Source organism: Thamnophis elegans, chromosome 3, assembly GCF_009769535.1.
Source record: "Thamnophis elegans isolate rThaEle1 chromosome 3, rThaEle1.pri, whole genome shotgun sequence".
Taxonomy (NCBI): domain Eukaryota; kingdom Metazoa; phylum Chordata; class Lepidosauria; order Squamata; family Colubridae; genus Thamnophis; species Thamnophis elegans.
Genome location: NC_045543.1, coordinates 70,769,109 through 70,841,197, shown reverse-complemented (window position 1 = coordinate 70,841,197; position 72,089 = coordinate 70,769,109).

Here is a 72,089-nt window from a genome sequence, read left to right as displayed (position 1 = left end):
ACTTCTATTGAAACATTTCTAATCTTAAAATAGCCAATCAATATGCAGAGCATTTATAAAGCAACTTTTAAAGAAACCAAATAAAGCAGGAAAATGAAATAATAATTAATATATCTTGAAGGGAACAAATTCATATCATTAAAATACATAGCAATAAAACAATTGCCAATCCCTCTTGAAAAATCATTAAAATATTTTCCAGAAAATTTTACCCAGAATTGCGGAAAATTCTAAATTGAGACAATGCTGTTGCCTTCATCTAGCTCCTATGCAGGGATGATATTCATTTGCTTTCCCTACCAGTTCACAAATGTGAGCGTGCACGTCCATGCATGCGCTCAGCCTTCCGTGCATGTGCTTAGGCTTGAAAATGTGCCTAAATAGGATGGCATAGGCCCAGCTGCGATTTCCACTACTGGTTTGGGTGAACCAGTCTGAACCAGCTGAATACCACCTATTGAATAAAAAGCACCAGGTTTGGACTAGTTCACCATCGGATATCACCACCAAGATGGATTGACAGTCTTAACCTGTGTGCCATCTACCTAACACCTGAAGACAATGATTACACTCACAATAAACAAGCAGATTCATCAAACAGCTATCAGTGCCCAGCAATTCACAAACTATCAATAGCATAATACAGTCTTGCAGTTAACGCTGGACAGTTGCAATATGTATTTTTCATTGCAGCATATTCATGATGTAGTGTTAGAGCAGAACTAGGTGTAAAATTACATTACATGGTTTCAAACAGGTTTGGCACCTATCAAGAAGGCCACTGGGAGGGCAGATAGAAAACACTCTGTTGCATATTCAATATGCAAATACCAGCTGCGACCTAATTGGTTGGTCGTTTTGACAGTTGGTCTGAGTGCTAGTATAAATACCCTGACAGTTGCAGGGAACGTTTGAATCGCTTGTCACCTGTGTTATAATAAAGATCTGTCTTGCACATGGCTCCTGCGTGTCAATTCCCTCACAACAACAACCCACACTTTACAATACTGGCGACGAGGGTGGGATTGATATGCGATTCCCGCAGAGCCTAACAACATCAGCCAACGTGAACGCAGTGAACGCAGGAAAAAAATTTTCTTTCCTACATTGAGGGCCTGTCAGGGCCGCCGCTATGGCCAGCAAGCGACATCAACAGCAGTACCCACCGCCGTGGGCCTCCGGTTGTAGCCAATCTCAGTAAGCTCCCAGGCGCGGCCTCCATCCGTCCGAGGGACGGGCTTCCTACGCTTAACCGCGACTGGAGCCGCCGCCGCTACTCAGGGACGAGCTATGGACCGTGATGGCTAAACTGCGCCAGCTGTGCCTGCCTGCCTGCCTGCCACCAGCTGTTCCTACGGCATGCCTGCCACCAGCTGTTCCTACGGCACTCTTCCAACCGCTGCGTTCAACAACAGCCTCGTTCTCCAAGCTGCCACCTAGCACCACCGGTTACGCTCTCTCAGCCTATCTAAAGCCTCTCCAACACTAGCACACTCACAACATACACCAGACTGTCCTCTACACCATGAGCCTCCTTCCGCTGCAAAGGCCACCGCTTGCTTCTCGAACCAACGAGAGCTACAACACAACGAGAGCCTCCCTGCTGCAAAGATTCCAAAGGACCTGTTTTTTTTTCCTGGTTCTAAAATTTAGCTACGAAGGACTCACCACCATCTTGAAACAGCAGAACTGGGGGGAAGGAGAGAGATTGAATATGCAAATACCAGCTGCGACGTGATTGGCTGGTCATTTGGTCTTTAGAACTGGGGGGAAGGAGTGCTGCATATTCAATATGCAAATACCAGCTGCGACCTGATTGGTTGGTCGTTTTGACAGTTGGTCTGAGTGCTAGTATAAATACCCTGACACTTGCAAGGAACGTTTGAATCGCTTGTCACCTGTGTTATAATAAAGATCTGTCTTGCACATGGCTCCTGCGTGTCAATTCCCTCACAACAACAACCCACACTTTACAATACACTCAATAGGGGTCATTCTGTTGAAAGACTTCAAAAAATCTGTTGAATATCACAGAATTCTAGTGTTAGGTGAAAATTCCCAGAGAAGTCCTGAGAATCCCATTAGGATGTTACAGTTGTATCTCCAGAGTTGATTGTATCAAGAATGGGCACAAAAAATATTTAAGAAGCTAAATGGAAAGCAAACAGCTGCATTGATTTCTTCTTGAATATAATAATCATTGGAGTGTGAAAATGTGTACGATAGATAAGATGTGTGAAGGAGTGCGTGATAAGATATAAAGCACATACGTTAGTATAGGAGAAAGCATATTGAGAGCTATATACCCCAGGATATCTCTACCCAGTTGTATTTACTTTAGCCATATCCATTTTGGACTACAGTCATAGATTAGCTAGCACACCTACCATACTTTCTGGAGTATAAGGTGCACCTTTTCCCCCCAAAAAAGAGGATAAAAATCTGGGTGTGTTCTTATACACTAAATACAGCATTTTTTGCCTCCCAAAATCTCACCTCACGTATCCCATTTTTAGCAAAAATGGACGTGCATAGGGTTTGGGAGGCCTGCGAAGTAGGAAGGCAAAAACAGCCCATTTTTGAGAAAAATTGGTCTGTTTTTGCTCTCCCAAGCCCCCAGGAGCACTCTGCAGGCCTTCCAAAGTCTCTGCATCTTTGCAAAAGATGGACCCATTTTCATGAAAAATAGGCCATTTTTTGCTTGTTTTTTGCCCTCCCCAGCTTCCCGGAGCACTCTACAGGCCTCCCACACCCTCTCCATGCCCCATTTTTGTGAGAAATGGGCCAGTTTTGCAAAAAAAAAAAAAAAAACCAAAACCCAATGAGTCACATTTTTCCCCTCCGTGCCCCCCAGGAGCACTTTGCAGGCCTCTCAAACTCCCTGCATGGCCCCTTTTTACAAAAAAACAGGGCGTGCAGAGGGTTTGGGAGGTCTGCAGAGTGCTCCTGGGGGACAGGGAGGGCAAAACCATTTTTTTATTTACCTCTTCAAAATCTTGGTGCTTCTTATACTCCAGTGCATCTTATAGTCTGGAAAATACGGTATTTATTTATCTCAGAATAGGTTCATTGTCCCCAACCCTCCTCTAGGTTTCTGTAAGACATTAGTTTTTGGCTTTTTGTACCATATTAAATGGATGGCTACTACAAACAATCTGTACTTTATTGTACTTTGTCTAAAAGAAATAAAGCTAAATAAATGTCTCTAGATTTAAGTATCAAGATCAAAGGGTGCTATTGTTCGTGATGGTGCTCAAAATGTGATACACTTTAAGGCAGGGGTGTCCAACCTTGACAACTTTAAAATTTGCGGACTTCAACTCCCAGAATTCCAGCCATGGGGAATTTTGGGATTTGAAATCCACAAGTCTTAAAGTGACCAAGGTTGGTTTAAGGTATACAATCATTCAAGTCTTCTGAAGATCATTTCTATTAGAAACAAGAAATTTTGAGACAATCATCTTACTTTATTGAGCTGGATTAATATGTGCAAAAGATCTATGATTTGAGTTTAAGAGGGTTTAAGATTTATTTCACCTGCAACATTAATTTTCATGGGAACTTTCAATTTAAGCTCTTTTTGAATTACAATATCTAATTAAATTTTAATTGTAAATCATGTCCAGACATTAGTTGTTTCCTGGCTCAAATTCTTTAGCACATATGGTGCTAGTATAAACTTGTGCCAGCCTGCCTACTCTGTGTAATTTTGCATGCAAATAGTTTTGTGTCTCTATTGAGGTGCTAGAACATGTTTAGTACACTTGAAAATATTTGCATTGCAAAAGAAGAGTCAAATCTCTTGAGGAAAACCAATTTTATCATTTTTAAAAAAATTAGGAGACGACACTGGGCACAGTGTTAAGAACTGTTCTATGAAAAATTAATTTGATGGTGAAGCTGACATTTTAAATCAAGCTACACAGAAGGAAGACACGCCAATGTTTTGGCAAGTTTCACAGCTACTATGAAATGATTCCTGTGATTAGTCACCACTGCTTTTTCATTAAATGCCATTCCCCAATTTGTCAGGGTAAGTTCTTAGAAAATGGAATACGGAATATATGGTTTTGGATATATCCATGAGTACCATAAATGTACATTACTTTTATTCTGGTTTAACTCTCATAGCTATTACAAATGGTTGATAGAAATTATGACTAGGTGACAGTTCTAGGATATTTGTTTAAATTTTCTATGAATGTTTACAGAATTGCACACTGCTCAGGGATCAAAGAAAGGAAAATAATTGTTAAGCCATTTGATGTCCATAGTTGAAGAGATGCCTGCTTCAAATGTTTCAAATTCAGGTAGTTAATTTAGTGACCATTCAAAGTTACGATGACGCTGGAAAAAGTGATTTATGACCATTATTCACAGTTACAACCATTGTAGCATCCCCATGATCATGTGAACACAATTCAGATGTTTGGCAACTGGTTCATACTTATGACCATTGCTGGTTGCAACCTTTTGACAAGCAAATCAATGGGGAAACCAGATTCACTTAACAACTGGGTTACTAACTTATCACTGCAATGATTCACTTAACAACTGTGGCAAGAAATGTCATAAAATGGGGCCAAACTCACTTATCAAATGTCTCAGTAAAGAAATTTTGGACTCAATTGTGGTTGTAAGTCGAGGAATACCTCTACTTAAGGCAGGGAATATTGATTGGAAAAAGAGAAGAACATGTCGGCACCACAATCTTAGTCCCTCTGCATTCTCAAAATATTTAGCACAATAGAGAAAGTTCAAGAAGACACGGTCCATAGCTTCAAGCTGTCTTCATCCTTGACCTGAAATTGGCAGACTTGTGAACCACTTAATACCAAACCACATATCTGACTCAGATCAATATTTCTGCCATCCTAATGCCAAGAAAAATAATTTTCCCATTTTTTTTCTTTTGAATATATATTTAACTTAGAGGGAGATTTCTTAAAATATGTACCTAATCTATACTATAAATCTTCATAGAGCTGTGTAGCTTGTGGAACTGGTATATTGAACTTTTCCTTGTATATCATCTGAACACCAATTGTTAATTTTTCTCTACATAATTTATATCCCGTCGGTCATGTTTTATTCCCTGGATTCTATAAAAAAGTGTTTTATCATTGTGCATTCTCCTTCCTTGTAAAATTAGAATATATTTAACTATAAATTCATCAATATGCAAATAACTTGCCCGGAATATGTCAAGTTGCTCTACAAAATGTTTCAGAGGTAAGCCTTGTTGTCAAATGGCATTGACTCGAGGTAAGTCATGTGGGCTAGAGTAATCTTTTATAATCTTCCAGAAAATATTTCCTTAATATAATATAATGAATGCTTTTGTTTCTTAGAACTGTTTCTTTGGATCATAGTTGATAGGTACAAAACAAACATTAAAGTGAGCTGCTGCTTTATAAGAATTTCCGCCACAACCAAAATTGGCATCTACTTTTTTAACCATGCAAATTCTTCACAAACGGTATTTGCAGGAATTAAAGGAATGAGTATACTAGGCCCAGTTTGTACATGGGAGTAGGGGTGGGCTTCAAAAATTTCAGCAACAGGTTCTCTGCCTGGTTGCTGGGTGGGTGTGGCCATGGTGGGCGTGGCTTAGCCAGCCTCCTGCACCATGGTGACAGGAGGCATTTTCATCTCACCCAGGCTCTGGAGGCTTTCCTTGAGCCTCTGGAAGGGCGAAAACTGCCTCCCCAGGCTCCGGAAGCCCTCTAGAAGCTGGAAACGGGCCCATTTCTATCCTTCCAAAACTTCCAGGAGGCCAATTTTTCCCCTCCCAGAGCCTCTGCGTGGGCCCTGCACTTACCTCACATCCAAAACAGGCTGTGTGGAGACTTCTGGGAGGGGCAGGGTGGGAGGGGCCAGCCAGGGGTGGGATTTGGAGTTCTCCGAACTGGCCATAACATTAGATACTGGTTCTCCCGAACCTGGGCAAACCCGTAGCAGCCCACCCCTGCATAGAAGTGTACTTCCATGTGATGATCACACACCAAATGAGACGTATAGTTCATTCAGTTCTGATTTTATACTGGCTAAACCACAGGTGTCAAACTCGATCACATTATGTGACATATCGTGACTTATTGCAATGGGGTTTTTTGCCTTTGAAGAGCTGGGATGGGTATGGCCTGCACGTGATGTTTCCGGCCTGCGGGCTGCCAGTTTGACAGGCTTGGGTTAGACTTAATTCTAGCTTAGATTTCATGTTTACCCCTTTCCTCCCTTTGCCACAATAAAGGAACACAGTGGCTCGAGTGGTTGGAACTCTGAGCAGGAGGTTAGCAAGCCCACGTTCGAGACCTGAGAGTTGCCATCGGGCAGCGTTGAGTTCATGTCCTTCACTGCAGCATCTGCTGGGAACATGAAAGGAGTGCCCAACTGGATGTCCCCAGGTGACAGTGGTGTCACCAGCTAATCATTTCAACTCAGAAGTGCCTGAGAGCTTCTGACACGAGTGTAAAAACAATAAATAGAAGCAAGTACTGTACAGATAGTCCTTGACTTTACATTTACAACCATTTGTTTAATGACCATTCAAAATTACAACAGCACTAAAAATAAGTAACTTATGATCATTTTTCACACTTAATGTCCATTGCAGCATCCCTTGTAGCCAGATTCACTTTACAATCTTGTTACTAACTTAATGACGACAGTGATTCACCTAACAACTATGGCAAGAAAGGGTGTAAAATGGAGCTAAATTTACTTAACAACTATCTTGGTTAGCAGTGGAAATTTTATTTTATTTTTTAATTGAATTTTTTTTAAAAAAAGGCTTTTAGAAATATTTAGCTCCCCTCCTCTGCCCTCTCCACCCACACCCAACCCCCCCAACCTTCCCACCCACCCCCGACTTCCCAGAACAAATACAGGGTATAAATCTTTAACAAAGATGTTCTAAAATAAACTTAAAGAAAGTTAGTTATCATCTTTCATTTGAGCTTTAACTCCTCTATTGTTAGGCTAACTCTAAACAGATTATATCATTCCTTGCTTTTTAAATCAAAAACTATCTGGAGTGTCTTAGTCCCGTATTTATTTTGAATATAGTCAATCCATCTTCTCCACTCCAGTTTATATTTTTCATTTGAGTGGTCCTTAAGATATGCTGATATTTTAGCCATCTCTGCTAAGTTTGTTACTTTTATTGTCCATTCTTGAACAGTAGGCAAATCTTCCTTCTTCCAGTATTGTGCCACCCACAGTCTTGCTGCCGTTATTAAGTACAAAATCAAGTTAGTCTCTATAACAGTACAATCAGTAGTTATACCTAACAAAAATAACTGAAGGGTAAACTTTATCCTTTTTTAAGCACATTTTGCATAATCCACCATATTTTTATCCAAAATGCTTTAACGTTTTTACAAGTCCACCATATATGATAATATGTAGCATCAACACAATCACATCTCCAGCATTTAGGTTGTAAATTCGGATACATGCAGGCCAATTTTTTAGGATCTAAATGCCATCTGTTAGCAGTGGAAATTTAGTTACAATTGTCATACATTGAGGACTATCTATATAATAATTTAGCACCTTCTTATAAAATATAAGAAACTTATCTCTTCATCCCATGTCTCATCTCTTATCTACAAAAGATAGTTAAAACTTCATTATTCAGTCCTGGTGAGTAAGCATCCATTAAGGGTTCCCAGAAATGGTACCATATTAAGTGTAACCTTGATCAAATAAACCTACTTTATATTCTTTTATTTTAACCCTCTTAATCTTTAATCCCTTCAAATAATATTCCAAATATCATTTTCTTTTTCTTTTTTATTTGTCTCTTCTCACAAAATCATTCAGAACTTTAACAAGTCTCTTTGGTAAATCCAATAGGAGAAAATTATTCAAATCACTCTTTTGGTTTGTCCTTTGTGTATTCTTTTAATTATTAAGTTATCAGACTATTTCATTTGTACATGCAATGCAGCCCCTTTTTTCAATATCATTCTTATATTTTGCATTTTCAAATTCACTTTCAGATTTTCTCAGTCTTGTCTGGTTAAATTTCCAAAATATATTTTAAAAGCAGTCTGTCTATAATGCCAAATGTTAAGATAAATGTCTGGATCTATTATAAAAATATTGTACAATAGATTCAACATTAAAAGTATTTTGCTCCATTTGAGCAGTCAAATTTAAGTGTTCTTTTCTCTTAGTTGCAATCTTTAGTCCACCTACTGTGTTTCCCCAAAAATAAGACAAGATCTTATTTTCTTTTGACCCCTGAAATAAGCACTTGGCCTTATTTTTGGGGAGGTCTTATTATTTTTGAGGTGCAGGAGGTGGTGAGTGTGGCTGTTGCTGTGTTGCAATATTTTCAGGGAGGGCTTATATTTGGGCGAGGACTTGTTTTAGTGCATGCGCTCAAAAGCCCGATTAAGCTTATTATCTCAGGAGGTCTTATTTTCAGGAAAACAGGGTACTGTCCAATGTTCATCTTCCCATTCTAACGTGTTTTCTGATAAGAATTCAAAAGAACATTTCCTCACAGGAAGAATAATTTTGATTAGTTTCAAATTCTTACTTCAAATTCATCTGGACCCTTATTCTGTTTATAAGTTTCAAAAATCAATGTTATAATCACACTTTTACTGTCCATTCCTCCCAAAGAGCCTGTTTTTTTTTTAAATGTCTTTAAACTTATATTTGAAACTTATTTTGCTTAGGAATGAAGTAGATTCCCCTGGTACATATTATCAAACTTGTCAATCAGAAAATTATTAATAGTTGAAATGTAATTAAAATTAATTTCTTTTTTAAAAAAGACTAAGAAATGAGGTTAGGCAGAATTGTGTATCTGTATGGCTACATTGTGGCTGTGAGCTAGGTGGGAATCCCTGAACTCCCAACCTTTCCACTCACAAGCTGCAGAAACCATAATGTTGTTTATTCACAAAGAGCAGCTGTCCAGAGTGCTAATGGGCAATCTCAACATCTCTTCTTTACCCAGAGAGGCAATGCTGGCCAAAAATCACTGATTTTACCACAATGTCATCACTGTCCCTTCAGAGTTGTCTAGTTTGCCATGACTCATCACTGGAAGTCTTCCCAAAAAGGAAAATTGTTGGGTATACGCCAACATATATCCAATCAAAGGTCATGGATATTTTTAGGGAAGGCAATTGATTCACCAAAAGTCCAAAAGCACATTGGTAGACAGGAGAAAATATTAGAATGTATATATACAATAGCATATACATCTCCTAAAATAGAAAAACCAGGTAAAGGAGGGAAAGGTGTTTTTTTCCCATTGCAGAAGCTGTAGGTTTTGCTGCTAGAAAGGATCCCAATTGGCTAACACAGAGTGGAATATAGAATTAGCAGACATTGGGCAAAAAGAGGATATGTCTTTTTTTTTTGTCTTCATGTCCTAGCTTTATGTAGGAAAAGGACTGGCAAAATAGAGGAAGGTGTGAAAAGAAAGATCAGTCTAGAATCACTATGTAGTCACAAACAAGCCAAGTCTAACTCCCCTTACTGTTGACTCTTATCTAACTCTAACCAGATGCTGTCCATTAGTTGAGAAGATTCCTGTACATAGAATTTTAGCAATGAAACCTTCACATGTGGATCTGGTCTTTCATGCCTGAAACTTTTTGAATGTTTCGGACTTTTTCTTTTTACTGTTTTCACGATAGAAGTCATTGAAACTTGCATGTATTTTGACATTGTAAATTGCCTGTTTCTTTTTTTCCCCCATCCATCAATAGTCTTGATAGCCTAGATTTACATTATTTAATTTATTTTGCACCTATCAGCTTGAATTCCGCCCCTTTAAATTTATGATCACTGTAGTCTGAAGATTTGTTGGAAAAATATTGCAACTGAAAAAAAAACAGTTTTTCTAATTCTGGAAAAGAAGTTTCACATACATGTAGGCCTAAGTACAATTTTTTTGCAGGTGTTCGTTTGTAATTTTTGTCATGGGTGCCAAGAAAGTTAAATAATCAGTGTGTCATCCTTTTGTTCACATTTGTTCACCTCTTCAATTTTCCATGTTTTCCTTTCCTGTTCTGATATCTGACAACTCTAGAAGAATAAAACTTACAATCACAATTGAACCTGATTGCCTTGATTTAAGTTGAGGCAGCCATGTTACAACAGGTTTTATGACATTTTTTTCTGGTGGTGCTAAGGGAATCATTGTGGTTGTTAAGTGAACACTGCAGTCATTCTTCTAAGTGGTGGCTTTTTTTGCTGGAAACTTGCAAAATTCTTCATAAATTGCAGCTATGTAAGTCTGGGATGCTGCAATCCATGAGAAAGGTGAGCAAGCACCCAAAATGCAATCATGTGACTGTGGGAGGGGAGGTTGTGGTACCTCTTACCATCGCCAGATGTGCTTTGGGGCCATAAAGCTCCCAAAGACCTGTTTTATTTTCCGGTTGCTTCCTTGGGCATCAGGCCAACCAACAAGAAAGATGAAATGTTTAGTTACACAACTAAAAGGTCCTCTGTAAGTTATTAGTGCCAGTGGTTAACAAAGAAGAAACAGCTTGAAAGGAATACACACAGACAAGAAAAACTTAAGTATGGCTTGCAGTTCGTAGGAAATTGCATTTACTAAAGCAAGGCCTTTCAGAGCCTGGAAATGTGTTGCTCCCATGAGATGGCCCAAATACTTCTCTGCGAGAACCACAGTCATGACCTTGGAGAAGGAAAGCAGTAAAACATGAATTAAATCCAGGAAAGGAAGATAGAGTTAGAAAGAAACTTCCAGTGTCTTTGCTATAAGAGGGAGGGAAGTGTAAATACTGTCAGAATCTTTCCAGATTCTGGAATGATATAGCGCTTAAGTTGTAAATATAAGAAAAGGGGAGGGGGGAACCAAGAATATTAGTAGGGTTACTTCCCACAAGCCTATTAATTCCCACATTTGAAGCAATATGCAAAGGTATATGGATCCATTCATAATCAACAACCACACCCAACTTTACTACTTCCAGTAATTCTTAGTCATATTTAACTATAATTTCTGAGAGGCGGAAGAATCCATGTTACTTCCCCTCTTGTCCCAACAAGTTTGTTCAGGATGATTGAGTTTCTACCAACTAGTCATCCTCTTCCCAACTAATCAACAGCTTGCTGCAGAATGTATGCTATTATGCTGAAGAGTTTTAGAGATATGATCAGTGGTGGGTTTCCAATTTTTTTACTACCAGTTCACTCGTATATGAATGACTCTTCTGCACATGTGGCTCGGCTCGGCTACTGCCGAGCTGAGCCAAACCGGGAGCAACCCACCTCTGGATATGCTAAAGCTCTTTGATATCCCATTAACCAGTTGGGGAGCTTGGCACCCTAAATAATCACAACAGCATCAACAACAAGCAACAAAAGTAGCCTCTAAAGGCCACCCTCTCCATTCCTTTAAGTTATTTATTTATTTTATTATGAAATTTATCTCATATCCAATGACTCTATTTCATAGCTTTACTCATGCCCTTAAGCTGGGAATCAAAATAACCACTCCTTTTTTACCACCTGTGAATTGGGATGGTAAAGTGAGATAACTGCTCCAGTTCTTACTAAATGTGCATATTGTATATGCATATGCAAATAATTATTATAACAGAATGCTTATAATAATTGACCTACAGACTAGGTCAATGATTATACACATGGGGTAAAGGCCATTAGGATCACGATATAGCTAACATACAAATAATAAGCTCAAGTACCTTGGAAATATACATTTTCAGAGTTCCTGGGATTTAAATGCTCTTGATACAGCAGTAAAAATATCAGAGAAGGAAGAAGGGAGGCTTAAAAGATCAGGCTAAATCTGAACTAAGACTAGGTCAGACTGAAATGAGATAGAGAAGAATATGAAGCAGCTAAACACTTCGACCATCTTCCAAGTCATGTAAATGTAAACTAGTTGCCAGATATTATATGAGAATAATGAGCTTTTGTATAACATATGAGTCTCTGTATTCTCACATGCATGCAAGCATAATTCAAGTTGTCACCAACATAGCTTTAATTTGGAAACATGACAGCAGTCCATATTGTCCAAGTAAAAGGGTAAGTAGAAGAATGTGAGGTCTGACTGAGAGAAGATGGAATATCTGTGCTTCATTGTTCTTCTCTGAACCAAAGTAGAAATGCTATAATATTTAAAGGATGGTGCCACATGGAGAAATGGAGCACAGTTGAAGACAAGATGACTTCATTTTGCTGTGGTAGATGAGAAACAGTGGAGAGAAAGAGTGGATTCCACTGCCTTCTAAACTCAGACTAATGTGATATATTCTGCTATGGCTGGAGGTTGTTGTTGTTGTTGTTGTTGTTGTTGTTGTTGTTGTTGTTATTATTATTATTATTATTATTATTATTATTATTATTGCAGTGACATGAGAAAGCTAGAGGAACATGGTGGTTTTGCTACTCCCAAGCAGTTGAATGAGTAACAGAGATAAAGCTGCTACTGTGCAACAAAGAAGAGAGTGTAAGACAAAGGAATGGTTACAAATAGAAGAATTCCAAAAGAACATTTAAGAATGTAAAAGATCTATAAGAAAGCAAACTTCTAACACTGTTGGTTAGCTGGCTCTGATGGATCCTGTGTCAAAGAAATTCAAGAATGCTGATTGAAAATCGAAGCGTCTCTCTACAAATGTGCCTAAAGAATCTGTGAATGAACTTAAAGAATTTACACTGGCATCGCAGCCCTTGTCTTCTACGCCCTCTACTGGAGAATTCTTAACACGGGAATTTTTTTTTCAAATGTTTAATGATTTTAAACAAGAAATTAAGGAATTTGTATTCGAGCTATATGGTGATTTAAAGTCTAAAATTGACCAAATGAAGGCGAATACGTTTGCAGCCGTGTCTGCCCTGTCAGATTATACCGCTGAAATAGAGAATAAATTAGAAAGTTTGGAAGAGGCTAATTCTAATTTGACTACTAATATTCAAATATTACAACAAAAAATTAGAGACATTCAAGAACAGCTCGTTATGATAAACTTTAATAAGAAGGCATTCGCAATAAGAGTCAGAGGATTCCGCGAAAAGGAGCGAGAGAATCTGAAACAGACCTTTGTTGAAGCCCTCAGCCATGCGGTGGGAAGCCCGGGACTTAACTTTGATTGGCAGATTCGGAAAATTTATCGCCAGAATTCGTTGGTAGCGGAACAGCGACAGCTCCCGAGGGACATAATTATATATTTCTCCACAAAAGAATCCAGAAACGCGATCATGCAAAAATTTTACAATAATAGTTTGAGAGTTGATGGCCAGAACTTGATTGTCTTCAAAGAAATACCTTTCCAGATGTTAAAGGCAAGAAGGGACTATACCTTTTTAACTAAAGAGCTTAGAAATCATCAGATTCAATATAAATGGGAGGCCCCAGCCGGCATTACGGTCACATTTGAGAATCAAAGACTTTGTCTCAATTCTGTTTCGGAGGCTCGAGATTTCTATTACAAGACTTTGAAGGCGGGACTTCCTGATTCACTTGGAAAAGAGGAGAGACAAGCCGAAGGAGAAGGCAAGCAACAGACCACATGGTTGCAAGATGGAGGGGGTAGCTCCCCCTCCTTCGGAGAAGCAGAAAAGCGGAGTTTGAGGATTTAGACATTCTAAAATATTCACTAAAGTTGTGGATTGAATGGGGGTTTGCGACCTCTCTCCGGCAGAAAAAGCGGAATTTATTGGTGGGGTGATATTGAATGTATATATGTAAAATGCATGCAGAATGACTTACGCTGTTTAAATCTTGTTAGAAGGGAAAGTTTGAAGAGATTATTTTAAAATAGAAGGTAAACTGATTCTTGCTGAAACTATTATTTGAATATGTGGAATGATCTATGCTATTTAATTTTTATTAGAAGGGAAAGCTTGGTGAAATTATTTTGAGCTAGATTTTAAACTAATGTTTGCATAAATTTGATAGTGGCAAATATTTGAGAAGCAAGGGATGAGGGTAAAATGCATGCGGAATGATTTACGTATATTGGTGGGGTGATACTGAATGTATATACTGAATGATTCACGTTGTTTAAAGTAATATTTGAATATGTGGAATGATCCACGCTGCTTAAATTTTACTAGAAGGGATTATTTTTGAGTTAGATTGTATATTGATGTCTATACAAATTTGGATAAATGTTTATCTGAATACAAGGTTAAGGAAGAGGAATGGGAGAGTCTACAGGAGGTCGGGGTAAATAACAAAGAAGCAAGAGACGAGAATAAAATATAGATAGAATGACTTACACTATTTAAGCATATATAAAGATGGGGGGCTGAGCTTAACACAAAGAGTTTCTTTTTTTTTTTTTTGGTGTTTTTTTTTTCCCTTTAATATATTGCTTTTATTTTTAATCCATACGAACATAAGATACTTTAGATAGAAGGCAGTGCCAGGTGTGGGCCCTGGGAAGTCGGGAGGAGTAGGGATGGGGATTTATGGGGGGTGGGTGGGTGGGTGTTAACATAGTCTCAATAAGAACAAGAATGCACTTATATACGGTTGTTCTTTTTTTTTCCTTTTTTTTCTCTTTTCTTTCTTTAATTTTTTTTTCCTTGGTTTATTTTACTTTTTATTAGATTATAATAAACAACACTTGAATAAAGGAATACACCAAGGAGGGAGGTAGAGGGAAAGAGGAGGGAGGAGTAAGGAAGGAGTAAGGGGAATGTAAGGAGGGCGTGTTGGGAGTAAGGGGAGAAGGAAGGTTTGAGGGGAAAGGGAAGTAGGAGGGGAGCGTTAGAGGGAGGAAAGGAAAGTTGGAGGGGTAGATGGGGTGTATGGAGGATGGAAGTGTCAGGTGGGGTTGTGAATGATGAGTTGTGTTTTCTTTTTTATTTTTTTTTATTTTTTTTATATTTTTTTTTATTTTTTTTTCCTTATAGCAAATACCCTGTATATAAGTGATTGTAAAATGGAATGTGAAAATGAATAAAATATATTAAAAAAAGAAAAAGAAAAAAAAGAATGCTGATTGAGATGGCTCTGGAGCAAAAGAACTCAAATCACGTAGTCATCTTTCAGAGAAGATTATGAAGTATAATAAGTTCCTACATGTATGTGTGCCCTGAATTGAACCTCTGGTGGTGCCCCACTCCTCCAGAACCATCTCTCCAATATCAGGCATGACGTACAATTCCATGTATTTAGGTGGAGAAGATTGCAACATTCTCATTTCATGTTTCTGCCTGAACATCTCTTTCTGCGTTCCCACCCTGGGAGGCTTGTTACAGAATGTAGATAGGTCTATTATCTGTAATAAAATCTATCTATCTTCTAAAACACTGCCTGATCTTTGATTCTGAGGTCACCTCCTTCAGTACTGATATGAACTCAAAAACCGAGTCCCCAGGGCTGCAAGTGGCCTTAAAAAACCCTTTGGAATGTAGAAATTACAATTTTGAATGTAGTAGAAGGAAAACATCTATTAATAACATGGGCAGTAGTTAAGATAGCTGTATTTAATGACTTTATTTTGAATTACATTGCAATCAAACTAAGTTATTTTTGTCTTGTCCCACCTAGATTTTTGGAATGAGGCCCTTATATGACATGCCATGAGCTCCATCCTCCAAAGATGTCCACTTCTGGGTACACATCCCATCATGTTATAGAAAGTAGGAGGAAGCTACTGTAGTAACTAGTACAGTCTAATGTCCCCAATTTGAAGAAACAGGAAGAAGAAAATCTTCAGGGATCCTACTAGTGAAATACATTGCTTCAGAAGTTAAAAAAAAACAGCAAAGGATTTATGTACATGCTATATTTCTGAAACACTGATTCAGGGTCAAAGAATTATCAGTTGTCACAATCTGAAGTGTATGAGCCAGTTAGAAAGCATGGATGGCTTTTCTTTATACTGTATATTATATGAAGGGGCCAACAAACTCTTTAAATTTGCAAGCCAAACGTTTTATATGTACCTTACTTTTTTAATTCATGTAAAGGGGCTGAGAGGGATGTACTGGTTCAGTGGCTAAGATGCTGAGCTTGTCGATCACAGGGGTCGGCAGTTCAGTGGTTCGAATCCCTAGTGCCATGTAACGGAGTGAGCTCCCGTTACTTGTCCCAGCTTCTGCCAACCTACCAGTTCAAAAACATGTAAAAATAGCAATAGCAATAGCAGTAGACTTATATACCGCTTCATAGGCCTTTCAGGCCTCTCTAAGCGGTTTACAGAGAGTCAGCATATTGCCCCCAACAATCTGGGTCCTCATTTTACCCACCTCGGAAGGATGGAAGGCTGAGTCAACCCTGAGCCGGTGAGATTTGAACCGCTGACCTGCTGATCTAGCAGTAGCCTGCAGTGCTGCATTTAACCACTGCGCCACCTTGGCTCTAAAAATGCAAGTAGAAAAGTAGGAACCAACTTTGGTGGAAAGGTAACAACATTCCATGCGCCTTCGCTATAAAGTCATACCGGTCACATGACCACGGAGACGTCTTTGGACAGTGCTGGCTCTTTGGATTTGAAACGGAGACGAGCACTGCTCCCTAGAGTCGGGAACAACTAGCACATATATGCTAGGGGAACCTTTACATTTAAAGGGGCTGAGGATTCTACTTCTGTCTGTCTATTTATCCATTAGCAGACTAAGTGCCTGAAAACAAAACAGGGGTTGGTATGGATGGGAGGAGAGAAGCTAATGGAGGACAGATTGAATTTAAAAACCTAGAGCTCAAAACCCCCATGTCTTCCTATCTGAAAAGCAATTGGGCAATGGCTCAGAAAGCTGTTCAATTCCAAAATGGGGTTTGCATGGTTTCCCTTGGTTTACTGCTATAGCATGAAACCTATAAGTAATCACCATAGAATTTCTGATACACAAAGAGACCCACTCCGTGTTATCTTTAACACACTTTCAGAATAACAGAGTTGGAAGAGGCCTTGGTGGTCTTCTAATCCAACCTCTACTCAAGCAGGAGACCCTATACCATTTCAGGCAAATGGCTGTCCAGTCTCTCTTTAAAAGCATCTACTTCTCGGATTAATGAAGCAAAGATCGAGGTTGTAAAGAACAACTACATTTACTCTAAAAGGGACAATCAGCCAAATCTCCCCCTAGAAACCAGGTGCCCTATCCAATTTTGATATGGAGTTTTCTTTCTTCTACCTTAAAGCATTTTCACCTCTTACTTCCAGGGACCATTATTTTGTATGGATAAATTAGGAAAAACCCTAAGCAGAAAATCTATCCTTATGCATAGAGGCTTAATAGGAACCTTCCTCAACTTTTCAATGGATGCAGTGGCAATAGCAATAGCACTTAGACTTATATACAGCTTCACAATACTTTGCAGCCCTCTCTAAGCAGTTTACAGAGTCAGCCTCTTGCCCCCAACAATCTTGGTCCTCATTTTACCCACCTTAGAAGGATGGAAGGCTGAATCAACCTGGATCCTGGTGAGATTTGAACTGCCATATTGCAGGCAGCCAGCAGTCAGCAGAAGTAGCCTGCAGTACTGTTCTCTAACCACTGTGCCACCATGGCAATGGGTTAATAATGGCAAATGTTAATGATGTAGGTAGTTTATAGATTTTTCTTCCCCTAAATTGACACTGGGCTTGCCTTGATTACAGAACCACTGATACTCAATCTTGCCCTTAATGAAACACCAGAGAGAAGTATATCCCATTTATTCTTTTCTGAACAAGACAAGTATTAAAAGAAGAATTCTACGTTGTTTTCTCCACTATACATTACCAGTTGGTAATCCAGGTTAGGATCATATCATGGGATCAAGAAGATATTTACATTTTGCCCCACCTCATCATGCTTTAATTTTAAATTAACACATCATGCCTACATTTGCACTAGCAAAAATACTTCATTGGCCTCAATGGATAATTTGCACCAAGGATAATTTGAAGGTCCAATTTAGACTGACCGAGAAAAAAAATTAAAGTGTCTGCTATGCTAAACACTAAGATCGCAGCCCAGCTGAGGTGCTTAAACTAGAAATCTTGGAGGCCCCTAAATAAAGCAGAGGTCTTATGGAAAAGATAGCATCTAAGAAAAATTGTGCACACAATGTGGAATTTAGGCCACCTGATTACAGAGAGAGCAATTTCAACAGGGCCCAAAGAGTTGATTTGTTTTTCATTGTGCTATGCACTCAACCCAAATGACATGCATATGACCTTGTGAATATAATTGCAAGGAAAAAAAGACTTAGGGAATATCTACACTCTTGGATTGCCCCATTGCAAGTATGCGAAACCAACCCACCCAAATGTCTGGAGGGCAGGAGAAAATGTTGTCATTCTTTCCTTGATCCTGGCATATTGTACATGTCTGTTTGCGTCTGTAATTTCCTACTCCAAGCTGAAAGTAAAGTAGTGTTTTCTGGTTTTTATCTTCTCAAGTGTTGCTGTTAAGTTTTCCTACTGTGTTTTATTTTCTTCAAAGAAACTTGCTGCACTTTTACTAGCTACTGTACAGAGGCAAAAAATTACCACTCACTTATTATTGTTTCCAGTTTTACTTCAATACGATCTGTTTACAGATTTTCTTAGTAGCATGGTGGCTATAACACTTTCCAGTGTGCAGAATATCCCTCATTCAAAATTTAGCAGAAAATTGATAATGATACAACCAACTTCTTCCCACCCACCCACCCACCCCCAAAAAAGAAATAAGTCCACCAATAGATAATGGTACTGTTTTGGATTGATTTGAAGTAGAAAGGTGACTGGAATAATGCTGAAAGGACGTGCTAGTGGACTTATTTAAGAAATGAAAAAGTGGTACAGTGGATAACTCAGGAATTTAAAAAATAGTAAATAAAAACTGTCCCTGCTAGATTTCAAATCAGTAAAACTCTGGGTTACAGTTAAATGTGTAATCATTCCACTGCTGACAAAAAATTGTAATACAAGCTCAGCAGCTCTTATTGAGTCTTATCTAGACTTCCATAACTTAAAATATTTTTTCTTCCTCTTTCCCCCAATGTCCTTCTTCCCCTCTCTCCCTCTTCTCTTTTTAAATATATACATACTACACTATGCTTTATTTTTGATTTTTTTTGTTGTTGTTGTTATAATTGGCCGAAACATAACAGTCTTAATTCCAACAAGCCTAGCACGGCTTCAGCAAATCTTAGATTTAAGATAATTGAGTATACATTCTTGCAGTGTTTTATAGATTCTGCTATTATTTATGGCCTTTTATAGCTATCTTTCCTAGTTATTTATAGAATGTAACTAATGCCTTGTAAAATTAATTGTAATTGTATAGGATTCTTTTTTGTTTTAATACCTCTACTCCATGATTAATAATTGTATCTTGAACTTATTTTATTCTATCAACTTTTTGACTTTTTATTTTTATTTCCATTTTAGAAAAATTGTTATGCCATTTCTACTAAGGTGGTCTATGACCAAAATAAAATTGATTGATCAATACAAGCTGCAGCAGATGTTATTGAGGAAAATTGAGAAAATGCAAGAAAGGAATTTCATTCTGAAGCTGACTGTTGTGTATTATGTATTTTATTTCACTTTGTATGCCATATATATGTTTGTGTATCTTATAAAGTATATTGTATAAATGCATATACATCTCAAAAGATCTGGCCACAGAAAGAACATTTCCAGCGATTGCTTTCCTGGCACAGAAATTTGGAAGGGCACAGCAGTGTGGGAATCATCTAAGATAATGTTTCTCAATCTCAGCAGCTTTAAAATGTATTTCCCAACCTCAGCAACTTTACGAATTCTGGGATATGAAGTCCACACAATTTAAAGCTGATGAGATTGAGAAACTGTCAGAGAGAAGCTGTCCCATTCGGGAGGAGTGGTCAAACCAAAATAGTCTAGAGACACAAGAGGACAAGATCAGACCCACCTTGAATGTCATTGAACCTTATCTAGTCTTTCTCAGGGGCAAATTGCCAATATGGGAAGATTTCTGTGAAATAGGCAACAAAACAATAAAGTAGCTAGTTTAAATTCCTCATGTGTAGGTCTGGTTGTTCGTGCCCAACAGAAAAACTGATCTAAGGGGGCAAGAAGCCAGTATTCTGGACTAAACCCCTGGAAATTCACTGCCAAACCACCTTCCCATTTGTGTCTGGAAAGCATTTTATTAAGTTGTTGGTATATACCCCAGTTGACATCAACACAGGATAGGAACAGTTAAAGGACACAATGTGGTAAGCCCAGAGTCACTATAATAGTGGCATGGGCAGCATATACATTTAAAAAGAAAGAAAGAAAGAAAGAAAGAAAGAAAGAAAGAAAGAAAGAAAGAAAGAAAGAAAGAAAGGGGGAGGGAAGGAGGGAGGGAGGGAGGGAGGGAGGGAGGGAGGGAGGAAGGAAGGAAGGAAGGAAGGAAGGGTCGGTTGGATAAGCCTATCTTTTTTCCCTCTGATATACCTAAGAACATTTTCAAGAGATAAATTCAGAAACAGGACAGTCATCTGAAGTGCTTTCCTCTTGACATCCCCTTCCAAAATTGGCAGCATTGCATATCCATAAATCTAGCAAGAAACACACAGAGCAGCCAATGTGCATTTACAGAGCAGATTCCATAATCTTCAGTAATATTCCATAATCTTCAATACTTCCTCAAAGGAAAGCACCTCAAAGACTGCAAAATTACATATAGGTTTATGGACCTTTACTCAGAATTAAGCCTTGTAAAATAGAAGTAACTTATTCATTGTGCTTAATGTAGAACTGAATTCCTAAATCTTTATCTCTCCCTTTGAAGCTAACAAATATGCCTGGAAAAACATGATTTAAGTAAAGGAATTACAGCAGATTGAAGGGTAAGCTTCCTTTCCAGCAATCTGTACCACACCAACATCCCCAGCATTTTACCAATCAAACAGATATTAGGGTTTATGAGGTGAGGCCAAAGCTGCCATATATAAAGATGAAGCTGCCATGTAAGCAGGGTGGACCAAGAGCCAGGAATGTTATGCCTTCAAAAGATAGATAAGAAGAACCAAGTCATTAAGGAACAAAGAAATAATGTACCTGAACCAGACAAAAGAAGTTGGGCACATGGGAAATCCAATCAAATCCAATCAAAAACTTGAGATTTGTAAATTAACTGCAAATTAAATTAATTGCAAATTAAATTAACAAGGCAAGCATAGTTGCCAATCTTGTCAATCAACAAAGCAAAGCAAGCAAGGACTTTGAGAGTTAAAAGCCCACTCTTTGAGGCATCTTTAGATCTGGATTAATAGCTTCCAACCCTCTGGCTAGTACCTGCCAGCCTAGTTGAGAAGGACAAAGATAAGCATGTGTGCATGTGTGTGTGTATGTGCACATGTGTGAGAAAGAGCAAAAGTACACTGTAAGAAATAAAGTTTTGCTATTACTTTAAATTCACTCTATCTTTATGTACAGGTTGTACCCAATGGTGGGATTCAAAAAGTTTAACAACTGGTTCTCAGCCATAATTATTTCTTCCAGAAAATAACTTTCTGTTAACCCAGAAAGTTAACAACCAGTTCTCCCAAAGTGGTGTGAACTGGCTGAATCCCACCACTGGTTGTATCTCAGTGGTCAGTTGAAAGCAATTTGAGTGAGCTATTTTCAAGAACTCTAGGTGTGTGAGTAACCATAAGCTGAACCCAACAATGTGCATGTAACAGGTGTTTAATCACAATGCTTGCACGCCACATATAATTTGATGCTGTCCTGGAAGAAAGAAATTCTCACATCTTAACCCACTTGGCTTAGCTAGATAGTAATCTCTATCTGTAATATGACAATAAACCTACTCTGTTATCTTGTTTTCCACACCAGTTCATTTCTTTGTGCGGAATATTTTTATGACTTCCAGGGGCATTTAAAACATACTTGTCTTTTCTTGTCTTCAATTCTAAGCGGCATGCCTTTTTCCCCTTTATATATATTTTAGGAGTTTTTAATTTAAGCATTTATTTTTCTTCTGGAAACATTTGTATAATCTACCACACCACCATCCACTTTTTAAAGTGCAGCTCATGGTGTGACATTTGTGGTCAAAGTCCCCGCAGCTGAAAAAAAAAGCCCATCCTATTTTATATAATTGTCATCAAGATTATAGCAAGATTATATATGTAGAATGCTTTAAAAGCTCCACAAATGCTAATTGCACCAATGGTAATATCTAATTACAAATTATCTGCATGAAAATCTGCCAATGCCCCTTTATATAATGATCAAAAGTTTAAAAACATTTTGCTTGAAAAAATTAGTATGCCAAAGTAAAATGAGAATCTTATTGCAGTGTGTAGTTCACAAACTTGTAGGACTAGTAGTAGTTAGTGAGACAGGCACTCTTGCAACTATTTATGTATTGCAAATCCTTCCTTCAGTTACAAACAAAAGTATTACCTTCAATATATAAGAAGACTACACAAATGCTCAATAGCTCTTAAATTACAATAACAAAAACTGCTATTGAATTACAGTCAATGGGTCCTTTTTTTGCAAGTGGCTGGGGGATATTTCAAATACCATATCAAGAAATTAAAAAGTTTGTGGAAATGTTTATGTAGGGTTATGTTGACCTTGGTTATGCATAGGGCATGCTGAGGTCCTGGTAATGGGGTTGGAATAATACAAGTGGTTATTTGATCAGTCTCCTTTACAATTAAGTCCCATCAAAAAGGATTGGTCTTGGCATTAACTTCTTTCCTAATAGTTCATAGTTACTTTATTTGGTCATTATTGCAACCCATCAGATATTACTCTTATCCTATCTAATGGGGAGGGAGGAGGTCCAAAAGATTTCAGTCAGCAATTGGCAATGAACATTCTGCCAGTGTGCAGCCTGCAACATTCAGCTGCAAACCTTATTTTTATGAGATCTTGCAAGCATTCCATCTCAGCTCATTCCAAAGATAATCAATTTGGGGTATATATCAGTGGCTCTACTCATCTTATTACATCAGATGTGGCTTTAGCAAAAGGATGGTTAATTTAATCAGGATCAGTCTTGACAGCCTGGAACTCCCCAGGATGATAATTTGCTCTGGTACTATTTTTTTTCTTTTTCCTCTGTTATCCTCTTTAGTATCTTTACTTCAGCAATGAACAAAGACTCTGGACAATTTTTAACATGATCACGGTCAAAATGATCAAGCAACTTTCAGTAGACCTGGGTTCAAACTAATGTGGACCCCAGAAGCTCACTGAACAACCTTGGATTGACCAATAATATTTGACCTAAAGCCATTTTGTAGAATTGCTGTGAGTGCATGGATTGGCCACCGGGAGGGGAACTAATTGTCCTGTGCAGTGAATCAACCCGGGGAAAGTGTGCTTTGGTGACTCATCCGGGATAATTGAGCAGAGAGATGGGGGAACAATGGAAGAGGAAGAACACTGGTGGAGAGGCAGCTGAGGATGAATGCTCACGGTAGGTCAGCTGAGGCTGAGAGACTCAGAAGAAGTGGGCATGGCCAGGCGGGTCCCATTCCAAGTTTAATAAGGGGTTAATTCAGATACATATCTGCTTAAGATCCTTGCATGCCACAATGGGAATACAAATATGGAAACCAACAGTTCGGCATGAATTAACTCATGGGAAAATATGTACTCTACAGTAAGAGAGAATATAAATTAGTGTTACAAAATATACAGACAAGTACAACATTAATCAAGACAAAGATCCATTTTTGTTTATTGGTCCTACTTTAGAATCAGAAAAATCAAGATTGGTAGTTTATCATTTCTCCAGGGACTGAGTCCGCTGACTCAGACACTGTAGTAACCAATGAAAGCCTATGCAGATATTTGTAGGATTCATGAAGGTATTAGGCCAGATAACACTCATGCATAAAATATTATTGTTACGTACAGATTTGCATGTCCCCGCAGATTGGTTCGCCAGACTGCGGGAATTTTAAATCACTGTCATTGGCCAGCTAGTCTGCCAGAGCTCACTAAATGGAGAACTCCGGCAGCCTGCTGGCAGTTCGTATTGCAGCAGCTAGAGAAATAAAAGGTGCTGAAAGTTTCTCGAACCTATTCTCTTCTTCCCACGCCGATCTAACACTGGCGATGAAGGACAAAGGAAACTGACCATCCACCTCATGGCATCCACAGCCATACAGCAAGGACGACCCTGCACCGGTCAACATCAGGATGGCATTGCACACATCCCCCACACCGGCGATCTTCGATCCCCACTCTAAGAACTGGCACACATATATGGGATGGTTCAGGATGTTCCTGGAGGCGAACAACTACCAGGACCTACCGGATAACCAAAAGCATGCCCTTTCCCTCATCTAATCTACTGTGGCGCAAAGACATACAAGCTGGCACAGACACTGATCACCGCTGCCAAGGTGGAATCCATCTCTTGGACAACCCTGCAGCACACCTTAGAAGATCACTATGCTCTGTCTGCCACCCCCATGGTAAGCGGAAATGAATTCTATCACCAGCAGCAATGGGAGGGGGAGATGGTAAATGACTTTGTTGCCAGCCTCAGGGAGATTGCTACCAAGTGCGAATTCATAAACCCAGAGGAGATGATGAGGGATCGGATCATTCTGGGCATGAGAGACCTCTCATTGCAAAGGAAGTTACTGGTCAGGAGACAGGTCACTTTTAAGGACGTGGTCGAGGAAGCATGAGACACGGAATCATCTGAAAACTACGTGGAGACATCAGGAAGGCCAGTGGGGTGCATCATGCCTATAGGGAACTTGACTGGGCCACAAAAGTCCCAAAATATGAAGAGGAGTGGGAAGACACAGACCAGCAAGCGAACCCCAGGGACTATGAAAGCAAGCAGCCCCGCTGTTCTGCCTGCATGGGGTTCCATGCGAGAGCAGCCTGCCACTTCAAAGAAGCCATCTGCTGTTGGTGCCAGTGAAAGTGCCAAGGCATTCAGAGCCACACAGCCCACTCCGTACCAACCCAAGCCCACCACGGGGCAACGCAAACCAGCTAACCCAGCAATGGCAAACCTTTTTTGGGTCATGTGCCATAAGTGGGGGGGGAGCACAGGGGGGTCATGTGTGGGTGTGCTGCAGGGGTGGGTTTCTCACCCCGTTCCAACCGGTTCAGTTGGAACGGGGCCGGCGGCATCCTCATGCACGCGCGCAGTGCACGCATGCGTACTAGCGCCTGTGCGATGCTCCAGCTGCTCCTGGAGGATCGCGCAGGCGCTGTATGCGTTCTGTGCATGCGTGGAAGCGCAGAACTCATCAAAACCAGGTAAGGAACATGGGCGGGCGGGTGGATCCTTCGGCGTTCCCGGAAGTTACCTACTTCCGGGTTCGCCAACCAACCGGTTCACGGGGACCGCCGCGAACCACCTGAAACCCACCCCTGGTGTGTTGCACCCATAATGCAATGCACGCCCCCCCACTGTGCATGCGTGCACTACAGGCACAGCCCCCCATTTTTTGCATGCTTTTTTCGCCCTCCCCAGACTCCAGAGACTTTATAGGAGCCTGGAGAGGGCAAAAAAAGCCTCTGCCGCCCCCCGGAAGCCCTCGGGAGGCTTCAGAGACCTTCAGGAGGCTTCCCTGAAGCCTCCAGAGCAGTCAAAATGACCCTCCGAGCAAACCGGAGGTCCGTTCCTGAACCGGTTTGCCCATAGGGCCGTTTTTTTGTGCTCCGGTGGCTTCAGGGAAGCTCATGAAGCCTCCGGAGGGCCTCCAGCAGGCTGGGAGGCTCTTTTCGCCCACCCACCCCAGGCTCCTACAGCGCCTCTGGAGCCTGGGGAGGGTGAAAATGGCTTTAAAAAAGGGAGAACTCAACTGGGCAGCGCGCGAATGCACGCTGGCCAGCTGAAAGGGCAGTGCCTCGCGTGCCCTGACAAATGGCTCCACGTGCCACCTGTGACATGGGTGTCATAAGTTCGCCATCACCGAGCTAACCTGAGACCTGGCCAGCAGCAAACCAAGTGCCAAGAGGACCAGTACCCAGCCTCCAGAGACATCAACCACATCATCGTGGGGCATTCAGATGAGTACGAGGGGCAGTATCACGCAACGGTCACCACTGAGGGAAGTCCCTTCTAAATGGAGCTGGACACAGGATCATTCTTCACCATTGTGTCCTGGCAAACCCTAAAGCACCTGAACCACCACCAGGAAGCAATTCAAGTCATAGAACGTCCATGTCAATGACTTCCAGGGGAACAGCATCCAAGTACTAGGCAGAATGGAAGTCAAAGTGGGCTTTAAAGATTTCAATGGCTGGCTACCCCTCACTGTCGTCACAAACAACCATCCATCCCTGCTGGGCGTAGAGTGGTTCAAGATTCTGAGGTTCTGAATCATGGGCTGAATCACATGGAATGATCTGGATCTGCTACTGGCTGAATTTGGGGATGTGTTCAATGGGGGGCTAGGTAAATATACGGAGAAACCCGTATCATTCAATCTAGACCCCAATGTTACCCCCATCAGGCTCAAACCCCGAAGGGCACCCTTTGCTCTATGGCCTTGTTTGATTGGTCAGTCTGTTATTGCAGTTTTCAGCTCCTTACTTCTCTTCACTTCCTGTTGCATTATGTTTGCCTAACATGTTCTTTGTCCATCTGCAGATCCTGATATGCTGGGAGCCCATCTGCAGGTCTTTTAAATTACTTCAGCTCAGCCCCATGAGCCTCAACTCTAATTTCTCTTCACTTTCATTTGCCACCATTGCCCATCCTGACTCTGCTGTCAAAACTCCAGCAAAAGTCCCTCCCCCACCCCACCCCTGAGGAATGCTTAACAAGAAATTGCAAAAGTTGTACTAAAGAGATTTGGCTGCTGCAAATTAAATAACCTTGTGGCTAAAGTTTTCTTCGTGCTGCTCGAAACGGCTGCCTTAGAGATTAAAAATAAACAAACAAGACCATGAAAATGAATCCACCAGATATTCACAAAGCACTCACAACATTTCTGTGCCCAGAAGCCTCCAACCTCACAACAATCATTTAACTCTCTTCTAGTGGCATGGCTCCAGTTCAAAATTAAAATGGGCTGCATTGCCATATACAGCAAGAGTTAATCTAAGGCTGCCATTTTAGTAAATTAGATTGTGGACCTCTCCGCCTGCACGTCTCTCATCTGCAGATAAATGATACCAGATGGAATTGTAATAACTCTCATTGTTGTGGAAAAGCTCTATTAGATTCAGAAAAGAGCTTTCTAAGAGAACCGCTTAGTCAAGGTGCCTATGCAGCTTGAAAAAATATTGCCTGATTTCCAGAATTATTTGTACATTCCCTGCTATTGCTATTATCTCTATTAATTGTTATGAATGTGATGCTCATTGTTGTGAATACCATAGCTGGCCATGGACTTGTACTAGCTCTGCTTTGGTTAAAAATGCTTTATAAGTTCAGAATCAAAGATGGGGAATGGGAGCCAAACAACAGGGGCAAACTGTTTTTTTCCTTGATACCCAAATTTCTCCCCTGCTCCTCCTCATTTGCACGCTGCTTGGAGGAAAGGGAAGTGATCCCTGCAGTACATTTCCTCTTGCGCAGAGGGTGGGCGAAACAGCTGCCTCCACAGCTGATGCCACTGTTAACTCCCTAGGTTTGCTTCACTAACCCAGAGAGTGTGCAATAAGCCCCTGGATGGTGTACAAGATTGTGCCTCTAGCCGAGTGCCAAGATTTCCTGGTGCCTTGAGCCATGGTGCTATTGCCACCAGACGTAATAGGCATATAAAATGAGTCTTATGAATAATTCACCCTCAGGGTAGCACAAAACAAAGGCAGGCTATAAGTGTTGGCTGATCACACCAACACTGTGGGTTTTAGATACAGCAGGAGCTGAAGTCAGCATCAATCTGTTTTGGTCCCTGGCTGCACTTATTAACGAAGAGAAAGCGATGTGTTCTCATCACTGCTGATTCTCCTTCATTTTAAGGGGAAGGTGGAGTCCTTCTCTAAAGCTATAGCAAGCTTCCACGCATACCTCTCTAGGTATGTAGAGGTTGCAGATCTGAGAATTCCTAGCCAACATGTTTTTTTTTTGGAATGACAGTCTCAACCCATGGAAAAGGTATCAGGTTGAGGGACACCACTGCTCCGTTCCTTACCATTGCTTTTCCCAACCTGACCTTTTACAGTGTATTGGCTGGGGCCTCCGAGAGTTGTAATACCAACATATTTAGAGGGCACCAGCTTGGAAAATAGAATGCCAGACAGAGAGCATGAATTTCTCTTGTTATGGAAATTGACTCTATCACGAGTGACTGACGGTCAAGGTTTCACAGCGATGTCACCCAGAGCATTTCCCCACCAGTGACTTACAGCAATAGCCACCCGCCACTGTGGAGCTACAAAGCCCGTCTTCATTAGTGGCTCAGTACCATAGCGAGAGCAAATGCATTTATTGCTAATGCATGAATGAAAATGATACAGGAACCCACACGTGTCATTTCATATGATAGGTGCATTTACTTACCGAGTACTCACAACATCCCAAATGCAAATACATAATTACAGTATAAAGCATTTGTTTTTCTTACCATAGTTTGATTATGGACTGAAATTGTTTACAAACTTATTATGCAAATCCAGGTGGGATCAGTGGTGGGATTCAAAATTTTTTACTACCAGTTCTATAGGCGTGGCTTGGTGGCTGTGGCTTGGCTTCGCTTGTGGGCATGGTGTAGCTTGGTGGCCGTGGCAGTGGAAGGATACTGTAAAAACTCAATTTCTACCCCACCCCATCAACCTGCTTTCCATCTCCTTTCTCCTGTGCAGGGCAACAGAAGAAGACCTAGCCTATCAACTGGGACTCAGGAGGCAGAGAATAAATGGGACAGGGCCAACCAGAGGTGGTATTTGCTGGTTCTCTGAACTACTCAAAATTGCCGCTACCGGTTCTCCAGAACTGGTCAAAACTGACTGAATACCACCTCTGGGTGGGATGGAGAGAGAGAAAGAAGGAGAGGGAGTGAGGGACGGATGGATGGACGGACAAACAGACGGAGAGGAGGAGAGGGAGGGACAGAGTGGGAGATAATGTAGAAGAAGTGTTAGCAATAGATGGGCTGAGTGACTAATATCGCCTCTTCACCTGAAAAAGAATATTAATAATATTAGTGTAAGTAATAATATTCAATTAATATTTACACATTTGAAAAGACATGTTCACATATAACATACAGTATAGCCTATAGTAACTGAATTTTGGCCTGCATAATAATAATCTGCAAAAGTATTTATATCAACAAAGTAAACATCGTAATACCATGTAGTGCCAATGTTGCAAATTAAATCTGTTCCCAGTGGAAATTCCAGAATATGCTTTTAGATATTGGCAAAATAATAAATAATTAAACTGAGATTAAATTTAAAAAAAAATTATTTAGGCCTGAGAAACAGAGAGGGTGGGATATGTGTTGTTGTAATGAAGGAAAATGCACAGGCAGGAAGAAGTTTAATGGGAAGGCACTCCAAACAGCTTGTGGGAGCTCCCTTTTATTGTCATACACACCTCTGTGGCAGAAGCTGATTCATCGATCAAAGTTCACTTATAATGATTAGCTAGACAAAGCTCATGGCTATGTTACAGTTAATGAATGGCTCATGGTTTCCTCCTACAAACAATATGATGTGCCTATGTGCCAGATCTCATGTCTCACTTCTTAAGGAAGGATCATTAAGGATCAATCATTAAGGATCACTGTGCTGATGTTGCATTCCTCAACGTGGTTTGCCAGCTACTGAAAAACCAACTATCCCCACAGATATGCAGATATTATTAACAGATATTTGTTAATATATTATCAAGCAGCACAGATTGAACAAATGATTCCATTTATTATAGAAAACTGATCTAAATTGAATTTGAAGTATTCAAATTGAAGCTAGGTTAGATCCAGATGAGTTATAAATCAATAGATTTTCACCATAAATATTTCACTAGAATAAAACAGAATGAAAACATTTTTACTAAAACAATAGGTCAAATACTTTTATATTATATTGATATGATTATATTCATTAATTAAATTATATTAATAATAATTTTGATAACAATTTTTTTTTGCTTTGACTTCTCTAATAACATATGTTGATCAGAATAATTGTTATGGTTTAGAGGGTAGTGGCAGCTATGGAAAAGACACATTTCCAAGGCCCCACTAAGTGACATGATTTCAAGGAACTGACCTGGAGCTGCATATCCCCTCTGAAATAGTGGGATAGGCAGATATTCCAGGTGGTCCCACAATTAACCAGCTTCCACACTATGTAGGACTTTAAAGATGATAACCAGCACCTTGAATAAATTATTTTAGCTTTATTTATTTATAAAAATAAAGATGATAACCAGCACTAGGAAATAAATTGGGAGCCAAATACAACTTGCAGAATAAATATATTACATGGGCAAACCTATAAGCATCCAAATATTTAATGAAAAGAAGGACTTTTAATGAAAAGAAGAATTAAGGGTGACATGATAGTAGTGTTCCAATATCTCAGGGGTTGCCACAAGGAAGAGGGAGTCAAGCTATTCTCCAAGGCACCTGAGGGTAGAACAAGAAGCAATGGGTGGAAACTAATAAAAGAGAGAAACAGCCTGAACTAAGTCAATTTCCTGACAGTTAGAAAAATTAATCAGTGGAACAACTTGCCTCCATAATTGTGGATGCTCCAACACTGGAAGTTTTTAAGAAGAGATTGGACAACCATTTGTCTCAAATGTTGTAAGGATTTCCTGTTTGAACAGAGGGTTAGACTAGAAAACCTCCAAGGTACCTTCCAACTCTGTTATTCTATTCTATTCTATTCTATTCTGTATATTGGACCAGTTGTCCAATATACAGAAAACCACTCAGAACCACTTCTGAGTGGTTTTCAAGGGCAGTCTCATGTAAAGTGTCTTACAAAAATCCAACCAGGAGGTGAGTAAGGTATGAATGACCGTAAGCAAATCTTCCAATTCAGGAAAAAGCATAATTGGTGTACCAGACAACTCTGTGCAAAATCTTCCCTCCCACTTAACAAACAGAAGCCAGAAGGGTTACTTCCAAATTGCACACCCATTCAGTCCAGGGAAGTGTAATTTCATCCAAAGTCAAGGATGACAAATCACCAGACCCTGGAAGGCTAAAAACTCAAAGCTACTCTGTCTTACCAGGGTTGAACCAAAGTTAGTTCTTTGCCATCCAGACCCTTACAGCTTCCAAGCACTTGAGCAACAAGTTTAGTTGAGGATCTGTTTGAAATGCCATCACTTTCACTTGTCTAACTTGCACGGAGAGGCTTTGGATTATTTCACAAATATTAAGGCAAAAATAGCACCTTTTTTGCCACAATTTTAGTCATGATTGATTTTTCATTGCAACAGCTTTAATGTTGCATTTTGAAAATTTTAAATATTATAACCCATTTTTTGAGGTTTTAAAAACAGAATTTTAGGATATTGTTCTGACCTAGACTTCCCCAACAACACGAAGTTGAGTTCAAAGTCAAAGTCATCCCGATAAACCCCTTTTATTTACTTTACAATGAATTCCTCTCCAGCAAAGTCCCAGCCCACAGTCTTTCAAGATAGTTCACAATTACTGACCTTTGTCAGGCCTGGAGAGTGACCAGGCCGATATCTTTCAGACACTGCAATACTTGGCAAGAATGTAGGAATGAACTAATTGTCTCCTGCAAACATCCCTCCCCTTTCGCTCCTCTTTTATTCCCTAAAGGAGGTGCAATTCACTGTCCACTTTTGGCCTTACTCCTAAGGCCCTTGTTCTTTAGCTGTTCCCTTCCTTTAGCAACTCTGCACATGCACACACTAGGAACAGGCTCCAGCTATTTGTCTGTCTCACTGATGTCTGACTCCAAAGGCAGCTGATAACTGTCAGACAGCCCTGGTGCAGAGGTGGGTTGCTCCTGGTTTGGCGTAGATTGGGTGAACCAGTAGTAGTGGCACCTGCCTGGACACTTCTGCGTATGTGCAGAAGCATTATACTTGAGTGCAAGCGTGTCCAAACTGGTTGTAAACAAATTGGCAACCCACCACTGCCCTGGCCCCATTTCTGCCTCTGACCCAGAGCACTCATCAGAGACTTCCCCAAACACTAGGACTGGCCCATGTTCCTCCCCAACCTCCTCACTGTCCAAATCTGCTGTCAGCTCCACTGGCTGCTGGCAGGCCACAACAGATGTCAACTAAATAAATAAATGTTAACTGTCTGATGCCCTATAGCTCAATTGGAAAATCTCTTGAGGGGGGGGGGAGGAGGAGGAGGAGGGGGAGGAGGAGGAGGAGGAGGAGGAGGAGGAGGAGGAGGAGGAGGAGGAGGAGGAGGAGGAGGGAAGAAGGCATTAAGAATCCAGTTTTAATCCTAGGAACATTACAGTGTCTAATCTGAGCCTTTTAAAGACTTACCTAATGGGATTTTTCATATATATGCAGAATATGCCCATACACACTGCCATGAATCTTACTATATTTAATATTCCTGAATAAGTTTTAATTGAAATTAGTTGGCATCCTGTTAAAGACACTTGCAAATAATATGGCATCAGAAAAACAAACAGGAGATGACACACCAAACTGTTAAAATGCAAAAAGAACTGATGGTTTGGTGAATAGGGCCCTAAATGTTTTAGTAACACTTAAATAACCACCAATTTAAACACAAGTTAAATTGGCAATCAAAACACCCCCAACTGTTTTGAGCTGTCATCCTATTTATGTTTTTTTAAAAAAGCTTCAAGGCTTGGTATTAGTCCTACTAAGAAATGACACACGGATGGAAGCAATGGTGCATGCTCATTCATTTATTCTCTGAATATGTTACAAGTCAACTCAAACCAACTTTAATCATTATTTTTATTTTAAAATATGCTTTACTGACTCTGAAAACATGCACAGGAGGAGACAGGACTTCCCACTGCTTTTTTCCAAACTCAAATTTCATTTGCACCTTCAAGCTCACCCTTATCTATTGCCAAATTTTAATTAGTAAATCTTCTTCCATTATTTATTCAGATTTTTTTGGGGGGAAACATACAATAATACTGACATTCTCTAGCTTAAAAAGCAAAGCCATGATTCCGGGACATAAGACCAGAGGATACGTTTTTGACCTGTCTATAAATCTTTTTTGGTGAAGTTTGAAGGTAATTGGGAAAGGGATTTCGTTTTGCTCCTTCTCCAGAAAAGAATATGAATCTTCTTTGCAGACATCTCTATTTCATACCTACAGAAGTTCTTAAACAAAAGTGTTCCCTGTTTTCAATCTCTTTTCAACTAATAAAATTGAAATTATAATATAATCAATGCTTGGCCCTAATGTTTTGAGAGGTGGAAAACCTCTTACTATCCACTTACTCCATATCATGCATGATTTTATATATTTCAATCATCTCCTCTTTTGGTTACCTTTTTTCCAAGCTAAAATGTCCCATACATTCTTTTTCTCTTATAAAATTTATTTCAATCACTGATTGTTATAACTACCTTTTTCTGCCTTCTTTAAAACTATATAGGTAGTCCTCAACTTATGACCACAATGGAGCCCAAAATTTATGTTGTTAAGTGGGACATTTGAGTTTTGCCCCATTTTACAACTTTTCTTGCTATAGTTGTTCAGTGAATCACTGCAGCTGATAAGTTAACACGGTTGTTAAGTGAATCTGACTTCCCCATTGATTTTGCTTGTCAAAAGGTTGCAAAGGGGGATCACATGTTCCTGGGACGCTGCAATGGTCATAAGTATGAACCAGTTGCCAAGCATTTGAATTTTGATCATGGGGATGCTACAAATGTCAAAAGTGTGAAAAATTGTCATGTCACTTTTTTCACTTTGAAATGTCACTAAACAATTGTAAGTCGAGGACTACCTGTATTACAGATAGTCCTCAACTTACAGCAACTTGGGATGAAAATTTCTTTAGCTAAGCAAGGCAGTTGTTAAGTGAATTGCACAATTTTATGACTTTTGCCACAGTTGTTAAGCAAATCAGTACAGTTGTTAAGCGAATCAAGTAGCCATTAAGCAAATCTGACTTCCCCCCCATTGACCTGCTTGTTGGAAGCCAGATGGGAAAGTCACAGATGGCAATTTTATGACCCTGGGATGCTGCAACCACTATGAATACATGACGGTTGTCAAGTGCCCAAATTTTGATCATGTGACTGTGGGGATGTTGCAATAGTCATAAGTGCAAAGACCCCGTCATGTCATTTTTTCAGTTCCACTGTGACTTTGAATGGCTGCTAAATGACTAGTTTCTAAATCAAGGATTACCTCTATACCTTTTTCCGATGCAGTGACGGAACTGTAATTGTGTTCCAAATGTTTACCTACCACCTACTTGTATAACAGTGCTACAATTGTGACATTTTTTTTTTTTTTTTTAGTCATTTTCTTAATGATCCCTAGCATGGAATTTCCCTTTTTCAAAGCTGACACGGCAACTTCACTGAGTTAACAACCAAGTCTTTCAGGAACTTTTAGATTTAAAAAACCTCTTAAAAGTTAGCAACACAGTATTCACCTTTATGGAATTCATATTGATTGTCCTTCAGCAAAACCTGTTCCTCTCTGTACCTAGATTTATATTATTTGATTACCATTTTTATTTATTTGCTTGAAACAGATGTTAAGCTGATCTGCCCTATTTCCCAAACTGCTCCAGGTTACTTTAAAAAAAAATCTAGGTATACTAGGTATCGTCTACTCTTCAGGCATGTGGAAATGACAAGTTACATATATTCCTAGGAGCTCAATAACTTTTTATTTGAGTTAAGAACTCTTGGGTGAATGTCATCATGTCTCAAAGATTTGTCACAGTGTTGGGGATGACAGAGAATGTGGTGGCTGGATGGAGTCACCGAAGCAGTAGGCATGAGCTTAAATGGACTCCAGAAGATGGTAGACGACAGGAAGGGCTGGAGGAACATTGTCCATGTGGACACAATAGGTCGGACATGACTTCGCAACTAACAACAACAAAGTCTCAAAATGCCTTAGAATATATTCTCATTGTCTCAATTTACTTTAGATGTTCCAATTTCCTTCTTAAGAAAGATAATAAAAGCTTAGGCATCCACTGTATTTTTTTTTGTTGTTGTTCTAATGAAAGACACAAATATTCCTTCTATTTTCCCCCCAATCTCCCTATCTTACTAGAACATGCCTTTCCTTCCTTTGCTGTTTAACGGCCCGGGTGAGAATGTTCTACTTCAAAAGTAAATAACTTTGTGTTGCCTTTTAAAAATATTTTTACCATATGGCTTCCTCATTATTTAAAACAATTCTTTATTACCATTATCATGATTTTGCCACCTTATGATCCTTTTTTTTGTACTTTTTTTTTGTTAGGACAGGTTTTCCATTTCCTGAAGGAAACCTTCTTAATGTTGACAGCTTCCTGGACCCTGCTAGAAAAGCCATGCTGGGTGTCTTCCGGGATTTGGAAAACACTAGACAACTTGTGACCTTCTGGGTCATCCTTTCAGATATATTTCCTTAGCTAAACAGAGAATGCTGGTCCAAAACCCTTGCCGGATTCCCATCATCAGCTGCAGTCATGAGAACCTCACTGACATTTTCCCCCCAAATTTCCCAGCGTTCTTTACTAATTTGTGGGAAAGCGTCAGGGAAACTTGTAAACGAGGATCACATGACTGCAGCAGTATGTTGACAGCACTGAAGGCAACATCACAGCAGCATTTAAGTGGCAAGAACTTTCCAAAATTTCATTCCTACGAGACTAATGGGTTCTGGTATTCTATAAATTAGTCCATTTGAGAGAACTGTGGTTGGGAAAATGTTGACCTTTGAGGCACAGTTTTGCCCAGTTAAAAGTCACAGCAGGGGAGTTTTAGAAGAATATAAATTATAGATGGGTCACAATTATTGTGATTTTAAATAACCATGCAGTCACTATGAAAAGATCTGGCCCTCTTTTTTTGTCAGTCTCTTTCTTACTAGTCTGTTAATTTTTTAAAAATCCCCTTTGGAAATTAAATCTGATTGGTCGGATTCTGCTACAGATTTGCCTTTATAGGTTTGTTAAATGTCACTGTTTAACAACAGTGACATCTTGCACCAAATCATGACCGTTACTTAGGATTAAGTCTTCCCTCCCTTCTGATTAGTTCCAGGACCAAGTGTCAGGCACAACAGGGTCTCTCCAATTTTAGTTTCTTTGGCTTGGCATGAACATAATTTTACTTAGTCTATGAGAAGATAAAAGACGTTCATAATTACAAGAGCTTCTTCTTGTCATGCTTCCCTAAATTCTTTCGACATCACGAGACTGTTCTAATATTTTGATCAGTGAACAGTAGTACGTTCTTACAGCTAATTTACACCCATCACAAGATAATGCTACTTATAGTGGTTCCAAGTAGAAGTCTAGTCTTCTGATATGTTAGAATTTGACCCATCAATAAAAAAGAAACTCCTCCATCAGTGCATCCTTTCCTAGTTTTTCTATAAAGTATCTATGAATTAGCATATTCCTCTGATTCATTTCACCAGGCTTCCATTAGACTCCATCTTCCCATTGACAAGTAAAATAATTTTCCCATCTTAATATAAAGGTTTCCTCTACTGGATATATAGTTATATTGATATCTACACAACTTACCCTTTTTAAACTGCTGGCTTGGGCCTTTTTTATGGTCTTTTTGTCTTCTGATTGATATTACCATCTCTTTTTCCAACATTGGTCCCATAGCAGTGGTGGGATTCAATTTTTTTACTACTGGTTCGGTGGGTGTGGCTTTGTGGGCGTGCTTGCTGGACATGGCAGGGGAAGGCTACTTTAAAATCTCCATTCCCTCCCCACTCCAGGGGAAGTGAAGGTTACTGCAAAATCCCCATTTCCTCCCGAGCAGCTGGGACTCCGGAGGCAGCAAATAGATCGGGGTGGGGTCACTCAGAGGTGGTATTTACCAGTTCTCTGAACTACTCAAAATTCCTGCTACTGGTTCTCCAGAACTGGTCAGAACCTGCTGAATACCACTTACGTCCCATACATTATATTATTTCCTGAAAGGTCTACACCTGTGATAGTAGTCCTATGGCACAAGCACAAGAGGTGGCCCGGAGCACCCTCTCTGATGGCATGTGAGCCGTCGCCCCAGTTCAACTCCGCTGCACATGCGTGTGTGCCTCCCACCAGCTATCTGGTCTTTGTGTCCCTGCGGCGCATGTACAGGACTGTGGGGTGCATGAGGAGGGCATGCATGCACACAGTGCAGGGGGCATGTGCGCACAGGGGTGAGGCATGTGTGGGGGTGTGCATCCATGGGTTGCATGGGGGGCTGCACACGCATGTGCAGTGGGGCGCACATGCAGGTGCAGATGTGGGGCACACATGCGTGGGGGTCAGGGCATATGTGCGCATTGCATTTTGGGGGCACTCAGTCTGGAAAAGGTCAGCCATCACTGGCTTACATTCTTCAGAGCTGTGTGCTGTTTAGAACCTGTGGCTCTTTCTCAGGATCAACTTAAAAACTATTTTGCTGCTTTTTGATTTTATGCACCAGCAGTCTAGTTCCACTACAGTTCAAGTGGAACCCATTTCTCTTTTATAATCAGCTGTAACAAAGTGTTGTCCAGTACCCTAAAATGTCTAGATATATCTATCTGATATGACAGTCTCATTCATGTATTAAGACCCCTCTGCTCTACCTGTCCAGATGGCCCACACCATCTGCTACTGTACTTAGATGGAGCATGATGTGTGCAACCTTTGCATCATTTACATATCCATCACAAACACATCTGTTTCTAATGATCAAATCACCCACAGAGAGAAAACCTTCCTCTCAAAGGATGCAGAGTAGAAAGGGAAATGAATTCATTACGAAAGGATTGGGTCCATCCTATGAGAACATCTCTCTTACACCCAATGTGATGCCTTCCTTCCCCAAAGTTTTTATTTTCCCTGATAGCAAAAGAGAGGTCATGTGGGAATGCAATGCAGATGCCACATAGTAGAAAGTCCTTGCTACGTTTCTTTTTGGTTGTTCAAACATCTCCAATTTGGCCACTTTGGTTTCAAAGGAATTAACCTCCTTTCTGAAAATTGTGGCGGGAGGGATGGGGAGAGAGGGAGAGGGGGGAGGGAGGGAGGGAGGGAGGGAGGGAGGGAGGGAGAGAGAGAGAGAGAGAGAGAGAGAGAGAGAGAGAGAGATTTAACTTTACAAGCATATTTGACATTATGCAATAAACTGCAAACACACTGGCTTTCTTTTTATGATTATCTTTTATAGCATTATATTCTTGCATTTTTTTTTCCTATGGACCAATCTGACCTAAAAACTCTGTAGAGTTATGCCACAGAATTTGGTTTCCATCTGTAGCTCAATTCACCTTGAGATATCTTCTAGAGATAGGTGATAAGTGTGCTCTTCACCAGATTTTCCTCTCTTATTCACCTCCCGTAAAAAAACACAAACACACACACACACAAATCCCTTGATTCTGTTTATTGACTCCAATCATAAAACTTGGCATAAGTGGAAACTACAACTAATCCACAGCATAGCACATAATTCTCAACATAAGCACCAAGAAAGATGGGGTTTCATTTCATGATACAGTTACAGTTTAAAGCACTTATTTCATTTTGTAAAGTCTTAGTATGCTTCAGAACAGGGTTTCCTACAGAGGTGGGTTCCTACCAGTTCGCACCTATTCGGTAGAACCGGTTTGTCAAATCTACCGAACCGGTTAGAAGAGGTTCCACCAGTGGACCCGGAAAGCAGGCCACACCTACAGAAGAGGTTCCAATTTTTTTTGAAACCCATCACTGGTCCTTGGATATGATTATTCTACACTATCATGCTCATATTTATAAAACTCATGCCTCTGTGAAAGGTAAGGATGACTACTGCATTTGTGGTACAATCAGAACATTGCGTGTGTTGAAGTTGTTTTAACGCAAACCAAAGATGCCTTTTAAAAAACAAGTTTACAACAAATTCTTATGCATGCCAGTGCTGTGTGTGAGGTAATTTAAGGTGGTTCTGACAAGTGTCGTCAGCATCTTCATATCCAGTCACATGGGCAGCAAGCCACTCCCACAAAGGAGGCCACACCCACAGAGTAGGTTCGAACAATTTTTGAAACCCACCACTGGTTTCCTACCTCTATTCTTTTATCGGTTATTTTGTCACTAAGAACCAAATTAAATGTCACATATATAGTCATGAAGTTGGGCTTTGCATGGTTCCTGTTTTGCTTGGCACAAAGGAGGAAATCTAGCTATACTATGATTGTGGGATAGGAGAAGGAAGTAAAAACGTCTTTCTCCCTAAGGTAAAAGTAAAGATTCCCCTCCCATATATGTGCTAGTCATTCCTGACTCTAGGAGGCAGTACCCATCCCTGTTTCAAAGCCAAACAGCTAGTGCTGTCCTAAGATGTCTCTGTGGTCATGTGGCTAGCATGACTAAACGCCAAAAGAGCATGGAATGCTGTTATCTTCCTACCAAAGGTTTTTTTTCTACTTGCATTTTTGCATGCTTTCAAACTCCTAGGTTGGCAGAAGTTGGACAAGTAACGGGAGCTCACTCCGTTACACAGCATTAGGGATTTGAATCACTAAACTGCCGACCTTCTGATCGACAAGCTCAGCATCTTAGCCACTGAGCCACCACGTCTCTGTCTCCCCCTTCCCACAACAACTGCACAAATGTATATCATCTGTTTGTGTGTGTGTGTTCCAAAACCAAGAATGACATGTAGCAGTTCTTCCAAGCTGACTTCATTATTATTTCAAACTTATAGGCAAAATCTTGCCAGACTGAGAACTCTATTATCTGCATCTACTACATTCTATGTCAACTATTAGGGAGTGGCTGTCTTCATCCTCTTTCTCTCACACAAAATATTTGGCCTGAGTTGCCTGTTAAGTCCTCTGGAATACATCCCCTTCCTCTTGGGTACTCCCCTCCTCACTACATTCTATCGCAACATGCATGCATATCTTTTATCAAGAATTTGGATTTTAATAGTAAAATATAATAGAAATGTAGAAAAAATAATAATACAAAGATTATTAAACTTAAAGAAAAAAGAATAGGCAAGAGTAAAAAAGTGCAAGGAAAGAGAAGGAAGAAAAGAAAGAGATAAAGAGAGAAGTAAGAATAACTAGAAAAGGAAAAAAAAGATGTGATTGTCCAACTTTCATCACAACAAAGATAAACAAATTTAGTAATTCACAATTCCCTATTCCATTTCCTCTGGGACCCGTAATCTCTGGGCTAATTAATGATCAGTAAACGTATATAGCCTACCAATAGAAAGACACTTCTTTCAAGTAATGGCCTGTGAATGAAGGTAGTCCAACATCACCAGTAAGAGCGAAGACTGCCAGAAACAGGAATGAACAAACTGTAGGAATGGCTGTAACATCACTGCTGCGGAACATGGATTTCTTTGAAGACTAACATGAAGATTTGCTGTTGCTTGAGTGAAGTGGTTTCTCTGGTGAATTTAACCCACTTGTGAACCCTACATAAGGTTTTCTTTTCTTTCAGGTTCAGTTACCACAACCCTTATCAAAACTCTATCCAGTTTTTACTTTCCACGTTTCCTCTCGTATTCTCTTCTTGCCTTTTTTATTTGGGACTTCCCCTGATATATAATCAGGTATGTTAGATAGACATAGTTTAATTGGGGGTCCAGGGGAATGGTGGCGTGGCTATCAAGGTTTATTTTTTTTTAGCTGTAGTTGACAATTCTTGGTTGAAAAGTAGGGAAGCCTGCCAATGCAAAGGACTTTTGTTTAGATTTATAATAAACTTTCTTTAGTAAAATCATCTTAATTTCATGGCTGTTTGCTTTTTGGTAAACACACAATATCTAGTTTAGCCTTGGAATCATTAAAGGCAGCCTGGTTAAGCTAAGGTAAGCATGTATTACCTTTGTGACAGGTTGTTAGTGACTATGAGCAGAGTGGCTCAAGTTTTGGAATTTTCTGTTAAGCAATCTGACCAGTGGTCATCTTGATTTGGTTTAATAAATAGATCAACATATTTAGGCAGACTTTTAGTTTCCCTCTTCTATTTTCACATTCCCACTTCATGGGAATTCTTGGTTCAGACTCTTTTTTCCCCAATGCATTTAGAGAGTCAGTTCTCCAGACATCAAATTCCTCCTTCTGCTTTGCACCGGAGATGCAAAAGATCATAGTCTTCCCATATTAATATTCTCATATTTTAATGCATTCTTTAACAAAAATTGGTAGAATTATACAGAAACAGCATTCTACAAAATAAACATAAATATGTACCGTACTACCATGCTTAGCTACGGTATCTAGCTTCACTGCCTTCATTTTCAAAGCTATAGAAAACATATGCAGACAATATTCAGAAAACACGACATTCAACTACAAGTTGCCCTCCACTTACAACCCCAATTGAGCACAAAATTTCTGTTGCTAAGGGAGACATTTGTTAAGTGAGGTTTGCCCATTTTACCATCTTTTTTTGATACAGTTGTTAGGTGAATCACTGCAGTTGTTAAGTTAGTAACATGGTTATTAAATGAATCTGGCTTTCTCATTGATTTTACTTGTCAGAAGGTTGCAAAAGGTGAACACGTAACCCCCCCCCCAAGACATTGCAATCATCATAAATATGAACAAGTTGTCAAGCATCAGAATTTTGATTGTGTGACCATGGAGCTGCTGCAACAGTCGTAAGTGTGAAAAATGGTCATGAGTCACTTTTTTCAGCATCGCTGTAAGTTTGAACAATCACTAAATTAACCATTTTAAGTTGAGGACTACCTCTTAATATGAGATGCATGTTAAGAGGAAAATGAAATGCATGTTAAGAGGGATGGAGCTAACTATCTACAGTCCGTTAAGATTTTCCCAAGTACTATTTTTCTGGATGCTTCCTCCAGAAGATTCCAACTCATGTTTGATAGTTAAAAATGAGTCTCTTGACTTGATTTTTCACTCCTTGAGGTCTTATGTCTTTGCTGTTTTCTTGGCAAAAATAGGATATGACTTGTCACAGAGTTCTCTTGACAGTTGATGGGTTTTTGCTCGTTGTGTTTTTGCTTTCTGGTGTCCTAGGATTACCACTAGTAGTCTTCATCTAAGAACTAACCTGGCCTGACTCCACTGCGTTTTTTCAAGATAAAAAAAATCAAGTTAAGTTCGGTCACATAGTATACAAAAAAGCTGCAGTAGAAATGCATTTACCTGCACATTTATATCAGACTGTAAATTCATTGATGGAGTTCTAATATTTCTAGTAACCATTTTTTTAAAAAAAATAAACTATTTTTAGTTTTCTATTTTTAAACAGTGAAAATTTACAGTACTATATATGAAGCAATAATCAGAAACTAGTTTTATTCAACATCATTCTTTTAGGTTAGCAAATATCTACTGGGATTTTACTAGAAACTAATTTGCCTTTTAATTTTCCAAATAAAGATTATTTTCCAGTGATTATTATTTATTTGTTATCATCTTTGCCAATGTGTTGATGTATAACTTCACTTTACTGCTTCTTGTTAAGATTTTTTAAATAATACCCCACAACTTTAGAAAAACAGATCATGACAGTTGGTCTGTGTTTTGAACACCAAATTAACACAATTGCAACAAACTTTTTTCTTCCACTCGATCCAGAGGGAAACAGCCAAGATGTTGCTATAATAGGTGTTCTGATCTGTATTTCCTTCCCACAGCTGTGTTTTTACTGCAATATACAAGGTTTTAGGAAAGAGTAGAATGACATGCCACATAATAACATTATTGTAAAAGGAAGAAAATCTAGGCTTACATTCACTAAAAGTAACATTTTAGTTACAGATATAGACAGGACTAAATTATATGCTGTGCCAAATGTATGATTTACAGGGTTGTTTGTCTCTCTAGTCAATCTTTTAAGACGAAAAGAGGAAAAAAGAGACTTGGAGGCTACATGGTCAACAGGAAGTCTTCAGAATGGCTGGCATTCTTCATATCGTGATCATCAATGCGGGGCTCAAGAGAATATGGCAGCCCAGGCCACATCGACAAATCTTCCCATTAACATACTTTCCCACCAATGTGAAGATTTGCATGTTTTTACCTTTGTTTTCGAATGGATGAATAGCATTTGTGGCTGTTACCTTCCGGGCCAATACCTTCTCATCCAGTCCTGATGATCATAGTTCATGTCCTCCTGTAAAAATTATACTTTACACCCTCAGTTCATCAGAACTAGGGTTGGTCTACTTTGTAGCAGAATACTGGGCCCCTCTGTGGCTTAACAGCTGCCATACTAGTAAGTTAGATACCAGACTCAACAGTACCATGAGGATTATAAGCGGATGTATTAAAACCACTCTGACTTGTTGGCTACCTGTTCTGAGCTATCTAGCACTGCCAGATTTACAAAGGCAAGATGCACTAGAGAGAAAACACAACAAATATCAACAATTCACTCCTACCATTGCATGCCGACCTTCCACACTTATCAGCCGGAAGACTCAGATCCTGGAGCATCTGCCCAACAACTTGCGCATTGATTCCTAATGGAAAAGCCAAACAAAATGGGTTGCTGAATGCCCAGACATAGGAAAACCCATAATTGACAAAACCCCCCCCCAAAAAAATGCCAAGCTTTGAACTACCACGCCAGCAATGAACAATCCTGAATAGGATTTGCACCCCAAAGGGCCTTCGTCAGAACTCTCTGTATAAATGAGGCCTAGTATCTTCCTCTCAGTGCAACTACAGGGGCCCACATCAAACTGTAGGTCACATCATGATTGGCTGTAAATTGAGGGCATATACCAGACCAGTATTTGATTTTAAAAAATATATAAATGATGCTGCCATTCAATAGTTAAGATGGCCTAGACATTGGTATTTGAACATAGATCTTTTTAACATTTATATTTTATAGTGTTTTACTAATCTAGGTGAAATGTTACCAAATATACACACACACGCATGCACGCACGCACACACACGCATATCGTGCATGATGACCAGGTATATATTGCTAGTCCATGTATGATATACCATATTCTAAATAAATAAACTTTCCAAAAAATCAAGAGAGCCACATAACATCAATTTTTTTTTTGCCCTTGCATCTTCTTTGCTTACTTAACACATGTGCAACTTCAACATAGAGATAAAAGAGAAACAAAATGTAGTGATTTAGGCAATAGTTTTCACTAAGAATTTTTGAGATTTTTTTTTAAGCAAATAATGTGCACATTTGAGGAAACACGGAGGTTAGAAAATCCTATAATATTTTTTAATGAATGGCATGTTCATAATATATGTAATATAAAACAGATAATACGTTGTGGGCATTTTCATAGTTTTATCACTCTTCATATCTAACTCACAACTTACAACTTTATTTCTGCCTTCTCTATTATCTTTGCTTGTCTTTATGAAGCACACAAATGCCAATCACATGATGTGGAATGTTGCAATAGTTGTGAGCGTGTGCCAGTTGCAAAGCATAAATGTGAGGATTTGTCATAAAGCTCTTTTGTTTACATCATTGTAATTTCAAGTCGTCTGTTGTTAAATGAGGCAGTTGGCAAGCCAGGAATATCTGTAGGGGACTGAAAAAAGCTGAACAGAAAGACCAAAGAACTGAAAATTTGTGGGGACAAAATTTTTTTAAAAAAGAAAGTGAATAAAAATGCAGATCTGCAGAAATTCACCTTTTTTCCAAAATGGACAGAAAATGGATAGAAAATACCTACATGTTTCTTTTATTTATTTGTTTGTTTGTTATATTTGTTTGCCACCTATCTCACCATGGAGCTATAGTAGTCGACTATATTTATATATTTATTATGTATATTTATATTAAGTATTTGACTTGGTTTCCTGTTGTATTCAGTTCCTAGATAAATATAAAATATTGAGAGAAATTTTTACAGCAAGCTGTGTAAATAATACCAAAAAAAGGCTCTATATTCTAATCTTCATGAAGTTTGTATCATTTTTCCAATAACCTTGACCTTTGTCCAGGGCTAAAATAAGAAAGCTAAAGGCACTACAGAACTACTTCCTTGCTTTATCTTCCAATCACGTGCAAAAAAGTTCTCCAAACTTGATAATCTCATCCACCATAATGCTATCCTTCCTAACCTAAATATTTTGAATCGGATGTTCCAGTGGCTCCAGCTGCAAAGAATGCAATCCTATATAACACTGCATGTTGTTTATTAAACAAATGTAACACTTTTTCCATAGGCATTTCAGACTTGTTAGCTATTACCCTTGGAAGTAATTTTCAGCTAGAGAAGCTCATTTTACAATATTCTCTCGTGACCTTAAGCAGCAGCAAAATGCTTAGTGGAAAGAAAATCAGTAGTGACTTCCCTTTTTTCCCCCATTTCCTTTCTACAGCTATTTTTGATTGCATACCTGCACAACTGTATAGCTGTGAATAATCACACAACCATTATTTTTAACTCTGCCTTGATGCCCAGCTGTCAAATTGTGCTAGCCATTAAAACAAAGCAAAGTGAAACTAACAACCTGACACAGCCATAGATACAATGGCATGGAAAAGAAGCTAAAACAATGAACAATGAAGCATTACCAGAAATTTGACTTCCTAGAGAAGAAAGCTAACTTGAAAAGCAAGTGCATCAGCGTTCATGAGTTCTGGCACGGCTGTGCTGTAAATGTAAAAAAATAGGGTCCGTACAGGTAGTCCTCAATTTACAACAGTTCATTTCATGACCGTTTGAAGTTGCAAAGGCACCGAAAAAAGAAAGTTATGACTGGTTTTAACACTTAGGACTGTTGCAGCACACAATCAAATTCAGTCATTTGGCAACTGACTCATATTTATGATGGTTGCAGTATCCCAGGGTCATGTGATCACCTTTTGCCACCTTCCGACAAGCAAAGTTAACAGATTCACTTAACAACCATGTTCCTAACTTAACAACTTCAGGAACTGAGCTGGAACCGGTTCTAAATGGCACTGTAGATTTGTGGAACCTCTTCTATAGAAAAGGCTAGAACCGGCAGGAACCCATCCCTGATCCCACCACTCAGTATCTCATTTTAATCCCGAAGACATGAAAACCTCAGCCACTTTGAACTCATTGGTCAAAAACCAAAAAAGCATGCCATTCTTTCTGTATTCCCAAGAGCTTCTGGTTTCTCAAATAAGAGGCCATTATATTTTAAGTCATCCTGTTTCGGAAGTGAGAAAATCCGCGGTTCTACCCTAATGGATAATAAAAAGTAATGTTTTGCATCTAGCAGAAAGAAGAGGAAAACAGCAAAAACTCCTCCATAACTTTAAGCTTTAAAACAGATATTTTAACTTAGCCATTGCTCATATACTTTTAAAATATTACTTCATTTATTTATAAATGAGTGCCAAGTTCTAAAAAGTAGCTTTAAAAAAAGATATATATGTTCTATTTGTTTGCTTGGATGATTTTTTTTTCCTGTCTGCTGCACCTATAAAAAACTGAAGTTTCTTCATCTGAATTTGCAATTCAGTATTGCAGACTTTCTTGACCTACTACGAATGTTAAAAGACATAATTGTACATCTCCAGATACTACACTGCAGAAGTATATTGCACTAACTCACAGGTCTGCGACTAAAAAGTTGTTTGATTATTTTCATCTAATTTCCATGTATTTTGGTGTGTTGAAAACAAATAAAATATTGAAAAAACTCCTAGATGTCGTGATTTACCACAACATGCAAAATTGTCTTCAAATTTATCATTTTTTTTAATTTTTGGTATTTTTTATATTATGGGTTTTTAACTAATTTTAAAGTCCAAATTACTATTAATTAATTCACATAAGTGCATTTAAGATATAAAATGCCAAAAAAAACCCTTAAAGGGTTTGTCCGAGTTATGTAAAAAAAAAATAGCACTGTAAATCTGATGGTCAGCATATATACATAAGCTAAGCAAGTTTTAAGTCTGTGCTTCTAATGGTAGAAGGGGTTAATCTTTCCTGAAGAATCCAGTGGGAGGGAGACACAGGGTAGATAGCAGCATCTCCGGTCAGTGCAGGGGCCATGGCCACCACTGTGACGTCTCATGTACAGACACAGAGCTGCTCTCTCCTGCATGCCACACTTGTGCATGAATCATCATCAGGTTCTTGTTTCTAGGCTGTTCACACTTTTTCATCGCAATTCATGTTAGCTCGTCATTCTTCAACCATTATGTTATGGCTCCGCGAAAGAATATTAATTCACCAGACAGTTTCTGTTTCATCTGTGGTGAATATACAGTGTTGAAGCAACAGCAGAATATTACAGACTTTGTGAAAAAAAGTATACTTTGTATACTTTGGACTAAAAATTGGAGATCAAGATAAAGTTTGGGTGCCTCATAAAGTGTGCAAATGGTGTGTTGAGGACCTCCGAAACTGGTTCAAGGGTAAGAAAAAATCTTTCTGTTATGGTATGCTATGGTATGGCGAGAGCAAAAGAATCATAGTGATGACTGTTACTTTTGTTCATGCGATGTGAAAGGGTTTAATTCCAAATGGAAGCATTCCATTTCATATCCCAATTTTCACGCAGCAATTCGTCCCATCCCCTATGGCACAATATACCAGTACCCAAGCCCCCTGCTACCTTGGAAGAGATACCTAGCTCCGATGAAGGTGAAGTCATACCTGAACCAGATGACGAATCAAGTTCTGACATTGAAGATGATACAAGACCAAAATTGTTTTCTCAGGAGGAGATGAATGATTTGGTAAGAGACTTGAATCTTCCCAAAGATGCCGCTGAGTTACTCGGATCAAGGCTGAAAAGCAGGAATTTATTGTTGCCAAGAGTGTCATCTTCATGGTTCATCGTGAAAAGGAATTCGTTCCTTATTTTGCCCAGGAAGACAAGTTGGTTTATTGCATCGATGTCAAAGGTCTGATGGGTCAATTTAAAATCCAATATGATTCAGAGCAATGGCATCTTTTTATAGATTCTTCAAAAAGAAGTCTCAAAGCAGTTTTACTCCACAACGGTTTTTACGCTTTCATACCTGTAGGTCATTTCATACACTTGAAGGAAACCTACAAGAAATTGGAATTGCTTCTTCATAAACTTAAATATGAAGACCATGGTTGGCAAGCGTGTGGGGATTTGAAGGTCTTGTGCATGCTGCTCGGGTAACAAGCTGGGTATACCAAATACTCTTGTTTTCGGTGTCTATGGGACAGTCGAGACCGACAAAATCACTGGACCAAGAAGAGTTGGCAGCCGAGGGTGCTAACAGTCGGTGAAAAAAATGTTCTCCGAGAAACTTTGGTACTTTCCCATAAGTTCTTCTACCAGCACTCCACATAAAATTGGGATTGATGAAGCAATTCGTAAAATCATTTTTAAGAGATGGAGAATGCTTCAAATACTTGGTCACCAAGTTTCCATGCCTGTCGGAGGCAAAATTGAAGGAAGGTGTGTTCATCGGACCAGACATTAGAAGGCTTATAGTTGATCAAGAGTTTGTCAATACCATGACGGATCCTCAAAAAGAAGGGTGGATTGCATTTAAAGAAGTCGTACAGAAATTTTTAGGCAATAACAAAGATCCTCACTATAAAAAGATCATCGGAAGAATGCTGAAAGCATTTCAAGCTTTAGGTTGCCTGATGAGTTTGAAAGTGCATTTCCTCCAGTCCCATCTTGACTACTTTCCTGAAAATTTGGGAGCTGTGAGTGAGGAACAAGGTGAACGATTCCACCAAGACATTAAAGAGATGGAAAGGAGATACCAGGGAAAATGGAGCATTACAATGATAGCAGACTACTGTTGGATGGTTCAGAGACACATTCCAGATGCTACTCATAAGTGTAAATGCACCCAGAGGAGCCTCACAAGGAAGAAGAATCGTTTAGTGTGTGTAGATGAGCTCATTTCAATTCAAAAAAGGATTTTCATGAAAATATTGTAATAAAACTTTAATTTTATAAATTTATTTCCATTTATTTTGAGGTTTCGCCTTATTTAACATAGTTAAATTGTCAGGAAACGTGATGTCTTATGACAAAATGGAGGTCATTTTCGGATTCAGCGCACCAAAAAACATAAAGATTATATGGAATAACCAAAACAGCTCTCGAAAAATTTGTTTTTGCAAACCTGTGAGTCAGCTAAACTTGGAATGAATAACTTTTTCTCTCTAAATTTTTAGGGAAAGCCAATAAAGAGATTCAAACAAATTCAAGGATTCTCTTTGTATCACACATCAGGCAGTGCCTGCTTCATTAACTCACAAGTTAGACTGTTTAACAACTTATAGATTTTTTGTGTTTTATTGTTATAAGCTACCCAGGGATACAACATATATGTTAAAAGGGTGGGGTTTCAATTGTGTAGTTGTGGCTCCCATCCTGATTTTTTTTTGTTTCCCATGAAGCTGCCTTAACATGAATTGCAAGATACAACTATCAGCCAATGATTTACAGATGCCTTAAGAAGGCACAGGTTTGATCAATCCCTTTGAACAAGAAATAATTGAAGGTCTACAACTAAAGTTACAGCAATGAAAAAAGTGACGTACAGTCAGTCATTGCACTTTCAAATATCGTAGCATTCCTAAGGTCATATGATATGGTCACCATTTGCAATCTTTCCAGGGGTAATTCCAACAAGCAAACTAATGAAGCAAACCAGATTTGTTATCTCACAGTGACTGAGAGATTTTTTTTAAAGGTCATAAAATTGGATGTGACTCATGTGGGGACCATATTTCTTAACAGAACTTTGGGTTCCAGTTGTGGTTGTAAGTCAAAGCCGATATGTAATAAATGTTTTTAAAAATAAACTGGATATGACTGGATAATCAACCTCTCATGACTTGAGACCAGTACTCCCAAGAACAGTAATGAAGTCATCTCCCACTTCTTTCCATGATAAATGTTGCAGCTCTTGGAGATACTATGCTCTGTCTCCAAATGGTCTACAAAGCTGGAACCTGATCCTCACAAAAATCCCTTCACATTACATTCCTGGGTGATTCCAGCTCCTGTAGTTGAGGATTCCAAATTGTAGATTCCAAAATTCTCCTGTAGTTAGTTTCCATTTCAACCAAGTAGTTTTAAGTAGAATGTGTTTACTTCATTTGGCTTGTTACTCCTTTCTCCTAAAGAAATCGAAGGGAAATCAGCCAATTGCCTTGAATCCAAGAAGGAACACAGAGCCATGGTCATAAAGGTTTAAAAGTTGTTTCTCTTGAACCCCCCACCCAATTTCAAGATGGGATATATTGAACCCAATTGAGTTGCTTTAAGGCTAGAGGATAGATGGATAGCATATTCTGGCTTCTTCCATCAGCTATGGGATCAAGGGCATGGAATTGCTATTTAAGAACTCTGGCAAGAGAAGACTGGTTTGGCCCAAAGTAATATAAATGTCAACACAGAGTTCATCAATTTATTCTGGCTTTGAAGAACTGATTTTCCTTCTTTTCGGTTCCCTTCCATTCCACATTTCTTACGTGTCTTCTCTTTTCAGGCTGAAAACCCAAGAACAATGGTTTCTTATATTGATAGAGGCTGATTTCAGAAAGGTCAGAAGTATAGATAAAGTACTGATAAAGTACAGGTAATAATTTTGTATTGAAAATGGGGGGAAATTACTAGAAAAAAATCCAATTTACACAAGACTCAAGAACAAATGCAGTTCTGTCTCAGATTCTTATAGTGAAAACTCAGACTGATTGATTAATTGATCAATTATAAAGTCATGCTGGAAAGTTCGAGGGGATTATTATGTTGTAGGATTTTTGTTCTGGTTGCTTTGGATATACAAAGATACAGGAGGTAAATATCCCATATAGGGCTTGTAGTGTTAAAACACTGAGCTCTCCCACCACTATCAATCTTCCACTGTTTACTGCTAGTCTTCAGCAAAGTAAAGTTTTTTGAAGTCCTCTGCGAACCTCAGCATTAATCCTCCAAAGAGATGTAATCTATGCATAACAACATTTAAATCAGCATGATATTTACAACACATATTAAGTAGTTTGTTATTTATTTCAAGACTTTAATTGGCACAATATATTAGCAGTGTTGTTGCCATTCCACTTAAGAGCTTCTTTTCCCAGCTTGTAAGAGTTGGACCATCTTTTCCCTCTTTAAGAATCTTCTACTTTTCCACTTTTGTTGCTATCTTGAGGGGGGAAATTCATTAAAATATTATGAAGCAAACAGCATAATTATACATAGCAGTCTCTGCCAATGAGTAACATTTACAGAAATGTAGGTAGACACATATACTAATGTGTGTGTGTGTGTGTATGAATACACACACAGACACAGACACATTTAAACTAACCCATTTACTTAGATTTTTTTGTTGCAACACACGTTTTAAAAAGCATTTTGTCTAAAGCTATGTGTAAGGCCAATAATTAACCCATAGAGATTACCCAGAATCGCCATTGTAGCCATCTTGCATCTGCAGTTGTCTTATGCCAACCATACATTGTTGAGATTCCACTCTGCAATGAGACTGTATCTAATATCTGTTAAATAAGCCTCTCTTCTTTCATTTGAAAGAAAATCTCACTTTTTACAAGACCAGCAAAAACAGGAATATATTCCCTATATTGTAAGCAAGATACAAACCAGAGATAAAAGGACAAGCAGGAAAGGCAACATCATGCAAAAGAGGATGGTGAAAATAAATTCTGCTGCAGAAAGATGAGGTACAATGAAAAAGAAGACTCCACCCCTACACCATCATTTCCAGCTAAGTTCTTTCCTCAAAGCTACTCAAAGTGTCCAACCTTGGCAACTTTAAGGTCCTGTGGACTTCAAATCCCAGGATCCCTCAGCCAAACATACTGCCTGGAGTTTTCTGGAGTTGAAGTCCACGGGGTTGGGTAGAGCCCCTGTTCAAGATTCAGCATACTCTCTAAAGCAGTGTTTTTCAACCACTGTGCCGCGGCACACTAGTGTGCCGTGACATAGTGTAAGGTGTGCCGTGGGAAAATTACTTTATATATAGTCAATATAGGCACAGAGTTAAATTTTTTTAATATTTTCTAATGGTGGTGTGCCTCGTGATTTTTTTCATGAAAAAAAGTGTGCCTTTGCACAAAAAAGGTTGAAAAACACTGCTCTAAAGGACGTAAGAACAAAGAAACATTTTCTTGGTCATAACCAGAGGGGGTATTCAGTAGGTTCTGACCAGTTCTGGGGATTTTGCAGTAACCTACCCCTGGAGTGGGAAGGGAATGGAGATTCTACAGTATCCTTCCCCTGCCATGCCCACAAAGCCTTGCCCACCAAGCCATGCCACACCCACCAAGTCATGCCCACAGAACCAGTAGTAAAAAAAATGAATCCCACCACTAGTCATAACCACTTTGAAAGTTTCTCCTTTTTCTTAACTTGTGCCACCTGTACAGAAAGAGGAAAAGCAAACCTTCACTTGTGCTGCTATTGATTGGGATGAACTCCTCCTATGGGATAAAGCACAAGAAAAGAACATTTTAAGAAGCAGAGGGAGCTCATTTCAAGACTTAGTTTGGCAACTTTTAAGAGATTAAAAAATAATGTTGCTGGGGCCTGCTCAAGGCACATTTCCCTAATCACCATCACCCAGTACATAGTGACATTTTGCTGCCACACATTTTTCAATTTGCTCTTTCTCCTTTTTTTAAAAAATTTTTTTTGCTTCTCTGAGCTTTTCAGTTTTATTGGCAGTTGCTTTAACGTTTTGTTTAATAACCAACTTTTTAAAAAAGGCATAACATGGCTTGCACAGTTAATTAGACAGTGATCCAAAGAGGATAACAACCACCACAACTTCATTGTAGGAATGTTTCCTGTTAATTTTTTAAAAAAAGAATCAAGTGACTTTCAAAGAAGTAGCATTATGTAAATAAATCTTATTATCTCATCTGATGGTATCATACTTATGGTATATACCATACTTAGCATGGCAGCTTTTTTATTCTAGACAATACTTTAGGTTACCAAAAAGCACTTTAATATTTCAGGCAACATTCCAGATGGTCCAGTAATCCGGGAAACAAGCATGAGAAAAAAATGTTTGTGTGTTTTCAATTTGGAAAGTACAAGGGAGTGGTTCCCATGGAATTGAAAATATTCTTTATCACTCTATCTATACTAATCAGTTCATCTGTGTGTGTCATATCTAAAACCAATTATTGTCTATGGGTAATTTTCAGTGTGTGCACTTCATATACTTTATGTAACTATGATTTCCTTTTACTTTTTCTGTCCCTCTGTCCCACAACCACAAATATGTAGTTAATAGTCTTTGCTAAGTACAATAGAACAGGGGTCCCCAACCCCCAGAGCACTGGCCACTACCAGGCGGTGGCCTATTCAGAACGGGGCCATGTGAGAGGCGAGCTGGCATGCACACATGGTGCAACTCAACTCGTGTGAGTGGTGGAACAGCGTGCATGCATGTGCAGCTCAACCTGCAGTTGAACTGTATGTGCATCCATGTATGTGTGTGCCCGCTGCTCGTGTAGCCTGGTTCCCCCCCCCCAAGTCGGGCCACCAAGCCACAAAGGTTGGGGAGTGCTGCAATAGTATGTGCACTGCTGAAGTGCACTATATCCACAGAAGCCTATTATATAATAAATGCTTTAGACTACAGGATACTACAAGATCCTTGATGCTTTTATGTTTTCACAAAGCTACCCTTCACTGAACAGTGATTCACTGTGCCTATACAATGTGAATAACAAAACCAAAGCAGCAAAGCAATAATCCTTTCAATACATGTGTACAATATCATGCTTCACTCATATAAAAGACATGCACAAACTTACACATAGCACACTTTGTTCCTGCTATTGTACCACAGCGATAGAACTAAGATTCACATAATTTTGTGGTTGGAATAAGGTATTTTTAGAAATGTATTCTCTTTCAATCTCTTTCTTGTAACCACCCAAAAGCTGCAGTATGAACAGTTTGCCAAGAAACTGACATACACCTACCCTCTCATTTAAAGCTGCTTGTCATTTCAGTTTTTAAAAATAAAATCCAGCTCAAAATAATTTGGATCCAAGAACCACCAATACAAGCAATAGTTTGCCGTTCTCGTTTAAGCTCATGTCGGCTGGTGACTCCTCGGGGGAGAGCCTTCTCTGTTGCAGCTCCAGCCCTCTGGAATGACCTCCCCATGGAGATCCGGACCCTTACAACCCTCCCGGCCTTCCGCAAAGCCACCAAGTCCTGGCTGCTCCAGCAGGCCAGGGGGCTTGTGAAACATCCAGCCCCACGGAAACTGTGAATGTTGCGTATTTTAAACTGTTGTTTTTGTCTATTTATCCCCCTTCCCTTGTTTATTGTGAGCCGCCCGGAGTCCTTCGGGAGTGGGCGGCATACAAGACAAATAAACTAAACTAAACTAAACTAAACTAAACTAAGCTTTGCACATTCCTAGGTTGTTGTTGTTGTTCCCACTGTAGCAAATGCTATCCTTTGGGAAGTCTTTTGGAGATTGGATCGTTCCCAGTTTTTTCTCATTTGTTTGACAGTTGTTTATAGCCATTTTGCTCTATAATTGCTGCTATCTATACTTTACTTTTAAAAAAAGTTTGTAGGATAAAAAAGAGAAGCCTACAGCATACCTGCCATACCTGCCATCATTCCACCAATCACATGTCTCCAAAACAATTTAAAAAGCTAAATGGGGGGATAAGAAAGTACTTGCCATTATTCATAATCATATTTTTAGAAACAAATCTTGCAGCTCTGACTTAAGTGATCTGGTATTTTTCAGCCAAGCCCAAATGTCAAAATATTTTTTTAAACTCCCATTGTCTACTTTTATAATTTAAAAAAAAATCATCACTGGAATTCCCTGCTTGATTTGATTGGGTTAATTTTGAGCCTTTAGGTTTTTCTCCCCCATTTATATAACAACGGATTTCTCCCACTATCTGATATAGAAAAAAGGCGAATGTACAATTACACAAAAATAAAGGAAAATCTTGCCATGTTATGCAGTGGTGAGATTCAAAAATTTTTACTAACTGTTCTGTGGGCGTGGCTTGGTGGGTGTGGTGTGGCTTGGTGGGCATGGCAGGGGAAGGTTACTGCAAAATCCCCATTTCCTCCCAATCAGCTGGGACTTAGGAGGCAGAGAATAGATGGAGGTGGGGCCAGTCAGAGGTGGTATTTACCAGTTCTCTGAACTACTCAAAATTTCCACTACCGGTTCTCCAGAACTAGTCATAACCTGCTGAATACCACCTCTGGTATTATGGATAAAAAGCTATAGATTGATGCCTGATTCAGAGAACTTAAGGGTCTCTTGTGAGACTATGCATACTTGAAGATTATCTTGTTCTAAGCAGAAGAACTCTGTCCCCACAGTGAAACAGATAATTGCGTCAAGAGGACTAATGCACAATTGACAAAAAGCCAGCTATATTAGCCTCCTTATCCTTCCAAAATGTATAGCCTGGATCTGTCTCTGTAGCTCCCCAAAGAGCAAAATGGTTTGGCTATGCTATGAGCCACTATGGCAAACACTGCAAATCCGCACATGTGGTTTTCCTTTGTGCTTTCATTCAATTCTTTTGGATTGCAGTCTAACATTTCCTTCTGCTGCCCCCACATTCCATCCACTAAAAGTATAAGAATATTTCACTGCATTCTCTGAACTTCAGGCTTGGTCTCTTTGTATTAGCGGTGATATGCTGATGATGACCATTTTTCTGAGAAAAGATTCATTGGCCCATGAAGCACATAGGCTCCCTGACTGCTATTTTCTAACCTTGTTATTTCACTGAATAGACCTGCAATAGATGAAAAGTCAAACTATCATACTGTCAAAATACTGTAATGATAAAAACATTAACTATGTAGACAGATAATGTGTAGATAGTCCAAATGGGTGAACAATTTTTTCCTGTAGCATAATAGAACAAAGGCTCTTACCTAACTTAACCCACTTGCAGTCACTAGCATATGCAGAATTATACTCTTCAAAGGCCAATTGCCAAGTCCTGTTGTTCAAAGTAAATCTGGGTTTGAAGGCTCTCACTCCACAGTGAAACTCTATTTCCAGTCCCTATTAGGTAAATATGGCAAATCTAGACAGCATACTAAAAAGTCAACAAAAGTGCATATAGTCAAGGCTATGGTTTTCCCAATTGCAATGTATGGCTGTGAAAGTTGGCCCATAAGAAAAGCTGAGTGCCAAAGAATTGAGGTCTTTGAATTTTGGTGCTGGAGAAGACTCTTCCAAGTCCCTTGGACTACAAGGCGATCAAACTGGTCAGTCCTAGAGATCATCAACCCTGAATGCTCTTTAGAAGGCCAGATCCTGAAGATGAAACTCAAATACTTTGGCCACCTAACAAGAGCCTAATGCTGAGAAAGATTGAGGGCAAGAGAAGAAGGGTATGGCAGAGAATGAGGTGGCTGGATGGAATCACCAAAGCAGTAGGTTTGAGCTTAAATGGACTCCAGAGGATGGTAGAGGACAGGGAAGCCTGGAAGAACGTTGTCCATCAGGTCGCGATGGGTCAGACACAACTTTGCAACTAACAACAACAATTAGATAAACAAATATATGTGTGCAAGGATAGATGTATATTCACTCAAAAGAGGGAAAAACTATTGCTGATAATTCCTTCTTCCAGCCTATTCATTCTAAGTCTTAGACTATTGGGCTTATAAAGCTGCCTTCTCTGTCAAAGACCTTGTAGGTGTGTGCATATCAGGGGTGGGTTTCTCGCCCCGTTCCAACCGGTTCGGTTGGAACGAGGCCGGCGGCGTCCTCGCGCACGTGCGCGGCACGCGCATGCACGTGTGCGGCGCACACATGCGTACTAGCATCTGTGCGATGCTCCAGCTGCTCCTGGAGGATCGCGCAGGCGCTGTATGCGTCCTGCGCATGCGTGGAAGCGCAAAATTCGGCAAAACCGGGTAAGGAGCGGGCGCGCGCGCAGGCGCGCGCGCGGGCGCGGGGGGGGCTTTGCCGTTCCCGGAAGTTACTTACTTCCGGGTTCGGCGACCAACCGGATCGCAGGGACCGCCGCGAACCGGTTGAAACCCATCCCTGGTGCATATCTATCTATCTCATTAAATTATCTATTTAATTTTGTGACCTGTCTTGTTTCCAAAGGCTGCTTGTCATTCTTTCTGTATCCTTTTCTGATACTAAGCAATGGCTGAATGACAAATGCTATGTATTCATATCAAGGGATCTGTACAATTTGGAGGCTGGTAGATATGTTTGGAATTTGGAGAGCATATTGTGACTAAATGTCTATGGAGATTCTCAGTCATCCAGGTCGTGGTTGTCCCAAAGGTGCTTTTTTTAAGGGACAACTGGAATTTCTGGGTTTTCTTTGGAGACATGTCATTTCTCATCCAAGAAGCTTCTTCGGCTCTGACTGGATGGGAAGGATGATTATCCTTCCATTCCCACCATCCAGTCAGAGCTGAAGAAGCTTCTTGGTTGAGAAGCGACATGTCTTCAAAGAAAAACCAGAAAGTCCAGTTGCCTTTTAAAAAAGCACCTTTGGGACATATTGTGAGTACTCTTACAAAAGGGCTGACCTGGATGAGACATTCTTTTCCTCCACCCAAAGTGGGTGTCACCAATCAGATTATGCCCATTGATCAGAAAGTAATGGATAAGAGTTGCCTAATAGGTGAGAGCAATGGCATAGCAAACAAACAAAGAAATAAATAAATATATTAGCTCACATCTCTTCTGACCTTTTTCCCCAGTGCGCAGTCTCAGTAGACTTAGATACAATCTTTTTCTAAATAAATGGATATACAGGTAGTCCTCTATTTACAACAGTTCATTTAGTGACTGTTTGAAATTAAAATGGCATTCAAAAAAATGACCGTTTCTTACACTTAACAACTATTGAGGCGTCCCCATAGCCACATGATCAAAATTCAGACACTTGGCAACTGACTCATTTATGACCACTTCAGGGCCCCCGGACAAGCAAAGTCAACGGAGAAGCTAGAGTCACTTAACAACTGTGTTCCTAACAACTGCACTGATCCACTTAACAACTGTGGCAAGAAAGGTCATAAAATGGGGCAAAATTCAAATATCTCACTTAACAACAGAAATGTTGCGGTCAATTTGAGGTCTACGTGTACTTTCAAATAAAGCACTGGGCTGCAGTCGCACACCATTTTTATTTTCTCGGAACAGCTATGAAAACTATGTTGAGCCAAAAGATATTTTTAGACATAAAAGTGAGCTGGCACCTTTTCTGCATTCCAATTTCTCATTACTATTTTTTAATTTAAAAACAAGTTTGCAGTACTTATTTAAATAGGAGAGAATATCAGGGAGCTTAAGGGGGTGGGGGAGACAGTGGCCCATCACGATTAAAAAGAATTCCACACTTATTGAGAGTGAATCATGTTATTTCACTGCAACAAGAAGATAGGCGGTTAAGAAATATGGAATATAAAGACATTTTAAAAATCTGACGAGTGGAGAAAGCAAGAGAGAAAAAGATAGGACTTGACTACTTTTTAAAATTTAGAACATAAATACAATCTCTCTCCATTCCTACACCATACAATATTCTTTTAACAATAATTTAGTGGGGGAGGGATGTCTGGTTGGAGACCCTGTTCTCCAAAGTAGGTAGTTAAACAGAGTAGCCCTATTCTCGTCACCTCATCCCTAACACTTAGAATGGAGACACTAGAATCAGAGACTAGTTTTCTAAAATAACATTTCTTTTTTTGTCTCTGACCAGGGATAACCTCTATCCTAAAGTGAAAAACAGTATAGAGAGAGCTATTGACAGCAAAACTGCCTACCTTTGGGGCATAATTAAGTCTCATAGCTTTTAATCTGGAATATGGACTAAATTGCAAAATACTTTGTGGGTGTGACAGATTCTCTCAAAATCTATGTTAATAATAAACTCCAATTGGGCAAGCTGATACATCCTGATGGTTGAGTTTTTCTCAGCTAGAGATGAAAAAATACAGATGTAAGAGAATGAAATAGGAGTGGTTGATGAAAGCTCTGCAGACTTCCCTGTTGTTTTCATATTATGTCTATCCCCATATGACAAAATCTTATACCACCAGAAAACTGTAATACATTAAATAATTTTCAGTTCAGTTCAAATTGGATGTGCTGGGCTCAGGTAATGTGATGCAACTAAAACAATATGAAAAATCAGATTAGAAGAGAAGATAATGTAACATAATATATGTGTACTCTTTTTTGCTATCATTTTTTTAAAAATCTGCCTTTCAGAATATATGCTTGCCACTTGGAAAAACAAATTGGTCACAAATGTCTATAAACCCTAAGTAAGCAACCATTCATCCTAAAAAACAGTGGTAGCAAACAGAGTCACCAGTTATCTGTATTCGTCTTTGGATTGTATATTGCAGAATATAGTTGCAGGTGGAAATACAATGCTAAAGTAAATATGAAATGTTAATATTAAATAGTAAAAATAAGTAACATTATAAAAAATAGCTTTAAGAAAATAATCTATTAGACATGATTATTTCAATATTTTTCTACTGGGCTGCAGCCCAAATTATAACTGCACACAGTTAAGGAAAATTGTGTGCTATGAATTCATTTAGCAGTCTTATGGTGATGTCAGCTTCAAGGTTTCCAAAGGTATCTTGTGCACAGTACAGAATTGAGCCGCAAGATGGAAGTCTGCATTTTGATCTGTGTTCTAGAGAATCTCCTTGCAGATTCTTTTTTCTCCAGACAAAAGTTATGAGAACACCTTTTGAAAGATGTGAAGAACATGAAGGAAGCAATAAGAGTTTCAAAGGCAATGCATTTTCAAAAGAAAGCACACTAAAGATTTTTCAAATCAAAAGATGTGCAATACAATCCTGTGAAGGATAACTCAAAAGCAAGACCAGCTGTGTTCAAGTGACTTTATAGTGCCAAATAAGTGCACACAAGACTGCAGCTGTAAGAATATATATCTCTGTGTTGGATTATGGCCAAATTATGAAATATTTACTGCTTTCTTTTAGTGCTTGACTTATGAAAAGCAAAAGAAAACCCAAGCAATACTCTTACAATACATTTGTTAATCCACATAATATGTAATACATATTTCAAATAGTAGACATAATTCCATATTCTATTTCTCTTACAATCCTTTGAGTACTATTGTTTGCATAGTCAAAATAACACCCACATCTATTCAGAAGACAAAGTGAGTAGACAAATCAGGGAAATTTTAAGAACAAATCCTAAAGAGAAGGAATGGAGCTCAAGATGATTGGTAAACCTATTTACAATGAAATAATGTTGGGTATCAAAGGGAATATAGTGATAAGGAGCAGAATATTCAAAATCTAGATCATTTGTGATCATCTGTAGTAACGGCAATGTAACAATGATCAAAGTTATCTAAGAGATTTTTCTTACTTATACCTAAATTTGGCACAAACATGTCCTGGTAATTGTTTTCCTCTTGGCCTTAAGATGTTGCTTTCCTCTGGTCTCCAACTCATCTCAGGCAGCCTCATGTTATGTTTAGCTGTTCTGGTGTTTAAAAAAAACGCTTTCCTTTGTTAACAGCTTTTGTTCTGAATACAACATGACCTGTTTCACTGACCTATCATGGGGGATAAGTCAAAGAAAGCCATTTTTTTTTCTCTGCCTTTCTACTGCATTGCTCCACCCACTCCCCATCAATCAACTGTTGGTTCAATTGCTTTTGAAGACAGGTTTATCATTTTTATAAACCAGTGTATAAAAATGATAACCTTGCAAGGCAGTCAAGACAAGAAGCACAACCAGGAATACTAACTCTGTCTTTATTGTAAGGTTACATTAGGAGAATCTTGCAAGGCTGAAAGTATTTCTCTCCTCCTTTCCTTTTGCTCTTTTGGTGGAAATGAGGAAGGGTCCCTTCCCATGCCCTCCATCCTTCTCTAGGCTGAGATACCTTTTACACACACTAGTTGTCCAGTCTGCTGCTCTCCCTCCTGTCTTCCAAGGTCACAGCACACATCAATCATTACAAAAAAAAAGACCAATTAACTGCTAAATTGTGAAGGAGTTCTGTGATGCAGTGGGAGAGCCTTTCCTCAGTACCAGCTGGTATTCCATAATGCTGATCAGCTGCTACTTGGCTTTCTATACAATTATAATGCTTTTATGAAGTGGCACTAAACCCATGTTCAGAAGAAGCTCAATTAGACCAGTGCTGGGAGGGGTGAAGCAGCAGATGAAACCTAGCTGCCATTCTGCTGTTTCACTATGCAGTCCTTTCCTTACCATCGATCAGCTGGTCTAGCCATTCATCAAAATTTGCATCTTCCTCCAGTCTCAGTACCAGCCCACATTAAGCAGAAGGAGAGGTAGATATTTCCTCAGTGTTTTTAGTATCATTTAGTAAAGGAGGTGAACAAAGGCAGGGGAATACCCTAGGCCTAGCCCCATTCTTTAAAGCAGAGGTACACAAGTATGGCCCCTTTACAAACTGTGGACTTCAACTCCCAGAATTCCTAACCTGGCACACGCAGCTCAGGAATTCTGGGAATTGAAGTCCATGGGTGGTAAAGAGGCCTTAGTTGCCCATCCCCACCTTAAAAGTGTGCTGTAAACTTTAAATAAGGACAATACAATTTGGCAACAAACTTAAACAGCCAGGATAAAGATTTGTAATGGGTGAGTAAATGTTTATGGATACTCATCCAATGGCCATTTTAAAGTGTTGTGAAGCTTTATTTCTAAATAAAACAATAAATAGAAATTAAACATAATCTATCAACACTGCTAAGCAAAACTAACATGTTTTAAAAACTCCATCTGTTTTTTTATGTAGCATCCAAAATATGGACATGAGTGGCTCAGCTCCTTTCTAAATGTGCTGTAGCTAACAGTCTTTCTTGGCTGTCTGTCAAATCAGAAAGGTGCTAGAAATTGTATAAGCAGTTTAGATGGAAGTCGACACCCCTCAAAAACCTGGGTCCCAAACCCTTTAAATAAGCACTAGCATACTGAATTGGGACCCGAAGCTGGCATATCGCCACTGAAATGTTTTGGATTTCTTCTTTCTTCAAAAACACACCAGTAAAATATCTAGAAACTTCATCAAAAGCAGTCATAATATAAAGTCAGCAGAACCAACTGACAGTACAGTCCAAAAATTAATCAAGGACACCAGCAAAATCGGTTAGCAGACACAGACACACACCATTGAGCAATAAAGATGGGAAGGGAGGGAGAGGGAAGCCTGGCAAGGAAAGATTCAAACCCAGGCTCCAGGCACCAATTGTCCTACCTAGTAGCTTTTTTTGTCATTTTTAGGTTTTGATATATAGGCCCACACCTGCCTGGTTACTGAATGCAGGCATTGATTCAACACTTTAAAGGCCTTTTCTGAGTCAGATACCAAGGATAAAGAAATTGAGTCACTTTCACAGTCTCATGATGGCATTTCACTTCCGATCCACTGCTGCAAATTTTTGCAATCCACTTTATGAGAAAGGCCAACACAGCACTAACTGGCCAACTAAAATCTCATCTCTAGCCATGAATTCACAAAGTAGCGTCTTTATTTTCGAGAACTTGAGATTAATAGGGGGGAAAAGGATGTGAGGATGGAAAGTTAGCTTTCTCACAAAATGGCTGCTAGAGTGATAGTTGAAATGACATAACACCAATTTATCACATAGTAAAGTGGAGTTGCTTTCTTTCACATCCTTCCCTCCACAGATTATGTTTATTTTTCTCTGGGCACATATTGGCACATTTCCAAGCAAAGTGCTGGACTAAATAAAGGTAATTCTTGCTTTTCAGTAGGCTAACTTATTTTTTTTATCCTGGTTTTTTTACCTTAAAAGTAACTCAAGACAATAAACATACCTAACACTCCTTCCTCCTCCTATTTTCCCCACAACCAAAACTCTATCAGATGGGTTAGGCTGAGAGAAAGTGACTGGCTAGCTTTCATGCTTAAGATGCCACTAAAACTCACAGTCTCCTGGTTTATAGGCCAATACATTAACCACTACACCAAAAAGCTTCTTTTTAAAAAAGATAAAGATAAGAGAAGCAGGAGCTGATTGATCATCAAGGCATATTGGTGCCCAGGGAGAGTATGTTGCCTATGCCTGTTTTATTCTGAAGCTTTCAACTCCAGTATGTCTATATGTACAGAAATGCTGATCAATCTTGTAGGATTATTGAATCATGAGCTAATGATCTCTGAATGCATAAAACAGCTACAAAAATGCTAAGCATTAACCTTCATACTGTTGAATCCTCTCTCTAAAAAGCATTGATACATGTAGATAATTTTAGGGGAACAACAGTTATGTGCTTTTAAACATTATCCTCCCTATTCAATGATTCATGAAAGTCAAGATTGAGCCTTCTAGGCGCTTGCAGATCAAGTTTTAAGATCTGCAGATTTCACAACAAGGAGACCCAAGGCTGTCAACAACTTTGAAGAGCTAAATACACAGCCCCAAAAGAGAATGCAGTTATTGTATGCAATTTGTTCATTTCCCACATCAAAACCATATCACAGTGAGTAAGTTCCCTACCGCCAAAGGGAAATGATGTGGAAGTGGATAATGTTGGCATGATGCACTGAGCCACCGCATCAGATCTGTTGAAAGAAAAAAGAAAGAAAGTAAAAACACAGGAAAAGGGAAAGTGATAGCCAACTGACACTGCTAGAAAGAGTCATTTCTTCCAAGGGTTGTACATCTGGAATCTACAGCTGCCAAGTTTATAGTGACTGACTGGTTCTAATCTGGAGCAATCAGCAGCAAAGCGAGAGCTGCCACACAACACAGCCAATGACATTTAAAAGGTACCAGCAAGGCTGTTTACTGCTGTGTTGTAAAGACTCCAATCTGGCATGAAATTATGCACATGTGGGACTGCACCTGTGTGGGAGAAAGAGAACTGTGAACAGATTTTTCTTCTACAACTGTGCACACTGGCATATTCTTGGGGGAAGCTGATTTCTACTATAGGGCTAATGAGCTGGTCCCTATGCCCATTGTCTTAGCCATTTGTGAATTTAGTGAATTTAATTGTTACGCATGCTGAAATACCGCTTTAAGTGACATACACTGAAATCAACATGATTGAACTATGTTAGTGCATCGGAAACAGTTGCAAGCACTCATAGTGAGCAGTGGGGTAGGTTTTTGCATGTTGCAAATAGTTCTTGAATGTTTAGTGACTGTTCAAAGTTACAACAGCACTGAAAAAGGACCACTTTTGAAACTTATGACCATTGTAGCAACCCCATGGTTACATGATTAAAATTAGGAAACAGGGCAACTGACCTGTATTTACAACAGTTGAACTGTCCTGCGGTCATGGGATCACCATTTGTAACCTTCCCAGCCAGCTTCCTACAAGCAGTCAATGGGAGAAGCGAAATCCATTTAACAACTGCATGATTTGCTTAACAACTGCAGTGATTCACTTAACAACTGTGGCAAAAGAGTTCATAAAGTGGGGCAAAACTCACTTAACAACTGCCTTGATTTGCAATGTAAATTTGGTGTTCAATTGTGGTCATAAATCAAGGATTACCTGTACATAAAATCTGGCCATTGGGATAAACTCATGTTTGCCTGATTTCAGCACAGCATTTCTGGAATGATATTGTAATTTATTAAGCCGTGAACTAATTCTGGGTCCCATATGTTGTGTTGTCTGTTAAATGAAGGATTCAATTTTTTGGGGTCCTCCCATCATTTTCTCATTATACTTAAAATTGAGAACTGAGGTAAAGTGTCAGGTTATTAATAAACCATAGATTATTGTGTTTTTTGTTTTAAAATATTCCAAAATAATAATCCATATTTAAATATGATGGCAAACTGTTATTAATGAAGATCTGAATCAAAATGCTGTAGCCAGCATTCAATGGAAGAAAATAAGGAAAAGTAAGATGTGGGATATATTGGTTTAATACTCATTCCCAGTTTATATGATCAGTGAACTCAGATCATCATGTACGTTTTGAAGATTTATGTCAGGCAAGCTCAATTTCTAGAGACATGTATGAAAGCAGTCTGCCATTCTCTTCTTTCAAGATATATTTTTGACTTCCCATTTTAGGCTGCCAACTTGAGATGACCTGGTGATCTTGCATGTCTAAACTAACCCAATATTACCCTGCTTTGCTTGTTCAAGATCAGGCAAGACTGATTAGGTGTGGTCATCTCCTGTGACAGAAGAGAACCATTGATGGTACCCAACAATTGTCCAATTGTTCCAGGATTTTTCTTGAAAATTTAATTAGGAAATGAATGTAGCCATAGTCTACATAGTCTACAAACATCACCAGATTGATTTCTTTGAAAATGGCTTCTCCCTATTTCATATACACCAAATACATACCTGGATCCTAAGAACCTATCACACAAACACATCACAATTGTATCATAAAATATAACATAACAATATCCTAACATAACAGGATGCATTGTATGATTGTAAAGTTCTGTGCATATTTCAGAATCTATTTTCAGAATTCACAAATGATACATGAATGCAGAGGTGCTCAAGAGAAGACTAACAATGGAAACTATTTTCATGTTGCATACTCTGCCTTTTCGTATATGGATTGATACTGCATGCGTTAACAAAAGGGCAGGACTTGCATCATAATGACGTAAAGCTGCTTTCATCAATTGATGAAAGGCTTCCAATGGACACTGCTGCATAACTGGTTGATAACATATTGATTTAAAATCTGTCCATAAGCATCATCCAATAATGGACAGAGGAAAAATACCAGAAATAATATTTCAATGAATGAGTCGCAAATGGTGAAGCAAAGTATGCTAAATAGGAAATACTATAAAATTAAATTTCACAAAAGTTGAAAATAGACAAGCTAAACAATATAGATATTTACAAAGTCAAGTTCCATGAGAGAGGAAAAATGGTATAAACAAAAAGGAAACAAAATCATTGCTGGGATTTTGAAATGGCTGCCAAGCATGAATCTAAAGAAAAGTTGAAACATAAACAAGATTTCATATACTGAAAAATATGGATAAATGACAGCATTATTTATGCTATGCTACATAAACCTAGAAGGTAAGAGAGTAGAATATTTTTGTCTAATCATTTAGTCTATTTCCTAGGAAGATAATAATTAAGTTCTAATCAGTTTGATTGGGATGAGTCTTACTGCTGAGCAAATATATACAGGATTATACTACTTGGGGGAAATTCTTTCTCTAACTTTTATGTTAGAAATTCAGATGTTTATATGTTCACCAATAATCCTCATCAAGTAAGAGTGAGGAAAACTATAAAGTGCAGTGCTGCATCCCAAACACATTATGGCTCTTGATAAGTGGCCAGGTAACCTATAACAATGGTTTATCAGAAAATGCCAAAATAAACACTCTAAGCCATTGTTTTTTCCAAATTTGGCAACTTTCAGTTGTATGGACTTCAGCTCCCAGGATATCCTAGCCACCATCATGGTAGCGATGGAATTCTGGGAGTTGAAATCCACAAATCTTAAAAGTTGCCAAGTTTGAAAAGCCGTACTCAACTTTTACATCTGTCTCATGTGGTGTTTTTTTTAACTATCCTCCCTTCTTCCTTTTTTATTATGGGTAACAGCAGTTTCTGATCAAAAAAGTTTATTTGACACCACTGACATGGAGAGCTATTTTTTTTCTTGCAAAACATCACAGAAGGAACATTGTGCATTTTTCTCTCATAATTTTCTTCCTTTTTCAGAAACTTCTATAATGACTTATCAAAATTATGAAGAATGTGTCAGATTTATTTTTTTAGCTTATTCTACAATTTTCTAATATATTTTTGCTGGTTAAAAAGTGTGGAAAAGGAGCTTCTTAAGATACTCACAAATTACATAAATAATTATGCAATTATCCAAAGATTCCCACAATTAACTGAATTGAAATTCCTATGTGCTACATTTTGCCAGCTAGTTTGCCAATGTTGGTTGTTTTCTATCAGAAGTGAATGGACCTTTCTGTATTTCCCATCTTCAGACAGTTCTCCATTTTCTAGACATACCATTTCATGGATTCCTTTTTTCCCCAAAAGATACCTTAATTGCACCTAAAACCATGATTTTACATTCAGAATGCTTCACAAAGATCAATTAATTAGTTTACATTCAGAAGGCTTCACAAAGATTATGAGCAGAACTACAAAAGGGTTATAATCACAACATAATTATGTAATTGGATTGGATCTCATGCAATTAAATATATAACTTCCTTTTTTTGCTTCCTGAAATATAAAAATGGGCAAATGACAAAAAGGTACTATTAAACCTTTAATAATTGACCTCAAGAAAAAAAAAATCAAGACACTTTATAAGTTTATGGCTTCAAATCACCCCATCCTTGCCTCCCAGTTTGTTACATATTATTATAAAGCCAAGAAAACAATACCTACAGAAATGTAGCACTGTTCTGACCATTTCTAGCACACATCTGCAAAAATAAAATCTTCTTTACTTATTTATTCATTCTTGTAATTCCATGCAAGAAATTAAAAACATGGTATCCGAAGCTGCCATAAAAATGTTATTTTTAAAAAATTACTATTTAGAGTTGTGATTCAAGGTGTTTTAAGCAACCTACTGTGTTTAAGATGAGGCCAAAGGGTAAAACAGTGATTATCAGTTCAGGCTTTTCTTATAAGGAAAGCTGGTTTATTTATATAGGCTGTCACTATCAAACATGCACTTACACACTCTAGTTGTATAATATTTGAGAAACTGTTGAACAGACAAGACTGATAGCCAGAGAAGCATCTTTTGGGCCTACTAAATAAAATTGGAATTTCCTGACCTAGGTTGTCTTAAAGTGCCATTTAACCACAAAGAAAATGAACCAGCTAGCTATTATGATTGTACCTCTATCATCCTAACCAATCTTATTCTGAGCAGGTATCCAATTTTTTTAAACAAAAACCCATATTGCAACATATAGCATTATTACCTTCTTAGAATGCTTTTATATTGTAATTAAAGATCTTGAAGGAGGACAATTTGCTTTCCAATATATCAGCTTATTTTTTTAATAATTAAAATCAAGTAGCCAAAAAAAGGCTACTAGAAGGCAAGAAAATTCTCTATGGGCACAGTTGGAATCACAGTCACCGTCTTGCCTATCCCAGCTCATAACATGCACTAATATAGCGTCATTCAGATATTGTCCGGAGGCAATTCATGGGGTAACAGCCAGCAGGATTTTTTTTGTCCCTCCTGTCTATATAGTCACTGAGGCAAACTTTGAAATGGGTCTTTAATGGCACCTATGCTTGAATGTGTTCAAAGGGATCATTTAAATTTAGGAAAAACAAACATTCTTTGTGAATATAAATCTCCTCTGTCCTGTCAAAAATAATTCCCTGGAGCTATTTTAGAAAGCATAAAACCTCTTCCATTGAAGTCAACGTATATTAATAAATGTACATTAAAAAGAAAACCCCCCAAACCAGTTTGACTATAAGTAAATCCATCTCACGCAATGCTTGGAGCAATTTAGATGGAAAGATTTGTCTGAAAAGGCCATGTCGTTTCAGAGAGCTAATTAGTAACTAGTCAGAAAAATTGCTTCTCTGTCTATCAGAAGCTTTCTCTAAAGTCAGCATTTTCTACGGGATTCTGTCCATCTTTGCTCACATTACGTTTTCAGCACATGTTATGCTAAGGGCGGGATGATGCTTGGCCCTATTAGTGACAGCTTTTTCCTCTAGGCAAAACTGTTAGATGAATGTTTCCCTCCAAGTTGTGGCGATATTACACCCTGTTGCTTCACCATGTGGGCCTCAACTGGGGAAAAAAATGGGGGAAATATAAGAGACCTCTCCATAAGTAAGTCATCCAAGTAAGATTGAGCACATACAATACTTTGCATTTTTTTAAAGGTGAGCTGTTGTTGACAGTTCAAAGACATGAAGAAGATGAACTGAAAATGCCAACAAGAGATAACATATTACAAGCACTCACTCTATCTTGTTTGGGAGAAGAGTGTAAGTGGTAGCCATCATTGCATAAACTGTAATTACTTAATTCATGTTTTCCCACAATAATTTCTCTTAATCTCTTCTTTCCACGAGGCAATTCCTGCTATTTCCTTTTACTGGAGGCAGAGGAAATATTCAGAAAATATGTATTCTTGCCATTATGGTTGCCCTTCAGAGTGTATCCTTTCATGACACAGCCAAAAAAGGATGTGGTGAGAAAAGGCTGACTTTTACTGCTGTAACTGGCCACTGATGACAATTTACAAAACAACGTACAGCATGGTTTCCCAATCTTGGCTATTGCTATTGCTATATGGACTTCAACTCCCAGAAATCCACAGCCAGCATAGCTATTGCTGAGAATTCTGTGAATTGAAGTCCACTCACCTTCAATTTGGAACACTGATCTGTAGACTGTAGAGAGGATTTTATATAGAGCACTGGTGGTGCAGTGGTTAAAATGAAGTATTGCAGGCAAACTTTGCCCACAGCCTTGAGTTCAGTCCTGACAGGGTGCAAGATTGACTTAGCCTTCCATCCTTCCAAGGAGGATAAAATGAGGACCCACGCTGTTGGGGGTTATATGCTGACATTGTGAACCACCCAGAGAATGCTGTAAAGCACTATGGGGTGGTATATAAGCCTAAGTGCTATTGCTATTTGATTCTAAGTTATATTCCCTAGCTAACAATTCCACTCTACTGGTAGCATCTGGGTACTATTATCTCATTTCTAGTTTACAAACATTAACCTTCAGGGATTGCTTCTTTTAAATTTACACCAGCAGCCACTATTTTGCTTGAGTTGGCTCCTGCTGTTAGAGACAACTGCTTGTTTTTGATGTAGAAAAGTGGCACAGAAGTAATAGGCAAGACTCTCTTTTTTATTCCTGCCTGTTTTGCCATATTTTATTCTTGTTCATTCCCATGTACTTGTGATTTTTAATGCTTTTAAAAAAGTTGTTAATACCTCAAGAGTAGTTGGGAGTCAGACAATATACAAATTTAATAAATAAATATAGTGAAGAATGCATTAATTACTTTGGCGGGTACTAGCACTGCAAAAGATGACTGTTGCAGACTCTTAGTTAATATTCCTATTTATCTTCTCAGTGTTTTCCCAATGTAATTTGCTGCTTTAGGTCTGATGGAAGATAGTGTTGGATCCAATTAGCTTCAGTATGTGAAATGGGAAGGAAAAAAGAGTTTGTCTTTCATCTCTGGGATAAAAATTATCTTTCTTCCAGTCCTAAAAATAGCCATTTGTATTTCAGCAAAAACCATTATTATTATCAATAGTTTACAAAAGTGATTTTGATCAGGACTATAACAGGAAGGGAATTAAATTTCTCCAGCCTCCTTCTTCAAGCTTTGCTTGCTTCTATTTATATTTTTATATTGTCACATCTAATTTGGCCTTTTGTAGAACTAAATTTAGTTCTACACTAGACTTAAAAACTGAACTTTGGTGGAAATGGAAAGCTTTTTGTAAACATCATCTTCTTGGTTAATAATGTTTTTTTACTAATGTGTAAATTTATTATAAAAATAACATACTGGCATTTACCCTTCAGTGTATATCCCAATTGGAAAATAAGGTTTAGTGATAAAAACATTAAAAATGTTCAAACAAGAGAAAGTTTAAAGTAATAACATATTGCATTCTTGCTAAAAAGGTTCAGTGATCTAAAAATGTATGAATATTTTATTAACAGTATAGAAGTTGTAATGTCTCCGTTCAGACTATCCTTCCCAGCATCAAATGCAACTTTTAAAAAAGTCCAAAGTAATAACATCTGGGAAAGTATTTCTGCTCACTGCTTGGTACCTCCCTTTCTTATCAAAGGCAGGATTTAATTTCATTCTCCTACTTCCAAACACAGAGTTAGCATTCAACATGCAATAAATTAGCAGAATGCAAACTATGGTATAAATGTCCATTACAAAAAAAAAAAAAAATCCAAAGCTGCACAAATGTGCAGTCAACTTCAGATTAATAGGCTCAGGCTCAACAAACACTTCATAGCCAATCTACTATTTCCACCAGAGTTTTTCCCTGCTTGCTGTAGCATTATTTAACGTTAATGAGCTTTTTCAATTTAAGCATCAGATAGTTAGGCTTTGGATAACATTTAGAGGAGCCAGAGTGTATCTAATTATGGGTGAATTCTTAAGAGGCTCAGCGTCTACTTCATTCAGAGCAAGCACATTTTAAGTTGCAGACACGTACTGGACATCATTCCAAAATTAATGCAAATCACCCTTGTGAAAACAGCATTACTGGCAGGTCTGAGAGTTCGAGAAATGACTGCACTAACAAACACCTTTGAGAGTATGACTAACCTCAGCTATTCAACTGGCAGGAAAACTGGTGTTGCCATTAAGTCTAAACTTAAGGAAGGAAAAGCTGACTGGACAAACTCAAAGGACACCATCTAACTTGGACATAACATGCTTGAATAGAACCGTGAAAAATGTCCCCCTTGTTTTCCTTATAAAAATAACACAAGCACTGAGGCCAATTAAAGATTAAAATGGAAAGACATGCCGTTTTTACAAGCTCACAGGATGAAGATTCGGGGGCGGGGGGGAATGGGATTCAAGCCCTTGGCTTTCCCCTCAACTGTTCCTGTGATTCAAACTCGTGTCACTCACTTTTTGTGCCCATTTCCCCTTCGTAGGAAAGGAATTATAATATTCCATTTCACCACAACGATGATGTCAACAGGATAGAATTAATCATCAGGCTAAGTTTAGTAATGAGCAGGTTGGCCAATAGGTTTTTATTGCAAATCCCAAGCTGGATTCTCCATTAACAATATGAGCAAATATGAAGGAAATATTACATGCTACCAAATAGAGTTTGATCTATCTTTTTCCCCCTGCATTTATACAAAAGCGACCTCTTTCCCTAATATATGAAGACTGTGTAAAAAGCTTTCTAACACATGCAATTTTTAATAAATTCCCATCCAAGTGCTCTTAAAACAAATCTCCCTCAAGGTGTTTTCTTAGTCTGGCTATAAAGGTTTTAAGATAAATGTGTCTGATTTTAGCTTTCTTTTTGTATGTCATTTTAAGACATGTGTATTCTTTTTCAGGTACATTTCTAGAAACAAATTTCTTTTGGAAAAGAAACAGAAGAAGAGCCCATTTAGGGTTGCTGGAGTGTCTGGAAGAGCTCATTTTGGCAGATCTCACAAATGTGTTTTTTTAGAAA